Source organism: Prunus avium, chromosome 2, assembly GCF_965620075.1.
Source record: "Prunus avium chromosome 2, drPruAviu1.hap1.1, whole genome shotgun sequence".
Taxonomy (NCBI): Eukaryota; Viridiplantae; Streptophyta; class Magnoliopsida; order Rosales; family Rosaceae; genus Prunus; species Prunus avium.
The window spans coordinates 22,074,215-22,146,303 of record NC_142285.1 but is presented as its reverse complement, the minus strand read 5'-3'; the positions used below and the strand labels follow the sequence as shown (position 1 = coordinate 22,146,303).

At 40.8% G+C, this 72,089-nt stretch overlaps 4 protein-coding genes and 1 non-coding gene across 5 annotated transcripts in view; 4 read left to right on the top strand and 1 right to left on the bottom strand.

Annotated features, from left to right (window-relative positions):
* LOC110768125 (receptor-like protein EIX2) overlaps positions 1-1,302 on the top strand; it is a 3,147-nt gene extending 1,845 nt beyond the window's left edge. The window contains exons 1-2 of the mRNA XM_021971807.2: positions 1-1,067; positions 1,174-1,302. The exon at positions 1-1,067 is cut by the window's left edge and continues 1,845 nt beyond it. Of these exons, the coding sequence (XP_021827499.2) occupies positions 1-1,050 (1,050 nt within the window). The 3' untranslated portion in view covers positions 1,051-1,067; positions 1,174-1,302. The remainder of the gene's footprint in view (positions 1,068-1,173) is intronic.
* Positions 1,303-29,694: 28,392 nt separating this feature from the next.
* On the bottom strand, positions 29,695-31,053 carry LOC110746532 (uncharacterized). The gene has a single exon (XM_088248584.1). The coding sequence runs from the start codon at positions 31,051-31,053 to the stop codon at positions 29,695-29,697; it is 1,359 nt and encodes a 452-aa protein (XP_088104710.1).
* A 9,654-nt stretch (positions 31,054-40,707) lies between these two features.
* NUP1 (nuclear pore complex protein) lies at positions 40,708-50,218 on the top strand. The gene is made up of 9 exons (XM_021977417.2): positions 40,708-41,195; positions 42,296-42,342; positions 43,511-43,626; positions 44,157-44,358; positions 44,515-44,817; positions 45,093-45,182; positions 45,262-46,014; positions 46,688-47,130; positions 48,021-50,218. Exons 1-9 carry the CDS (start codon positions 40,925-40,927, stop codon positions 49,681-49,683), a joined length of 3,888 nt encoding a protein of 1,295 aa, XP_021833109.1. The 5' UTR covers positions 40,708-40,924; the 3' UTR covers positions 49,684-50,218.
* A 9,445-nt stretch (positions 50,219-59,663) lies between these two features.
* On the top strand, positions 59,664-60,473 carry LOC148296615 (uncharacterized). The gene has a single exon (XM_088248583.1). It carries the CDS (start codon positions 59,664-59,666, stop codon positions 60,471-60,473), a length of 810 nt encoding a protein of 269 aa, XP_088104709.1.
* Positions 60,474-70,653: 10,180 nt separating this feature from the next.
* LOC148296614 (small nucleolar RNA R71) lies at positions 70,654-70,760 on the top strand. The gene has a single exon (XR_015834173.1). It is a non-coding gene; the product is annotated as a small nucleolar RNA R71 (small nucleolar RNA).
* Positions 70,761-72,089: the final 1,329 nt, after the last annotated feature.

Sequence of the window (72,089 nt, the reverse complement as noted above, 5' to 3'; positions counted from 1 at the left end):
ACAATAGGCTCTTTACTTCGAATGGAAACTTTGAAATTAAGAAGCAACAAATTTGTTGGGGAGTTTCCTTCATCCTTGAAGAACTGCACAAGTTTAGAAGTTATTGATCTGGGAGATAATAAATTATCAGGACCAATACCTACATGGTTAGGTGTGAGCTTCAAGAATTTGGTTATCCTGATGCTTTCCACTAATCACTTCAATGGAAGCATGCCCTCACAATTATGCCATCTAACACACATTAAAATTATGGATTTCTCTATGAACAACATCTCTGGAAGCATACCTAAATGCCTCAACAATTTGACTACTCTTGCTCAAAAAGGAAATCCAAATCTATCCAGCACACATACTTATGATGGAAGTTGCGGTGATGAGCAAATTGCTCCTATTAATTATGAGGATGATGCAAGCTTCATATGGAAAGGAAGAATGCATACATACAAAAGCACTTTGGGCCTTGTGAAGAGAATTGATCTCTCAAGCAATAGATTAACAGGGGAGATTCCGAGTGAAATCACTCATCTTGTTGGGTTGATTTCTTTAAACCTTTCGAGAAACCAGCTAACAGGTCAAATAACTCCAGAGATCGGAAACTTGCAGTCATTGGATTCGCTTGATTTATCAAGAAACCACATAGATGGAAGAATTCCGACAAGCCTTGCTCGGATAGATCGTCTTAGTTTCTTGGACTTGTCATATAACAATTTGTCTGGCAAAATACCAACAGGCACTCAGCTCCAAAGCTTTGATCCCCTTGATTATGCTGAAAATCCTCAACTCTGTGGACCTCCACTTAAAAAGATGTGTGCTGATCAAAATGAGCCAACTGACTTGAGCAATGAAGAGGATAAGGATGAGTTTATAACACTGGGATTTTACATCAGTATGGGGATTGGGTTTGTTGCTGGATTTTGGGGAGTTTGCGGCACTTTGATATTCAACAGGCCATGGAGATACGCATACTTCAAGTTCTTGAATGATTTAAATGATTGGCTTTATGTGAGGATAGCTTTGATCAAGCGGCAACTAAAGCTAGCACATGCTTAATGGATAAGCTCGCGGAGGTACTCTTTCTTTCTCATCATTAATTTCGTTTTATAATTATTTTCTTATTGTATTTTTTCTTTTCTCCAAACTGAAGGGTATTAATTTGTTTACTTTGATATTTAGCTGCAGCATCTAAATTAGGAGAAAAGTAGATGTAGCTGAATGCCTCCTTTCAGTTCAAGTGTGGAAGATTGCCAGTAAGCGCACGCACAGGTATCTGGAGAAGAGTTTACGAGTTAATTTGGAGTGCGTAGTAGGAATAAATATGATTTATAATGGTGTTAATTACTTGTCAGAACAATTAATTCGGAGTTCTCCGATTTTTTTTTGTTTTGTTTATTGAGAGAAATAAACAGATCCATTCAAATCCAATCATAACAGAGGCAAGTATAATTATACATGAAGAACACTGCCCCAGAGGACGGTTCTTGTAAACAATAAACCATACAAATAAGCAAGACAGTACAATTTAAGCAAGAACAGTGAGCAAAACTCCACTGACATTTTAATCCAAGTTCACTCTAATTAATGTATTAATTCCAGCTATAGTGTTATTTTAATTAACTAAGCCAAAGCCAAAGCGGACTTGATTTCAAATTACAATGTGTGGCTCTGTTTTGGTCATCTATTTGCAACGTACAGCTTCTCCTTGTAAATGTGTGGCTCTGTTTTGATCATTCTTTCCTTTCATAATTCAACATGTTGTTCTGGGCACATGGTAGAAGATGCCTTTTTGTAAACAGACTTTTTGTATTTGGTCAGGCTTGCAATGCTCTATTTTGTGGATTTTAAGATTGTATTAGGCTTACTTGTGAGCTGCAAAATGCCTTGTACCAAAGTTTATGTATAAAATGTGTGCTAAATCTTGTGTGTGGAGTACAAGATTGAATTCCTAGAAAAGCAATCAATCACAAGCATTTTCTCTCTTTTCAATTTGTAGAAATGTTCAAATTCTTGCCCATTACTTGCAGATATATATATGTTGTGTAGCGTAAAGGCTCCAACATATGCAATTCCATCAAGGCCTGCAGGCCAATCACTGCTTGATAGGCTAGCAAGGGGCTTGTAACTCAAGTGGTTAAGAGTATCTATCCCTCCACTTGAGGTCCTAGATGTGATTCCCTCCTCCCAATATCGCTTGTAACCAAAAACAAACAAAAAACTTGATAGGCCAGACCCAAGAAATGCCTTAAAATGATTATCTGAGTTCATCGCAGTTGGACAGTCTTTGTAACTTGCTTTTGGCTGTTTTAATCCAATTGTGGTCTTTGTACTCATTGTCTTTGACACATTAATGAATAAATTGTCTATTGTTCATCTGAAAGTGTGGCATTTTTGATAATTATTAGCAATTCATTCCCGTTCTCTACATGCCCTTCCTCCTAAATGTCAATGTGCAATACTGAATTTTTGTTGCAAACCAGATGAGCAAAAGAGTCACTGGAAGAAAAGCCATAGACAGAGAGTTCGACTGGAGAGGGGAAAAAAGAGTCTATCTTTGATTTGTGTTGTGTCGTCGTGAGCTAGTCCTTTTTTTTTTTTCTTTTTCTTTTTTTATGAAGGCCTATTTTGCTTTGAAAACAACATAAAAATATAATATTAGAATTTTTCCAAGTAGCAAAAGTTTAAGTGGGGAGTGGAATACAGTCACGCCAACAACAACAAACATGTTATATTATATGTAGTATTTTTTTTATATAAAAGTTGAGAAGATATCGGGAGAGAGGATTGGGGTGGATGTTACAGAGAGTGAAATTGTGAAAAAGAAAATGGGAGGTATTGTTTTTTGTTTTTGTTTTTAATTTTAATTTTCAAAGTGGGGCGTTGGGCTTGTTTCATTTTAAATTTTTTTTTAAAGATAATTGTAGTCTCTATACATTATAATTTTATTCTTTATAAAAATTTATATTCTCTTTTAGATGAGACATTAACAAAAGTTCTTAAAATTATTAAAAAATAAATTATTTATGAAGCTATAATGCAATGTTTTTAAAAAGAAAACTCGTCCTGTACAATTGAAGTTTGGATGGAAAGTACTATTTTTCTGTTTTTCTAGTGTTATTTTCTTCTAAAAAAATTTCGAAGCTTTTACACTATGACCCCTTAGCCTGAGAATCCTGGATTCGCCACTGGCTGGCTATGCGAATCGTGAATGATGTGCCATTGAAATTTCTTTTCGCGTGCATGTGCTGCTATGCGGAACTACATGTAGGCTCTACTGGGCTCCAGCCTAGTGCTGTTTTTCTGTTTTCCGCATATAAGCTTTGTCTTACAAGCAAAATTAGGGTAAATCAAATATTAGCCCACCGCTTTAGGTAGAAATAAGCCCACCAATGCAGCCAATCTCTACACCACAGACACCTCTTCAAACAAACTCTACACGTGTTGGTTCATGATTTAATGGGAAAGCATTTTGTGATTTGTGCCGACGTTTCCAACACAAAAGAAACCAAATTATAATTAAAAAAACTCTAACATCTATCAAGCTTATATAAAAATATTTATAATTAAAAAAAACTCTAACACTTTCCTCTTTTCTTTCACCCTTTTTTTGTTTTATTTATTTATTTAATGTTTCTCCTTTTCTCTATTAATTTTTCTTCATCTCCTCTTCCCTTTCTCTGATTATTTCCTTCTCTTTCAGTTTCTCCCTCTGTTTAAGCTGTAATGAATTTGTAGGTGTTGACAAAAAAAATCATGGGAAATACGTTCTTTTGGGGTCAATTTCATCTTGGTATGGATTGTGGGTATTGAGGTTTTACGATCAAGCCAAGATAAGTGATGGCGAGGCAGATCTGCCGCCATGACCAAAAAAAAATTTAGCCCACCCCTACAAAAATTCCTGGTTCCGCCATTGACTGCTATATGTATTGTATTGTAGTTGATGTTGCTGATTCCAGATCTAGAAATGATGTTGAGGCAATGTTTATCTCTCATCAAAATAGATACTAACAAATGTTGTCTTAAGTAACTACCTGTGTAATTATTATTTGAGATACTAAGGGGCCATTCGGTAACGTTTTTAAAGTCCCGTTTTCATTTTCTACCAAAAACGCGTTCGGTATGTCGTTTTCATTTTCACTAGAATTTGTTTTTTGAAAATAAATTCAAACTCATGTACAAAAACTGAAAACACCAAAATATTGTTTTCATTTTCTACCCAATGTATTGGTCTGTTATGGGTATTGGGAAATATCGGGGATATCGCACTTATGGGGGATATATCGTCGATACAGGGGAAGATATGGCCTTACCCCCCAATATCAGTGTCGACAATTGAAAATATCAATATGTCAGCCAATATATAGGTGTATCGGCCGATATTTCAATCCTTGATCTCACCAACCTGGAACAATAACTCCCCATCCCTAGCTCAGCCATTCCAATAATCTCTCTCTCTCTCTCTCTCTCTCTCTCTCTCTCTCTCTCTCTCTCTCTCTCTCTCTCTCTCTCTCTCTCTCTCTCTGCAAACATGTTCAATTTTTTTGTTGGACCTTCTATCTCTACCCAAATCCTCTGCTGCTTCAACAACAACCAATAAAACAAAGCATCACCCAAATCCTGGATTTAACAATTAGTCCGAGTCCTTAATTTTCTAAAAAAAAGGCCAAGGGGTAAATTGATAATTATGTACAAATTTAGTGGGCAATTCGGTGAAATACCCTATAAAAGCTATAGTTTTGTTGATAGAGCATTGCTTTGCAAGTTACAATGGGCCCATGCTTGTAATGGGTCTTGTTCTTTTCAATTCAAGCTGATTTGCAGGCTGTTTATTGCAATTGTTTGTGCCTAACCAAAAAAGGATCGAATTAGGCTTGGAAGGGTACACATAGACCTATGACATCGATTATGAAGAAACATTTGCCCCGTAGCAAAGCTTAAAACAGTCATAGTGCTACTATCAAACACAATGTTGATGATTCCGTTGAACGATACAAGGCCAGACTTGTGGCAAAAGGGTACACACAGACCTACGACATCGATTATGAAGAAACATTTGCCCCGTAGCAAAGGTTAACACAATTAGAGTGCTACTATCTCTTACTGCTAACCTGGATTGGCCACTTCATCAGTTTGATGTAAAAAATGCTTTCTTGCATGGTGAACTCACAGAAGAAGTGTACATGGACGTTCCACCAGGATTTACAACATCTACTCAGACAAGTATGGTGTGCAAGTTGCGAAAAGCACTATATGGTTTGAAACAGCCACCATGTGCATGGTTTGGACGATTCACTTTGTCAATGAGGAAAATTATGGGTTCAAGCAAAGCAATTCAGATCATACTCTGCTCTTGAAACATCATAAAGGAAATTTGTTTCCCTCTTTTCAGCCGGGTAGGCTGACAGAAGAAACTTTTGGTCCTTCTTCTTTTTTAAGTGTGGGGCGTGCCACCACCAAGCCACGAATTTGGCTTGAATGGAATGTTAGTGTATGTTGTGTCCAAGATCTGACTTTAATCAAATGATTGTTCGGCCAAGCAAGGAACCTCCTCACGGCCTAGGTTCTTTCACTACCTCGAGGTCAAGGCTTTATGTGAGCAACCAAATGATGTGGAGTGGATGGAGATTAAGATTGAAGGTGAAACGTAACAAAACGAAGAACAAGTGCGTAAAGTAAAGGTGCTTAAACTTAAATGTAATTTAAAGATAAATACATAAAGTAAAGTGCGTAAAATAAATAACGTAAAGGCGAGAATTAAAGTACGATAAAATAGATAAAAGTGATAAATAAACAAGAATGAAATAAGAACGGTAAACTAAATTAAACTTGAATTTAAACTTAACGAAAATTCAATAACAATGAAAAAGAAAGTGATTGAAATAAACTTGAATTTAAATGACAAGGTAATGTAAATTGCAAGAATTTAAACTTACACTAAGGAAAGGAAGAACTTGCTACACTAGGTGCTTGAAAAGTAAAATCCTAAGTCTAGGAAAAGAAAAGTGCGAGACGAAAAGTAGGTTTGTTTGTCTGATGTTGTGTGTCTCTTTCCTTCGTTTGGTTAGGTTTATATAGGGCATTCGTCAACCCATGGGCTGGCCAATGAATGGCCAAAGGTCAACTCCTTTAAAATTTCTTTCCTTCCAAGGCCCCCCTAAATTCGTGGGATTGCATTGATTGAAAATATTCTGACATGCTTGATTCTTCCTTGCTTTGGAACTTTCGGAATTATTATCAAACTCCTTGATTTCTTTTCTTGTGAGGCCTACGTCACGTGCACGTATTCCTCCGGAAATCTGGGCTCAAATCGGTGGCTTAAACTTGGGCCTCCGATTTCTCTTATATTGCCACCCATATAATTAAATTTCATATTATTCTATATATATATAAGCATACAATAGGATGAGGAAGGCTTAAACTTATATATATATATATATAAGGCAATTGGATTTTTGCCCTGCAAACCCTTCAGCCAATTTGCAGACCCCCCCCCCCCCCCAAAAACAGTCACCAAAAGGCCCAAGGCACCAGCCGCAGAAATCTTGTAGCCCCTCACACCTTTGGTTGCGAAAAAACTGGGCATCAACCTCAAAAATTTCGGCCGCACTTTTCAGCACAGCCCGCCCGCGATGCTTGGGCTCTATCCGTCGAATCCCGGCTGCATTCTCCAGCTATCAAACCCGGCTGCATCTTGATTCCCTACCCCGGCCGTACCTTCAAGTCAAGCAGTTCGCCCGCACCTTCCAGCCAAACCCCTTCAAACCCGGCTCCCAATCTCAGCCACCAAACTCTGTCAATCCAAACCCCGCCACATATTCAGCCGTATTCAAGTTGCATATCCTTTTTTAGCTTCCAGCCACTGCTCGGCCACAAGTACTCTAGCCTCGCTCGAATTTTAATCGGACCGCTTGCATTTTCGGAAGTTGCTCGTCTTGGGTGAAAGTTGCCCGACTTAGGTGAATTCTCACCACCCCAAAACATTGCCCTACTAGGCTTCTGTAGCTCATAACTTCTTTGTTTCAACTCTAATTTGAGCTCTACGGACTCATCTCAATGCAATCTAAGTAATGGTACCACTCAAATCCCCAAATTATTTCCCGAACAAAAAGTCAACTTTAAACTCATTAAAATATTCCCATGGTAAAATTATCTTTTACTTGAATATTTTAATAATTAAATATTAATTTAGGATTGGGTTATCACAATCTACCCCCCTTATAAAAATTTCGTCCTCAAAATTTCATACCTATCACTCGAAGAGGTAAGGATACTTGACATGACGGAGACTTAACTTCCCATGTTTCCCGAACCTCACCACACCCTCCAAGGGAATAATTCCAAGAATACCCACTCACCAACTGCAACTCAATATCCTTGGACTAATTGTTCGCATAACACTTCTATCAGTATTGTGTCATTTGAAACTTCACCATCGCCATCCTCTATGGCCGGCCTTGAATACATGAATATCACCAAAATGCAAACTTCATTTCTTCCCAGAATCTCTGTTGGATCAGTTGTCCCCATCAACATATAACGCTGAGGAATACAAATTTTTGCCTTTTCCAAGACTGTGATTTTCCTCTTCCTTTAGAATTGACAGATGATATTGTAAATATGATTCTTCCAGAGGAATACCAGGAAGAATCATTTTTACTGAATTGTAATCATCATCCATCTCACCATAGTTGTAGGCAACTTTGAATGCGTAGCAAACGACACAATCCATCTTCCCGTAATGGATCTGCAAACTTCCTGAATCTTAAGCCTCAAGCTTCTCAAGTGAATCACGACACCAATCATCCCTACTACCACAGCTTGTCCCCAACTTATTGTGATAACCCGATCCTAAATTAATATTTAAATATTTAAATATTTAAATAAAAGAAAATTTTACCCTGGGAATATTTTAATGGGTTTAAAGTTCACTTTTTGTTTGGGAAAGAATTTGGGGATTTGAGTGGTACTGTTGCGTAGATTGTGTTGAGATGAGTATGTAGACACGTAATGAGCTCAAATTGGAGTTGTAACGAAGAAGTTACGAGCTACGAAACCCTAGTGGCATAATCGTAAATATTTCGCTGTTCAGTTTTTAAAAACATAGATTTTTCTTCTCGCTCTCTCTCACGAATCTGCCTCTCTCTCCTCCTTCATGAGCAGCCAATTTCAAACGGAGATATCTCCGCCGTCTGGCAACCAGAACTGGTGCCACAACTTGCAAACTCTTCATCTCTCTCTCCTCTTTCCATACATACCCATATCTAGCCTTGATTCCAAGCGATTAAACCAGAAATTCGAGCCAAAGTGAAGCCCAAAATGGGCTGTTTCGAAACCGGAACTTTCTAGGGTTTTTCTGGCCAACTCTGGCCACCACCGGTCGTGCTATCACACCCAAACCAATGACCTATCTCCCCTCTGTAATTTCCCTCGAAGACCTGACGTGATTCCATCTCGAAATCATTGAATCCAAACTTAGAAATTTCTAGGTTTTTCAAAGAGGAAACCGTTCGTTCGAGGGCTTTAACGGCCAAATTAGTCTTCAACTTAGGTATGAAACTTACCTCTTGATGTGCTTGATCTTTGGCATAGGTCTTGGCTAGTGGTTTTGAGATTTTTCGATCCCCGGAATTTACTCTATGCACCCACGCGTTGCCAGCACATGGGCCACTTTGTGAGAGGCCATTGGGTCCTAAAATGATCCCCATGTCGTCCTGAGCACAACGGTATGCTCGGATTTAAATTTGGTTATCTTTTGATTGTCAATAAGATATCGCATATTGGGCGTTATCCGGGTTTGATATGTTCAGACCGTTGGATCGACTCCATTTTCATATATGTTGATCTAGGCATCTATAGGATCATGTAGGAATTCACGGATTGTGAATCGGAGCATCTGGGACTCCGATGCTCCATTTTCAATGACTTAAAGTTTACGTTAAATGATAACCGTCCGATCGTGCGATCACGAGCAATCCGACTGTTTGTTTCCGACCAAACTTGAAGGACATGTATAGTAAACCTTGTTGTTGAACCCGTAGGAACTCCCGGATAGGAAATCAGAGGTCATGGGCCCCGCAAGCTCGGTTGACCAAGTTTGGGCAGTTTGACCCCTCGGTTGACCGTGAGTCTTTCAAGGTAGTTCCACCCTTTGAGAAGTACTAGAACAACCTCATAAACAAGTCTTGACTGTTATTTGAGTTATTTTGATTATGTTGGAATTATGATATTGTTTTATAGTATCTTATGGAATTCTTGGATATTATTTTGATAATTGAAGTTATGGAATAGATGAGCATGCAATACTTGATTGGTGGGTTGTGAAGGTGAGCCGTGAGTCTCAGCTATATTTATTAGGGAATGAGTGGACGTTTATTTTTAAGTGTACTTCGTTCTTTCAAAATGGAATTTCTTGCATAAGTGAGTTTTGATTAAAAATTGATTTAATTTGGGTAAATAAGGATGTGGGATCTCTAAGGGTTAATATTTTACATTTTTATTATTATTATTATTATTAAAGTATATGACTGGGTGATATTGGGTTGTTTATGAAAGTTTATTGTTTTAATTGTGAAATATAATATTTTATGGAATTATATGTAAACAAGTTTTGATTATTATTTGAATTATTTTGGGGTCTTGACGGGATTACGAGATTATGTTATGGGATTAACGGACTTTAATTTGACATTGAGGTTTGTGAACATTTTTGGGTCTTTATGAACTTTATGCTTGAGAAGAGATTTTGGCTACCATTTAAGAACTGATTTTTGGAAAGTTGAGAAAAGATTTGGAAAATGGATTTGTGGAATAACATAAATTTTATGGTAAATTTCGGAATATGGTTTTCAAACCCACCACAAGAGTACCCCCCCAGTTGCCTTCGGAACAGTTTAGTCATTTATGATAATGCCCCACGAGTCTCGGGGACGCCTGAACTGTGTGGTGCGAGGATATGCGTTCTTGGGTTGACTACACGTCCCCCGAGTTCTGCGAGGATGTGCATTCTCGGGCTGACTACCCGTCTCTCGAGTTCTGTGAGGATGTGCGTTCTCGGGCTAACCATATGTCCCCCGAGTTCTGCGAGGTTGTAACATACATGGTACCTAAAATTGACGGAATATTATTGGAATTGACGGAATAGTAATGGAATTAACTGAATATTAAAGGAATTGACGGGTTATGCGCGGAGGTACGCCTAGGTGGAGTGTAATTGAGTTTAGGGAGTTCTGCGAGGTTGTAACATACATGGTACCTAAAATTGACGGAATATTATTGGAATTAACGGAATATTAATGGAATTGACTGAATATTAAAGGAATTGACGGGTTATGCGCGGAGGTACGCCTAGGTGGAGTGTAATTGAGTTTTAAGATGTTTTAAACTAAAATTGATGATTTTATCTTGGTACTTATTGGTAAAAGTTTTAGTACATGTCTTCCGATTTATGAGACAAGGATTGAAGGTTTTCTTAGTTTTAAGGATTTTATACAATTCACAACTATTTTCTTAAGTAATGAGCTATTATATATATATATATATATATAATTGTATATGCACATATGTGATGGGTGGGAGATCGTTCTGAAATCAATATCTTTTGCTTGAGTTTCAGCGGATTGATTAGAGTTTGAAGCCTTTAGTTTTGGGAATGTGTAAAGGAATACTTCATTCATTTGGTTATATATGGATTGAACTTTGTTTTCTTGTGGAAAGAATTATGTGTGGCTTGATCCCTCGGTAAGGATACGTAGGCAACCTAGGTGCAGCCGCAAAATAAACTGTTGAATTATACTTTGAATTGGTTTAGTTGAAATCCGTTGTAATTGGGCAAATTTTGGATTACCGTTAATTCTCGTTTATAACAAGGTGAATGTCAGTGTTTTGAATATGTTGTACGGGCCTGAGTTCCATTCACTGTTGAATTGCATATGGACGAAATTCTTTCATTCTGAATGATTGGGATTATAGAATTGTGTTTTCTACATGTGCAAATAATTTGGTAAATGTCCGTTTTTCAGGGGAGACTCTGTTGGTTTTTCGGTAAAAGTCAAACCCTAAAGCAGTTTTTGAATTAGGGCAAAAAGGGAAGTTTAGTCATTCATCTCGACACCTGCTAGGTGAGCTTCACTATTATGCGGGGTTAAAATTTTAACAAAACCCCATATGAAATGGACTTTACAAACACACCCAAAGCCCATTTACAAAATAACAATTGGCTTTGAACTTTCTATAAATTACAAACCAGCCACTTGTTTTCTTAAAACAAGACCAACCTCAAAAACCTAAAAAAACCCAATCCACAATTAAAAACAAAAAAACAAAACGAAAACAAAATAAATTAATAATGGAAAAAACTGACCAATCACGCTTAATTTTTAATTCCTACCTTTACTTTTCTATTTTTGGGTACAGTTGCCTTTGCTATGTTTCCTGCAAGTTACCCCAAACCAGCAACCTTGGGCAGATTTGATTGAGCCTCTTAAATATCAAAACAAACCTGGGGAACTTACATTAATAAACGAAATTAAATTTTAAAATATTCAATTACATAACCCCTTAATCTCAACTAATCGCTCCCTTCGATTGATTTGAGCTCGTCCACTAACTCTTGCACAATCGATTCGAGCTATGCATTCGAGGGCTACTCTTGTGATATCTCGTTCTTAAATTAATATTTAATTCTTAAATTATTCAAGTAAAAGACAATTTCACCCATAGGGTATTTTAATGAGTTTAAAATTGACTTTTTGTTCGGGAAAGAATTTGGAGAATTGAGCTGCATGATGCGTAGAGCGCATCGAGACGAGTTCGTAGGCACATAGTGGGCTCAAACTGAAGTTTTAACGAAGAAGTTACGATCAACGGAAGTGCAGTGGCACAACTGTAAATATTTCAAAAGTTAGATTTTAAAAACCAACTAGATTCCTTCTCTCTCTCTCTCTCTAGCGAAAACACCCAGTTGGCCACTGTTTTGGTCGGCAGCTCCCTCCTCCGACCACCGTTTGCCACAAGACCAGTCCCAAACGAACCGGCCCGACTCCCAAATTTGTCGATACAAGTATGTTTTTTCATCTATTCAACGTGATCTAGTTGATGGTTGGGTTGTTAGGATAGATTTTGAAGTTTTGAAGCTCGATTTACAATCTAAGTTTTGGCCAATTTTTGGCTTCATTTTCCGGCAAGTTCCGGCCACTTTTTGGCCGTGGCCCAAGAACAAAAGTTGCTCCCCTAGTTGCCCTGAAGTTGGGTGGCCCATTTGGTCATAAAATGTTCCCCATGTCGTCCCGAGCACGACAGTATGCTCATATTCAAATTTGGTTATCGTTTGACGGTCGAACGGATTTACTGTTATTAGGCGATATCCGGATTCGATATATTCAGACCGTCGAATCTTGACGAAACTCATAGGATATGTTAATTGGATTTTTATGAACCCATAGGAACTTTTGGATTATTAATCGGAGGTCATGGACCTCAAGGGGGACCAGCTTGACCAATATAAGAATTTAATCGTATATTTAATCTCGGGTCTTTTCCGACCATTCCAACTGTTAGAACTGTTGAAAATGGGCATAGGAACTTTCTTATTTACGGTTTTTGCTTTCCAAACATATAGTTTGAATTCAAATGCTTTTGTAAAATTTTGTTTGTGGTTAAATGTGAATGGCTTGGAAAGTGGAAAAGGAAATGGTAACAAGATTTAAGGATTGAGTGAGAAACAGTATTATAATTTTCCAGGAAAGGTTTTTAAACCGCCATAGGCAGCATGCACAATAATAGAATTCAAGCAACCGAACATCAAATCTTTATGGCCTCAAGCCTCTCAAAATCAAATAAAATGTTCTGCCCACATCTACTGATCCAAAATTTAGAAACCACATGAATACATTAATAGATTTCAAAATAATTTAACTGAACAACTTTTCAATCACCTGGTCTTGCGGCTGCACCTAGTAACTCTAGGTTGCCTACGTACCCTTAACAAGAGATCAAGCCACACGTAGTTCTTGCACTTTAATAATGCACTTGTATAACTTTATCATTTGTTATGTTTCAATGTGATTTGCAAATCAAACCAAGTTCTCATGATAATGATATGCTCAATAATATTCACAAATCCTTAAGCAATACTTTCCAACTTCCCCACTTCTCAAAACCGTTCATACTTGCACATATGGAGGCTACTCACTGAATTTCCTCGAATTCATAAATCAATATATATATATATATATATATATATATATATTTATAAATGAGCCTTATGTGAGTTTCAAAGGAAAGGTTAAAAGTGTCTTCGGAGCTTGTTGTTTTACTTTTATTTCTATTTTTATTTCCATTTGTTTCCCACATTAAACCGTCAATTCCTTATGTCTCATAATGTGATATATCCTCGCAGGCCTCGGCGACACAAAGTCTACCCGAGCCGCAATCCTCGCAGGCCTCAATGACATAAAGTCAATTCGAGCCGCAATCCTCGTAGGCCTCAGCGACATAGAGTCAACCCGAGCCGCAATCCTCGCACCACACGGTTCATGTGTCCTTGAAACTCGTGGGGCATTGTTGTAAATAACAAAATTGATTTCAAAGGCAAGTAGGAGAAAACCATTTTTCGAGATTATCAAAACTATCCCTTAGAGATTTCATCACCTCCACTAATGCATAGTCTTCAAATATCGGGAATAACATTTAGAAATACCATAAAATACTTTAACCAAGAATTCCATACAATAACATAATAACAATTCCCAAAATCCCCCCAAAAACAGCACAGTTTCACTAACAGTTAAAACTCGTTAATATAGTCGTTCTAGTACTTCTTAAAGGGCGAAGCTACCTCAGAAGACTCACGGTCAACCGAATGGTCAAACTATCCAACTTGGTCAATTGGGCCCGTGGGGCCCACGACCTCCGATCACCAATCCGGGAGTTCCCATAGGTTCAACTTACTTTTCTAAACCCACCCTGCAAGTTTGATCCAATTCGAACAGTCGGATTGCTCACGATCGGACGGTTATCGTAAAATGCAGACTTTAAACTATTGAATCCGAACATCCGGGGCTCCGATTCATGATCTGAGAAATCCTACACGATCCTAGAACTGCCTAGATCAACATATATTAAATTGAGGACGATCCAATGGTTCAAACCTATCAAACCCGGATAACGCATAATAGGCGAAATCCGTTCGAGATTCAAACAATATCCGAATTAACATCCGAGCACACCTAGGCACTCGTGACAACTAGGAGATCACATTGAGATACAATGCACCTCTGCTACAGTGCCCACGCGCCGCCACACGTGCTGGCAGCGTGTGGGTGTCCTAAGCGACACCGGCGGCCGGAAACTTTCAAAATCAAGGGCCACCCTTTCGGCTATAGCTACTACTCGATGAGTGGAACACTTCATTCAACTACGGCAACGTCCAATTCGGACGGCAAGTGGTCGTAATTTCAAATTGAAAACCGGCCAAAAATCGATCCAATCCTACCCAACCATCAGCTAGGGCATGAAAAATAGGTGAGAAACCATACCTCAGTCGTCAGAATTGGTAGCCGGAGGAGAGAGATCAAGCAAATTCTGTCAATACCGGCTTGATTTTGGGCAAATTCTAGCGGCTGGAAGGACGGCTGACGGCGAGGGTGGCCTGGGGTGTGACGGCGGGGTTGGGCCGGTCCGTTTGGCGCTGATCTCGTGGCTGATGGCTGCCGTATGTGGCGGCTGCAAAATGTGGTTGGGGGAGGAGGTGCTGCGCGCGACGGGGGAGAGAGAGAGAGAGAGAGAGAGAGAGAGAGAGAGAGAGAGAGAGAGAAATGGTTTTTAAACAAATTAGTTTTCAAAAATTACAATTTTGCCCCTATATGAATTTTTGTCGTAACTTTCTCGTTACAACTCGAATTCGAGCCCACTACGTGTCTACGGACTCACCTTGACGTGCTCAACGCAACGGTCCAATTGAAAATTCGAAATTCCTTCCCGATCAAAAAGTCAACTTTTAAACCTATTAAAATATTCCCGGGGTAAAATCATCTTTTACTTGAATATTTTATTAATTAAATTTTAATTTAGGATCGGGTTGTTACAATAAAAGTCTAAAGTATTTGTTCACCTATAAGGAATTGAATTTGAGACAGAGGAGATGGTTAGAATTGATAAAGGACTATGACTGCACCAATGAACATCATCCTAGAAGAGCTTATGTTGTGGCTGATGCTCTTAGCAGAAAGTCGTCTGGATCTTTGGCTCATCTCCGAGGGGAGTATCTTCCATTGTTAGTTGAATTGAGGAAGTCAAGAGTTGGGTTAAGTATGGATGATTAGGTAGCTTTACTTGCAACTCTCCATGTAAGACTTGTTGACTCCAAAAAGTGGTTCTTTGACTTAGAGGGTCAACTTAGTAAATTTGTGTCTTCGGTAGACTTGATGCTTCGGTAGACTGTGCGATCTGCAATAAAAGCAAGCGCACGGTAAGACCTAGGGCACCGGTGTGGTACCGGCCGAAGGCTCTCCGATGCTTAAGTAAGTTCGGGAATAGAAAGTTCAACTGACAGATCAATAGGCTTGTGTGCCGTAAGTTCTGATTACCTTTATTTTGGGATAGTTGGCCTCCTTAAATAGCTCTTGGGAGGTGTGCATTTTGTTGATTATTTCGATGTGGGACTGTGGGCGTCGCTTGGGAGCGCGCCACGTGTCCCAGGAGAGGGCGTTGCCCTAATGGAGAGATCGGTAGGTAGGGTGCCGAGAGCGCCTCTGACCAAGCCCAATTTCCTCCACGTGTCTTGCCCTTATTGGCTGTTTATTTTGGGTGTAAACAGGAGTCCCCCAAGTTCTCGAGCGAGATTTCTCGGTCGGGGACTTGTATGTCCTTCGGTAATCACTCGATTAATCTACCGTTCGGTAGTCTGTCAGGGAGGCGCGCTGGGGCCTTGTCCTGGTGCCGATCGACTTCAAAGACTTGCCCGGAAACTCAAGAGTCGCCACTTCGAGGGTTTCCGTTCGGCAGGTCTTAGTATGTTTAAAGGGTTCCGAGAGATGCTTGCCGATGCCCTGTTAACTTGGGCGAGTTTGATATCTTCTCATGCGACCTCGCGCACAGTGAGGGGTAATGATGGGACAGAACGACGCTTCGTCTTCTGCACCAGGCGTTCTGTCAGAGATTCCATTCAGCGCTCGACACGTGGCGTGTCTCATCACGCTGAGCGGCCCCATTAATGCGTCGTTTGGTATTTCGAGGCGTACCATTGCAACTTTCGCCCTATAAATAGAGGAAGTCTCTGAGGCAAAACTCACTTTGCATTTGTGAGTAAGGCGAGAGCTCTGTCCAGGCGATTTCTGACGAGGGCGAACGGTAACATAGGCGATTTCCGGTGACAGCAAACGGCAACACAGGCGATTTCCGGTAACAGTAAACGGTACTAGAAGCGACTTGAGCCCTTTCACTTCCAATACACAAGGTACTGTTCGGTAACTTTGCAATTTTCCATTTTTCCTTTTCATTGTGCATACGTCCTTCCATGGTTTGAACTAGACTAGAACTTTATGCAAGTAGGATGTGGTTCGGTAGTCTAGTTGCCATAGGTAGAGACGTAGGCATCGGTAGGATAGATCCATGCATGGCCCTTAGTTTCCTTCCGTTGCTTTTGTAGATGTCTGATAGCGAGTCGGGATTCGAGAGTGAGCCCAACGCCTTTGAGGAGGAGTCTCCAGATAGGGGGAAGACTACCGATAGTGAAGAGTCAGCCCAAGATACCGATAGCGATAGTGGTTCTGAGGTGGAAGTGGTGGGCGAGAGGTTCAGACCTGCGCCTACCCATGGGATCGGTAAGGGGCTCATGACTAGTCAGCCCCTACCGTTGGCGATCGTGTATAGCGGCGGTCGTCAGGCTGAGCTGGGCTCGTATCCCGAACCTGAAGAGAACGTTCGGACACCAGAGGCATCTTCCAGTCACCGTCCGGAGGCTTCCACCTCAGGCCGTGGAGAGCCTTCTGAGTCACCTTCCATGCCGAGGGTGACGATAGTAAACAGCGGTAACCCAAGGGTGCCGATGGGTGTACCGAGAGAGCAGCTCTTTGACGTAGACTACCTGCCGCCCAACAAGTTGACCTACCGAGAGCTGGCGAGGATCAGGGAGGAGTTCAAGATTCCCCAATCGGTAGGGATGAGGATCCCAAGCCCTACCGAATCTCTGAGCAACCCCCAGGACGGTGAGGTTGCGTTCTTCACTGACGTCCTTCAGCAGGGCGTTAGGCTACCGTTGCAGCCCCCAGTTCAACGAATCTTGGCCCAAATTGGATATGCCCCTGGGCAGTTCAATCCGAACTTCTGGGCTGTTCTGATGGGGGTAGTTACGGCATTCGGGCTTGCCGATGAGGAGGGGCCTTCCTACGAACAGTTCTCCCACCTGTACAGCATCACCAAATTGAAGAGTACCGATCATGGTGGCTGGGTCCAGGCGAACTGTCTCAGGGCTTCCGAAAGGGGCCATTTTCTTACGGCAGTGCCAACCTCCCAGAAGTCCTGGAGGAATCGGCGGGTTCTCCTCTCTGGCGATTGGGAATCGCCCTCAGGGGTTCCCGTTCGCTTCCATATCCCAACTACCTTTCAGATTGCCGGTAGGTTGCCACCATGCCGATCGGTAGATCAGTTTTTTCGGTTCAATGGATTAACCTCTTTCGTTATTTTTGTAGGCAAACTGAAGCAACCACCGGCAACACAGTCAGAGCTTCGGCAGATTGACAGAGTTCGGCTGAGAGTTCCTGCCGGTGACAGGGAATACCCACAATTCCTATTTACCGAGAACCTCGTCAGAGCCCGTCTTGAGAACCCTGCCGAGAGTAAGTTCACTTGAGTTTTTTTTTATTATTATTATTATTTTTTTTTTTTTATTTGGCTAACTCCACTGTTCCTGCAGTGTCAGAGGCCAGGAAGACTGCCGAGGCCAAGAAGATGTCGGAGACCTCGAAGAGGCGCCTCCAAGTGCTTTCGAAAGGGAAGAAGCAGAAACGGCATCCAGAGGCTTCGGCGGAGAGGGTCTTGGAGGCAGTCTCTGAGGAGCAGCCCCTTTCCGAACGGCACAGGCTACGCCATGCCGAGCCCATGAGTAGAAGGGCGCCTGTCAACGAGCCGGCACCCATTCCGAGCCAGGGTGCCGATGCCGCCTCGTCCAAGGCGTCCGGGAAACGGCCCGTGACGGTGGACCTGGATGCCGCTTCGACTCCCAAGCGGGTCTGACTTGCCGATTCCCAGAGGGCCATCTTCGCGGTTGAGGACGAGGAGGGCCCTGCCGAAGCGGTGACACTTGCCTGTCCATCCAAGACAGTTCAGTTTGCGAACCACATGATCTTGGGTTCGCAGATGGACCTGTCTGAAATCGACGAGCTGCCGAAGAGGGCTCTTCGGGAAGAGGCGGGGCGTGCCTTCCGTCTCCAGGCCACGATAACCTTCTGATTCCCCTTGTGTTTTCGCTGTTGTTGTGTTTCGTTCGGTACTAACTTGTGGCTTAACCTTTCAGGCGTCGATGGACATGTGGCTGTGCATGAGGAGGGCGATCAACGCTGCCGAGCGCGCCAAACGGCTGTACGAGGATGGCCGTTCCAAGGTTGCCGACGCAGCCAAGGCACTCCAGGACCATGCCAACCTCGTGCAGGACATGCACGCTGCCGAACGGCAGATCCAAGCGCACGAGGCGAAGCTCGCCGAGATGCACGAGGCTCTGGATGGCGCAGAGCGGGCGGTCAAGGATGCTGAAGAGGTGAAACTGGTGGTGCAGACGGCGTTGGAGGCTTCCGAGCGGACTAAGGCGGCGGAGGTTGAGGCTGCCGTTAGAGGGGCGATCAGGGACTACCGTTCATCCGCCGAGTTCACTTCTCTGGTGGACAATGAGGTGGCTGACCTCATCTACCGTTTCAAACGGTTCAACCCGGGCCAGAAGCTGAACCTGAACTTTGCTGCCGATCCTCCTCCCCTACCGGAAGGCATCACAGAAGAGATGATCGAGGAATATGAAGGGGAAGACGCCCCTGAGGATGCCGAGGGTCCGGATGCTGAGGATGCCCCTGATGCGACCGTCGATGCCGCGGTTGAGGCTACCGAAGAGCAGGGAGGTCGTGCTGCCGAGGCATGAGCTGTATTTTTATAATAGTAATTTTTTGTATTTTAATTGCCGTTGGCAAAATTTCCGAACACACTAATGCCGAGGGCATTTTTAATTTCAAAGTAATTTGTCTTTTCAAACTTGTGTTTTTGTTAATTCACGTTTGAATTCTTATCCATGCTTGTTACTGCCGTAGGCTAATAACTGTAGGATAATTACCGATTGGGCCGTTGGCCACTTAGGAGTTGGTTTGCCTTGGATTTAACCAAAGTGCCCTTACCTTCGGTATACAAACCAAAGTATCGGTAGGAACAAGGTCCCACAAAGCCTTTCGCCTATGGAGATGCCGTGGGCACGTCTAGGATACCGTATAGCTTTGTAGTCTTTGCGCGATGAGAATACCGTAGGTAATTCTAGGGCATTGTACTGCCGTAGGCTCGTACATACTGTATTAACTTGGAATAAAAATTGACAAGCTAAGTTGGAATCGGCAGTAAGCATGTAGTGGTCTACTTTTAGTTGCCGTAGGCAATGTTACTGTGGCTCATTTTGGTGAGCCCTACCGAAATATTTTTGTTTTTTGAACGGATACTGTTGCGTAGATACAGCTGCACCAAAATGGATTCAGCTGCATCCTCAACTTGTGATACTCGCAAGTGCACGAGCCGTTCGGTAGTATAGCGTATGTAAGTGCGAGGTCGATCCCACGAGGATTGGTGATTGAATGATTCAATTCATTTTCCCTACACAAAACAGAAATGAAAAAGAAGGGAAATAAATAAAACAAGGAAGAAAGAAAATAACTAACTCAAGCAGATAAGTTCCCAAGTTCAATTAGATTAACGGATTGATTCTAGCTAATGTATGATTAAGCCATGGTGTGTGGTCATAACCTTGTGTTCCTAATTCCCTAATTTGATCATTTGTTGTCTAACCTAAAATTAAGCATTAGGAACCCATTAAGCATAGAAGAACAATTTAAACAACCAAGCATGTATCTAATCCCTGTTGTCGAATGTCCATACATACTCTTCCTATTCATAGTTCAATTCGAATTAAAGCATGGTGTATACTCTTAATTCAAACCAAGATAGCTAACATGCAAGCCTTAATGGTGATCAATCATTCAAACTAGCATATTAACTTATAAGCATAATGAATAAGAACATGAACCATAATTGAAACTTGGAAACTAATCAAACTTGAGACTAAAGAAAAGAATTTACATAATGAAAAGTAAAGTGGAACTAAGAAAAACTTAAGGAAAATTTCAACACAAAAGATTTCATTACAACAATTGAAAACTAGAAAGAGAAACTAAGAGAATTTGAGGGAGAGAAGGGAAGGGAGCTCTAGAGAAGTGTTTGAGAGCTCCCCCCCTTGGGGTGTGTTTACAAGCTTGGGAAACCTCACTATATATAGGCCTAAGGAAGCTGAAAATCTGAATTAAGTATGGCTAATGCATACAACACTTGTTTTATAAAATCTGAAATGGTTGATGCACTTCACTAATGCATACAACACTTCCATTATAAAATCTGAAATGGTTGATGCACTTCACTAATAAATCCCACCAGCAGCCCTAGCTCATCTTCATGTCACCATGACCAAGCTTCCAACCAGAAATAATAGCTCATCCTGAGGTCAGCATGACCAGCAACTTCAAGGGCTTACGAATTGGGCTTCCCTTAAGCAAATTAAGACTTTAAGCACTCAAACTTGAAGTTCAGAATGTCTTCTTTCCAGCCATATATCATTTGGGCCAATCCAAGGTCGGAGGAGGAAGTTAAGGCCAAAACAAATTGCTAACTCATTTTGCGCGCTGATAAAATCCATCCTGAGCATGGCTCTGTGTTTGCTAGGTAACAAACTCCATATTTATCCAATGGGGCTGAATTTTGGATATGTTATATTACACACCCATTGGAACAACTTTCATGAAGAATGTGGCCTCATCCGAGCTATGTAGGTTGCTGAAACAAAGCTTGCAATATGACCTACGAAACTGGGCTGGCAGGGGACTGTAGCCAAAATTGAGTTTGTCTTTAAGCTCTTCATCCATTCATCCAAATTATGCCCTAACATGCATGGATTGCATCATTTACTATCCAAAGCCCTCATTATTACCTAAAGCTCAATGAACTGAAAGATAAACACAAAAAGGATTAAAAGCACAAGTTTAACTCAAAAACATAACCAAATCATAAGCTAGAAGGGTACAAAATGATATGTAAATATGCACCGATCAAATACCCCCAAACCTAGATTTTGCTAGTCCTCGAGCAAAACAAAAGGAAAACAAAGATAAAAACAAACAAGAAGTTAACTAGACCACTTTCGTAGGTAACTCGATTGCATTGAGCATATGCAACAAGCCTTTAAACCTCTAGGCATCCCTAGTAGGAGGAGTTGTGTCTCCTGAGGGTTTAACAGATACGATACCCACAAACGTTTTACTGACTCTGTAAAACAAGGTAATTAGAAAACTTAAAAGATTGTTAGTCCTTAAGCAAAATAAAAAACAAAAACAAAAAAAAATAATTACATTAACAAAAACAAAACAAAAAAAACAAAACAAAACAAAACAAAACAAAAAAAATTACAAAAATAAAAAGAACTCAAAACAATCTTTCCGAACATTTTCTGAAGAGAAATGACTCATGCACATGACTCAAAAGTTTTAACAATAAAAGCTCAATTTTAAACATTATTCACAAAGCGGCAAAGTTCAAAACATAATATGCTCAAAGTGTGGTAGTGTGATAGCCAAATGCAACAAATTCCCCAATCTTAGTTTTCACACAATTTCAAAAATCATACAAAGCACAAGTTCAACTTCAAATCTCACCAAAGTTGTCCTCTCACAAAGGAATCACTCGGAAGAGGGCTATAATGCAACACTCAGTTATAAACATGAGATTAGAGTTAAACCATAAAGACTTAACTCGAAATAGAAAGATGAAGAACTTGCATTAATATGATCTCAAGAAGGATGCCAAACACTTAAAAGTAGAAAAATGAATGCAATTCAACCACATGACATTTAAGATCAATTTAGGTCTTTAACATAGGTTGTAATGGGGCCAAGGGTGTAAGGTGAGTAAGAAATGAAAGGTATGGATAAAACAAAGTCCAAGGAACTCAAAATATAAGAGCATAAAACAATTGTTTACAAGACTTCGAATCATCACAATGAGAATTTATTTTTCTTTTACATGATCAAAACTCCTTATACCTTCATTTACATTGATTCACTCCTTTCCTTAAACACCAATTTATTTTGAAGGCCCAAAAATGAAACCCAAAAATGAAATTTCATTCAACCACCACTTAATCACAACTTTTCTCTTTTCTTTCACCAATTGTGTGATTTTTTTTTTCCCTTCAAAATGTAACACCAATTCCTAAACTTAGTATGAAAAACACATCCCAATTAAAGCTCATGAGTTCCTTAGAAAGGTAAATATTTGTTTTTCAGGCTAAGGCGAGGAAATATAATTGGTAAATGAAAGAAAAGGTTTACATGTAGGCTCAAAATGGTTAACAATGGAAAATCATGCTTAAGCATGCATAAGGTTAGCTTGAAAGGTACAAACGATCCAAAGAGGGCCTAATATCATTTCTTAAATGTCATGAAATCGAATTGCAAAAGAATGAATGACTTTTAAGTATTCAACCAAATCAATGAATAATGAGATCAAACAACAACTTTGATGACAAGAAAATAAGAGTATGTGTATAACACTCATGAAATGAAGCACAAGGCTCAAAAGCTCACATTTATGGTTATATAAGTCTAATTTATGCTTGATACAATTCTTTGGGTCATGCAAATCCTTTAATTGGAGAATTATGAAACAAATGGCAAGTGCAAAGAAGGTTTCGAACATATCATGCTAGAATGATGCCAAATTAATCAATTAATTAAATTTTTTTTTTTACAATAAAAATTTACAAGGAAAAAAAAATAAATAATAAATAAAATTCAATTTTCATTTAAGTCATGCAAACATTTATCACAATCTCATCAAATGTGTTCGGAAAGTGAATAAAATCAAAATCAAAATAAAAGCAAGACTTAACAAAATAAAATAAAAATAAAAACAAGCAAATAAAAAAAAAATTAAATAAAATTAAGGAAAAACCAATTTTACATGCTAAACTCCAATACCCCCAAACCTAGAAATGAACATTGTCCTCAATGTTTAAAAATTAGGAACAAGCAATGTCATAATAAGAAATGAAAGGTACTAAAGTAAATATAAACCACACAAAAAAAAAATAAAAAACACAAATAAAATAATTACAAAAATAAAAATTACAAAACAAACAAACAAATAAACAAAAAAGAAAAAAAATGAAACAGTAAAACACTCGAAACAGAAAGCCCTAAACAGACAAAACAGTAAGCCCTAAACAGACAGTCTTACGCAAACCAAAACCCAAACAATTGAAAGCCCAACCCAAAAGAAAGTTAACCCACCTTGAAACCTAAACAACGGTGAAAACCCGACCCACAATGAAATCCGAAGCCCACACGTTTTTTTATTATTATTTTTTATTTTTAAGAGAACATGGGTCATGATGTCTCGGTTCAGTGTAAGGGACCAACTGACAGGGCGAGACACGTGTTGACGCGTAGAGGCGCCGCAGACTCCACAAGCAAAAATTACGGGCTCATGGAAAGGCGCGAAGACTTTACTGAACGCGTTCGTTCAGAAAAGACACGTCGTGATAAATGAGTTGGGTATGGTTGGAAGGCGAGAAGGTTGTGGGACTCAAGGAATGCTGGAGATTCAGAAAATGCTCAGATGCTGTAATGGCTAGGGTTTGTCAAAGACTAAGTCTATAAGAAAGGGTGAAAAAAAAACGCAAACTCAGAAACACACAAAAGAGAAAAGAAAGAAAGAAGAAAAGAGAGTGAGAAATCAAATGGCCTCTAACTACCCATTTTCGTTGGATCTCAACCTAGCTCCACCGACTCAGACACGAGGCCAAGCAGCGGCACCAGTATGGATGCCCTACTTTGCTTCCGCACGGGGGCCTGTGACAGTAACTGACTCAATACTCCTGGACAACGATGTTGCCATTGGAGTGGCTAGAAATTTAGTGACTCCTAAAGATATACGTGTTCTGGGGACAAGGGATGACAACCGGGTCGTGAGCGATGCCCTGGCACTGAGCGTGCAGAGTACAGCAACAGTCGCAAGTTTGGGTCATCGCCTACTTGCGAAGTCCCATGAGGTAGAGGTGCTCAAAGCTCAGTTGGCGGCGGAGCGAAGTATGGTTGAAGATTGTCAGAGTGCTATAAAAAGCTTGAAAAGGGAAAGGTCAAGGATAGTGGAGGTGAATCGACACCAGCTAGAAGTATTGCGGGACGAGAATAAAAACCTATCAAAGATGGTAGAGTTGTATTCTCGCGACATGCGAAAGCAGCTGGAGGACCTAGACCGACCGGGTAAACGCAAACAAGCAGATCGCGAGAGTAGTTACGCTCAAGCTAAGATTGCGATCTTTGGGAGCTCAAGTGATGAGCCCCAAGAAGCTGTGCGTGAAGCCCCGGAAGAGGACAGCCAGAGGGCCAAACTCAAAGCTCCAATGGTCGAGACACCAAGCATCGAGAAGAAATGATTTCCTACTGCATTATTGTTGTTTTTATTTTATTTTGTTGTTTTTGTATTTTCGTTATTTTGTTTCGGAAATAAAAGAGTAAGGTTGCAGAAAGAAAAAGAAAAAGAAAAAGAAAAAAGAAAAAAAAACGACAAACGGAAAAGAAAACACATTTCCCTAACTAAAATAAGATAAAGATGATAGCCGAAAGGGAAAAGCAAAAACACAAAGCTCTAGAAAATGAAAGTAACGGGCAAAAACATTAAACACCAGAAAACACGGAAAAAAGAAAAGTAAAGTAAAAGTAAAGGTGCTCCCCCTTGAAGCGATTAGGTCGAGCATGCCCGGGAAATCCGAAATGGTGTTGGCTCTCTCTCATCAGCATATGTCTATTTAAACCACACCTCTGCAAGCGGATGATACCCAGCATTTCTTCCTGCAAACTCAAGGAAAAACATCAAAAAATTTAGAAGCAAAACAAATGGCATCCTCATGCACTCACCTTGATGATCTCAACCTTGAGCTCTCACTTGCACCACCAAATGCCCAGACAAGGGCTCCTCCAACTCCTGTCTTCCCAAACTCCACATATCATCACGGTACGGCCTCAAACTTTGCTGAGATAATACCGAACTTTTCTGAGGCAATGCCGAACAGAGCAGCGCTGCTGGGAGGCATGATTGGTAACAAGCTCACACCGACAGATCATCTGCATGTGGCACAGAGGTCTGACAAGGCAGCGGTGGAGGAGTCCCACAATTTAACTGTACTCCACGCGGTCTCGGCTACCAATTTGGGCATGCGATTGCTGGCGAGAACACGGGAGTGTGCCGCGATGAGCGAGGAAATAACTTCCTTGAAGGCTATGGTGGCGGACTTGCAGAAGCGGCTCTATTGTGCCAATCAGCACGTGGAAGCACTGCAGAGAAAAAATGAGGACCATGTGGAGCTGCTGCAGATTCTGCAAGTAAGAGAAAACAGAGGCATGCCATGAAGATGAAGATGAAGATGAAGAAGTTGTTTTTATTTTTAATTTACTTGAAGGTTTTTTTTTTTTTTGTTTTTTTTGTTTTTTTGTTTTTTTTGTTTTTTTTAAACTTTTTATCTTTTTGAATGCAATGTTTGAATAAAAATGTGTTTTTAACACTCAGAAATAAACTAATTAACCACACCACGTAAATAAATAAACTAACCTAATAAAACAACAAAAAAAACATAAAAGAAAACAAAGAAGTTCCAAATTGCAATTTACAAGGAAAAATAAAAACCCAATTTTCAATTTTCAATTTTTTATTTTTTTTATATTTATTATTATTGTTTTTAAAACACACAAATATACAAGCAACTCACGGATGACCAGTTAAGGGCCTCAGAAAACACAGCCAGGGGATCCGGGAAGGTTGGAGGGGTCACAATGGTCCCGCTTAAAACCCAAACTTCTTAGACACCGAAGGTGTCGCCTATAGAACTCCTAGACACTGTATTGACGGAAGTGCTCACTGGAGTTACCATAAGTCAGCTCATATGAAAAATCTTTTTAAAATTTTTAAGATAAGAAACAAAAACAAATTAAGATAAAATGGAACAACAAACCATAAACGAAAATGAACTAAGTACTCTAAACAAATTCAAACAAACAACATAAATTGTTGTACTAAAAGAAACAAACCAAGAAACCAAAGAAAAAAAAAACAAACAGCACTTTCTATCACCCGTTTATCACCATTTGGACAGATTCGTTTCTATGTTTTTCAGCTTCGACCTCTGTTCAGTTTTTAGGCTATAACTTTCCAACCGTAAGTCCAAATTTTACGTTCTTTATATGGTTGGATTCAGCATAGAAAAACAAAGAACTCAGCGCGGACCAAAAGGCAAAAACAACTACGGAAATAAACAGAATTCAAAGAAGAGAAAGGATTGAAATGCTCCCCCTTGAAGCGATTAGGTCGAATGTGATGCACTTGGAGGTCGCGACTTCTCCCATTGCTCCACACTTCCCATTCTTATGATTGAGGTTGCCATCTCTCTCCATTTTTATTAAGCTGTCATAAATTGCTTAAAACAAATATAGAAAACTTGAAACAGAGTTAAAAGATTAGGAAATAAAAACTAAAATGAAAAGGAAAATCAACACACATCCAATTTCATGCTTCAAAGTAACAAGCACCAATGGGTTGTGTAAGCTGGGACTTAAACCCAGTTCTCTTGCTTGTTGGGCAATTGTCCTTTTCTGTTGGACTACAAACACAACTTGTCCATTAACGTCATTAACTTAAAAACTTGAAATTGTCTAGAAAAACATGAAAATGAAAAATAAAAATAAAACAAGTAGGGAAAAGAAATAGAACCAAACTATGTTGCCAATCCCCGGCAACGGCGCCAAAAACTTGTTGCGTAGATACAGCTGCACCAAAATGGATTCAGCTGCATCCTCAACTTGTGATACTCGCAAGTGCACGAGCCGTTCGGTAGTATAGCGTATGTAAGTGCGAGGTCGATCCCACGAGGATTGGTGATTGAATGATTCAATTCATTTTCCCTACACAAAACAGAAATGAAAAAGAAGGGAAATAAATAAAACAAGGAAGAAAGAAAATAACTAACTCAAGCAGATAAGTTCCCAAGTTCAATTAGATTAACGGATTGATTCTAGCTAATGTATGATTAAGCCATGGTGTGTGGTCATAACCTTGTGTTCCTAATTCCCTAATTTGATCATTTGTTGTCTAACCTAAAATTAAGCATTAGGAACCCATTAAGCATAGAAGAACAATTTAAACAACCAAGCATGTATCTAATCCCTGTTGTCGAATGTCCATACATACTCTTCCTATTCATAGTTCAATTCGAATTAAAGCATGGTGTATACTCTTAATTCAAACCAAGATAGCTAACATGCAAGCCTTAATGGTGATCAATCATTCAAACTAGCATATTAACTTATAAGCATAATGAATAAGAACATGAACCATAATTGAAACTTGGAAACTAATCAAACTTGAGACTAAAGAAAAGAATTTACATAATGAAAAGTAAAGTGGAACTAAGAAAAACTTAAGGAAAATTTCAACACAAAAGATTTCATTACAACAATTGAAAACTAGAAAGAGAAACTAAGAGAATTTGAGGGAGAGAAGGGAAGGGAGCTCTAGAGAAGTGTTTGAGAGCTCCCCCCCTTGGGGTGTGTTTACAAGCTTGGGAAACCTCACTATATATAGGCCTAAGGTAGCTGAAAATCTGAATTAAGTATGGCTAATGCATACAACACTTGTTTTATAAAATCTGAAATGGTTGATGCACTTCACTAATGCATACAACACTTCCATTATAAAATCTGAAATGGTTGATGCACTTCACTAATAAATCCCACCAGCAGCCCTAGCTCATCTTCATGTCACCATGACCAAGCTTCCAACCAGAAATAATAGCTCATCCTGAGGTCAGCATGACCAGCAACTTCAAGGGCTTACGAATTGGGCTTCCCTTAAGCAAATTAAGACTTTAAGCACTCAAACTTGAAGTTCAGAATGTCTTCTTTCCAGCCATATATCATTTGGGCCAATCCAAGGTCGGAGGAGGAAGTTAAGGCCAAAACAAATTGCTAACTCATTTTGCGCGCTGATAAAATCTATCCTGAGCATGGCTCTGTGTTTGCTAGGTAACAGACTCCATATTTATCCAATGGGGCTGAATTTTGGATATGTTATATTACACACCCATTGGAACAACTTTCATGAAGAATGTGGCCTCATCCGAGCTATGTAGGTTGCTGAAACAAAGCTTGCAATATGACCTACGAAACTGGGCTGGCAGGGGACTGTAGCCAAAATTGAGTTTGTCTTTAAGCTCTTCATCCATTCATCCAAATTAGGCCCTAACATGCATGGATTGCATCATTTACTATCCAAAGCCCTCATTATTACCTAAAGCTCAATGAACTGAAAGATAAACACAAAAAGGATTAAAAACACAAGTTTAACTAAAAAACATAACCAAATCATAAGCTAGAAGGGTACAAAATGATATGTAAATATGCACCGATCAGATACCACTAGGATGTTACGTTCCGAATGCATGGGACTGGATAATCTCGTTTTATTTATATATGCCGTAGGCAAAAATACAAATTCCTCCCTGCCGTTGGCTAGGGAGCTTTATTTAAAATAACTCTTGAGATGGTCCACATTCCATGGGTGACCGAGGGTCTTCCCATCTGTGCCTCGGAGCCTGTAAGTACCGGAACGTAGGATGCCGATGACTTCGTAAAGTCCTTCCCAAGAAGGTCCGAGGGTTCCTTCCGTTGGGTTTTTGGTTGCAAGCGAAACCTTGCGCATGACCCAGTCCCCGATTCTAAAGGAACGCGGTTTGACTCTTGAGTCGTAGTACCGAGAGACGCGCTGTTTGTAAGCTTCATTCCGAAGGTTGGCCACCGTTCGCCGTTCTTCGATTAAATCCAGGCTTAACGCGAGTGCTGCCTCGTTAGCCTTCGGCTCGAAGCTTTCCGTTCGGTAAGAAGACTCACCGATCTCAACTGGGACAACGGCTTCTGAGCCGAATGCAAGGTTGAAGGGAGTTTCCCCTGTGGAGGTTCGGTAGGATGTCCATATGGCCCACAGAGCTTCGGGAATCTTCTCCGGCCAAGCGCCCTTGGAACTGTTGAGTTGCCGTTTCAAGAGTTTCTTGATGATCTTATTTACGGCCTCAACCTGGCCGTTCGATTGAGGGTGAGCTGGCGAGGCGAAGAACAGGTTGATTTTGAGGCGAGTGCAGAACTGCCTGAAGAGCGCCGAATCGAACTGTCTGCCGTTATCAGTGATCATGGCGTAGGGAATGTCGAAGCGGCAACAGATGTTGGTCCAGACAAACTCTTCAACTATAGCTGCCGTTATGGTGGCTAAGGCTTCGGCCTCAACCCATTTCGTGAAGTAGTCCACGGCAACGATCGCGTATTTGACCTGTCCTTTGCCTTGCGGCATTGGCCCAATTAGGTCGAGTCCCTATTGGGCGAATGGCCATGGGCTTACGATAGGCGTGAGGGGTTCGGCAGGTAGGTGCGGGATGTTACCGAACCTCTGGCATTTGTCGCACTTCTTTACCATCGCGATTGCATCCCTGTGCATGGATGGCCAATAGTAGCCCTGCCGAAAGGCTTTGTGGGCCAGGGATTTAGAACCGGAGTGATCGCCGCAGACACCACTGTGGATCTCCCGAAGGACATACTCGCCCTGCTCTTCGGTGATACATTTCATGTAGGGGTCCGAGTAGCCACGTTTGTACAGAATGTCGTTGATGACAATGTACCTCGTCGATCGGTAACGCAGCTGTCTGGCCTTGGTCTTATCCGTAGGGAGGGTACCGTTCGTTAGGTAAGCGTGAATAGGCGACATCCACGTATCGTTGTACTCTACAGCGCAGACCTCGGCAGTGGCGGTGCTCGGAAGGGCCAGTATCTCGACGGGGATCTTTCGACCCACTTTGTCGTTGATTGCCGAAGCCAGTCTAGCGAGGGCATCGGCATGACTGTTCTCGTTCCTTGGTATCTGCCGAATCTCGTACGCCTGGAACTTGTTTAGCAGTTGGTGTGCTGCCGTAAGGTATGCCGTCATGGATGCGTCTTTGGCTGCGAAGTCGGCAGTCACCTGGTTCACTATTAGCTGCGAGTCGCTGTAGATGCTGATCTGAATTGCCCCCATGCTTCTGGCGAGCCGTAGGCCAGCCAAAAGTGCCTCGTATTCGGCTTCGTTGTTGGACGTTCGGAAGCCAAACCTGATGGCATATTCAATTTTGGCTCCATCGGGAGCGGTGAGTACCAGACCTGCTCCGCATCCTTGTTGGTTTGCCGAACCGTCAACATGCAGGATCCAGAAAGGAGTTGACTGGTCGAGACGACTGCCGTTCGGTAGGCCTTCCTGTGGAGGGGTTTTCTCAGTTTCTGAAGTCTCCGAAGGTGTCAGCTCAGCGATGAAGTCTGCTACGGCTTGTCCCTTTTCGGCAGGCCTAGGTTTGAACTGTACGTCGAATTCTCCTAGCTCGATCGCCCATTTCACCAGTCTTCCGGATGTTTCTGGTTTTTGAAAAACTTGCCGAAGGGGCTGGTTGGTCAGAACGATGATGGTGTGGGCCTGAAAATAGGGCCTTAACCGCCGGGCAGAAACGACCAGAGCTAAAGCCAGCTGCTCGAGTGGGGGGTACCGAGACTCTGCCCCCTGAAGGGCCTTACTGACGTAGAAGATCGGCAGCTCTGCCTTCTCTGGGATCCGTATCAGTACTGAGCTGACGGCAGTGCTGGATACCGACAGATATAGAGAGAGCGTTTCTCCAGGGAGGGGTTTCGACAGTAGCGGTGCTCGGCCCATGTAGTCCTTCAAGTCTTGAAACGCCTTATCGCATTCGGCAGTCCACTCTATATGGTGTTTGCCCCCTGTTGCGTAGATACAGCTGCACCAAAATGGATTCAGTTGCATCCTCAACTTGTGATACTCGCAAGTGCACGAGCCGTTAGGTAGTATAGCATATGTAAGTGCGAGGTCGATCCCACGAGGATTGGTGATTGAATGATCCAATTCATTTCCCTACACAAAACAGAAATGAAAAAGAAAGGAAATAAATAAAACAAGAAAGAAAGAAAATAACTAACTCAAGTAGATAAGTTCCCAAGTTCAATTAGATTAACGGATTGATTCTAGCTAATGTATGATTAAACCATGGTGTTTGGTCATAACCTTGTGTTCCTAATTCCCTAATTTGATCATTTGTTGTCTAACCTAAAATTAAGCATTAGGAACCCATTAAGCATAGAAGAACAATTTAAACAACCAAGCATGTATCTAATCCCTGTTGTCGAATGTCCATACATACTCTTCCTATTCATAGTTCAATTCGAATTAAAGCATGGTGTATACTCTTAATTCAAACCAAGATAGCTAACATGCAAGCCTTAATGGTGATCAATCATTCAAACTAGCATATTAACTTATAAGCATAATGAATAAGAACATGAACCATAATTGAAACTTGGAAACTAATCAAACTTGAGACTAAAGAAAAGAATTTACATAATGAAAAGTAAAGTGGAACTAAGAAAAACTTAAGGAAAATTTCAACACAAAAGATTTCATTACAACAATTGAAAACTAGAAAGAGAAACTAAGAGAATTTGAGGGAGAGAAGGGAAGGGAGCTCTAGAGAAGTGTTTGAGAGCTCCCCCCCTTGGGGTGTGTTTACAAGCTTAGAGAACTTCCCTATTTATAGGCCTAGGGGAAGTGAAAATCTGAATTAAGTATGGCTAATGCATACAACACTTGTTTTATAAAATCTGAAATGGTTGATGCACTTGTATTAGAAAATCTAAATTGGGTGATGCACTTGTATTAGAAAATCTTGAATTGGTTGATGCACTTCACCAATAGATCCCACCAGCAGCCCTAGCTCATCTTCATGTCACCATGACCAAGCTTCCAACCAGAAATGATAGTTCATACCTAGCTCACCATGACCAAGCATCCAACCAGCACATGCTGAGGTCAGCATGACCAGCAACTTCAAGGGCTTACAACTTGGGCTTTTCTTAATCAAATTAGGACTTTAAGCACTCGAAATTGAAGTTCAGAATGTCTTCTTTCCAGCCATATGTTATTTGGGCCAATCCAAGGTCGGAGGAGGAAGTTAAGGCCGAAACAAATTGCTAACTCATTTTCCGCGCTGATAAGATCCATCCTGAGCATGGTTCTGTGTTTGCTAGGTAACGGACTCCAGATTTATCCAATGGGGCTGAAATTTGGATATGTTATAGTAAACACCAAGTGGAACAACTTTCATGAAGAATGTGGCCTCATTCGAGCTATGTAGGTTGTTGAAACAAAGCTTGCAATATGACCTACGGAACTGGACTGGCAGGGGGCTGTAGCCAAAATGAGTTTGTCTTTTAAGCTCTTCATCCATTCATCCAAATTAGGCCTTAACATGCTTGAATTGCATGAATTATGCCCTCTTGCTCTATTTTCCTACAAAACACACAAAGGGAGGCAAATAACTTAGAAATCTAAGAAACTAAGCAAAAGAAGTAAGTAAATAGGGCATGTATATGTATGAAATTATGAGCTTAACACCCCCTTTCAAGGCTTTGAAGAACGGTGCACATTTGTCTATAGCTTTGGAGATGAAGCGAGTGAGGGCTGCCACTCGTCCGGTAAGGCTCTGGATGTCCTTTTGTGTCTTCGGCACCTCCATGTTGATTATGGCTTTGATTTTATCGGGGTTTGCCTCAATACCCCTCTGGCTGATCATGAAACCAAGGAATCTTCAGGAAGATACGCCGAAGGCGCACTTCGTCGGGTTGAGTCTCATTCGGTAATCCTTCAAGATGCCGAACATGAGCGATAGGTTTTTTAAATGCTCCCCTGCCGTTCGGCTCTTTACTAGCATGTCATCTACGTAGACCTCCATGGTGCTACCGATCTGCTCAGCGAAGATTCGGTTGATCAGTCTCTGATAGGTTGCCCCCGCATTCTTCAAGCCGAACGGCATGACGTTATAGCAATACAGGCCTTTGTCAGTTATGAACGCCGTGTGTTCGCTATCGGCAAGGTGCATGAAGATCTGGTTGTACCCAGAGTATGCGTCCATGAAGCTGAGCAGTTCATGACCGGCAGTGGCGTCAACCAGCTGATCGATGCGTGGCAACGGGAAGCTATCCTTTGGACAGTCCTGGCACATTCGCCATCCGCCCTTCGCCTTCCGAACCATGACTGAGTTCGCCAGCCATTCCGGGTATATGGCTTCCCGTATGAAGCCAATGGTCATGAGTTTGTCCACTTCGTTCTTCATGGCCTCATACCGTTCGGCATCATAGGATCGGCGCTTTTGCCTGATAGGTTTGAATGCCGGCGAGATGCTCAGTTTGTGGCTGATGATGTCAGGGGATATGCCTGGCATGTCGTTGTAGGACCAAGCAAAGACTTCTGAGTTCTGCCGAAGGAACTGGATGAATTCGGCACGGAGGGTGGCGTTCAGCATGGTACCGATTCTCACGCACCGGTCCGGTTGATTCTCGTCCAGTGCCACCGTTTCCAGATCTTCGGCAGGTTGTGCCACTGGAGTGGGCGTTTCCTCCCTTGGATCGTCCACTGGTTCATTGCCGTTCGGCAAGTCTGCGACCGTGAGGGTTTCCTTCTGCTTGTGGGGAGCTGCCGATTTCAACGTTGTGGCGTAGCAGTTCCGAGTGCTCAATTGATCGCCCCTGATTGCCCCCGTGCCGTAGCAGGTTGGGAACTTCATGAGTAGCATGTGGGGGGACAAATGGGCCTTTATTGCCATTAGCGCCGTTCGGCCGATAATTATGTTGTACGCCGTAGCACAGTCTACCACAAGGAACTGGTCGTAGACCATGGTTCTTCGTGGTGCTGTGCCGAAGGCGATTGGCAAGCTGACACTGCCGATCGGCTGGACCAGGTCTACTGAAAAGCTAAGGAGAGGCGAGAGTTGCCGATTGACTTGGCTGTCATCAATTCCGAGTTCTTTGAATGCATCGGCGAAGATGACGTTTACCGAACTGCCATTGTCGATCAGGAATCGTCCGACATCGAACTCGGCAATGTCGGCCCGGATGATCATAGGGTCGTTGTGTGGGTAGATGATCCCTTCCTCTTCTTCTTCGGAGAAGGTGATGGGTTCCCACCTGACCTTCGGCATCTTTGTATGCCGGCTGCTTTCAATGCCGAGGACTTGGGGATATTGTGCCGCCCTGACATACTGCTTTATCGAACGGTTAGATGCTCCGGCAAGGGTTAGGCCTCCACTGATCGTGCTGATCATGTTGATCTGCCGATTAGCGTTCGGGACTGGCGCCTGCTGAGGCCTGGCTATGTATTGGTCCAGTTTGCCTTCCCGAATTAACCGCTCAATGATTTTTCGCAGGCTTATGCAGTCCTCGGTGTTGTGGCTATTCTGCTGATGGTATCGGCAGAATTTCCCTGTATCCCTGTCGTCCTGTCAATTAGGCTTTCTGAACGATGGCTTCGGGATTATCTCGTTTTCGTTCAGCAGCACTGCCTCGTAGGAGGTGTTGAGCAGGGTGAACACCTCTGTTCCTTGGTTATGTGCCGTTAGTGGGGCTCGGTAGTTGTCCCTGCCGTACCTGCTCTTGTTTTTCTTGGAATGCCCCTTTTGGGAGCTTCCGGCATCTTTGCGTTTGTGACTTTCATAGTACGCCGCAGTCTGGGTTGGTGGTGCGTACGGCGATGCCTGTGCCGTGGAGGGGCGCTGTACTGGTTCGCTCTGCCGAGCCGTGGGCTCGGCCCTCGAGTTGAAGTATTCAGCCTTGGCGTGGATTGCCGCTTGCTTCATGAGTTCATCATACGTACGCCAATTGCTGCTGTGCACCAGATGCCGATTGAAAAGAATGAAGGTGCGTCAGTGGATCCTCCACCCCTGTGTAGGGGGTTATGCGGAGGGGCTGCACATCCCTATCCTGCCGTGAGTGCCTTATGCGCTCGGTGAAGGGTCCTGGCTGAAGCCTTCCCCAGTCTGGCTCCTGTGAACGAGTCCGATCGTCCTCCATCTTCTGTACCCTTTGAAGGAGGAGGCGGATGACTGGGTCTCTGTCCGGTATCTCCTCCGCCGTTTGATGCACCGATCGCGGCTGGGACCTGGCAGGGTTAACCTCCGAGAACTTCGTCGGGGTTGCCGAACCGTAGGGAGATGACCGGTTGGTGGAAGGAGTGTACTCATGGTCAGACTCTGCCGTGGATTCCATGACTGGTATCCTCCGTATCGGAGACTTCCTCCCCATGTTCTTCAGTCGGGGATCGTCCAAGCGGGCGTTGATCCTGATCGGCGATTGCTGCCGTTCGGACTGCCGTTCGACTTCTCGCTCCAGCAGCCGGTGTCGGCAATCGGAATAGACCTTCTTCGGTACATGGGGCTTATTTTTGGGTGCCGGGACCACCAATTGTTTAGACGGCGCAGACGTTGCCTTTGCCACCTTCTTGCCCTTCTTCTGCCGACGAGGAGTCTGTAGGCTTTCGGACGATCGGTCTGTCGGCATGTTCTGCGTTTGCTGCTGGTTTAACAGCAGTTGCTTTTCTTCCACTCTGGTCGAGAGAAGATTATTGTGTTCTTGCATCCTAGCCATGTCCTGCCGAAGGGACACGACTTGGGCTAAAAGCTCCGCGTTTTCGGCGGATTGGATCACAGGGGGATTAGTTGCCGGTGTGTATGGGGCTGGCGCAGGGCTCACCCCGCTTGGCATGCCGAACGGCATCGCCTCTCTTGGTATGAACGTAGTTTTTTCAGTGGTCCCCATATGTTCGGGATAAAGGGTCGATTTTATCGAATTCCCACAGACGGCGCCAAACTATTGACGCCAAAAAGTGGTTCTTTGACTTAGAGGGTCAACTTAGTAAATTTGTGTCTTCGGTAGACTTGATGCTTCGGTAGACTGTGCGATCTGCAATAAAAGCAAGCGCACGGTAAGACCTAGGGCACCGGTGTGGTACCGGCCGAAGGCTCTCCGATGCTTAAGTAAGTTCGGGAATAGAAAGCTCAACTGACAGATCAATAGGCTTGTGTGCCGTAAGTTCTGATTACCTTTATTTTGGGATAGTTGGCCTCCTTAAATAGCTCTTGGGAGGTGTGCATTTTGTTGATTATTTCGATGTGGGACTGTGGGCGTCGCTTGGGAGCGCGCCACATGTCCCAGGAGAGGGCGTTGCCCTAATGGAGAGATCGATAGGTAGGGTGCCGAGAGCGCCTCTGACCAAGCCCAATTTCCTCCACGTGTCTTGCCCTTATTGGCTGTTTATTTTGGGTGTAAACAAGACTAGTATTGGTTGAACTAATTATCGAAGCCCAAATGTAGGATCCGTTAATTTGCATGTTAAGGTTGGAGGTTGAGAATGGTACAAGAATAGATTATTCTGTGAGAAAGGATGAAGCTTTGATGGTGGGAACAAGATTGTATGTCCGTAGGGATGAAGCACTAAAGAAGGAAGTTCTTGAGGAGGCCCACTGTTCGGCCTTCACCATGCATCTTGGTAGCACAAAAATGTACTGCACCCTGAGAGAGCATTATTGGTGGCCTTTCATGAAGAAGGAAATAGGAAAATATGTTAGTAAGTGTTTGATTTGCCAGCAAGTCAAGGTAGAATGGCAGAAACCATCTGGGTTGCTGCAACCACTTCCAATTCCTGAGTGGAAGTGGGAGCACATTACTATGGACTTTGTGTTCAAGCTTCCTCAGACGCGAGACAATCATGTTGGAGTTTGGGTGATAGTAGATCGACTCATCAAGTCTGCTCATTTCAGACCATTCCAACTGTCAGAACTATTTGAAAATGGGCCTATGAACTTTCTTAAGTTACGCACACATGCTTTAAGGCCGGAGGTTAGGGTTTTGATTAAATATTTGTGGTTGAGCTATTTTATTAATTAAACATTTTAATCGCTTACATAGGTACTCAGGCTCCACCAAACCCTCGAAGGCTTTCATGGTTGAATTGATCTTCAAGCAAAGGTATAAAGTTACTCCCCTTGATGTGCTTAATCTGTTGGTATGAATATTGACCAGCGATTTGGAGTTTTCCAATCACTGAAAAATTACTCTAGACACACGCCGGAGGTGGTGGCACGTTGGCGGGATGTCAAGGTTGGATTTTGTTCCTAAAATGATCTCCATGTCATCCCGAGCACGACGGTATGCTCGAATTTCAATTTGGTCACCGTTTGACTGTCGAACGGATATTGCATAATAGGCGTTATCTGGGTTCGATATGTTCGAACCGTTGGATCGACCTCATTTTCAAATACGTTGATCTAGGCACCTCTAGGATCATGTAAGAATTCGCAGATCGAGAATCGAAGTCCTGGATACTCCGATTCAATAATTCAAAGTTTAGGTAAACTGTAACCGTCCGATTGTGCGATTGCAAGCAATCTGACCGTTCGATTCGGACCAAACATGCCGGGCATGTATAGTAAATTGTGTTGAACCTATAGGAACTCTCGGATTATTAATCGAAGGTCGTGGACCCCACGGGGGACTGAAATGACCAATATGGAAATTTAATTGCTTATTTAACCTCGGGTCTTTTCAGACCATTCCACCTGTCAGAACTGTTGAAAATGGGTCTAGGAATCTTTTTAAGTTACATACATGAACTTTTGAGGCCGGGGGTCAGGGTTTTGATTAAATATTTGGGGTTGAGCTATTTTATTAATTAAATGTTTTAATCGCTTAAATAGGTACTCGAGCTTCATTAAACTCGCAGGAAGGACCCTTGAAGGGTCAAGCTAGCTCGGACGCTCAGTGAGTGGATTTTTGTTTTATAAATAAATTATATGCAGTAAAAGTTTTATTATTTTTCTTGAATAAATTATTTATGGTGTTTGATTTCCAAGCAATTAGTTTGAATTCAAATACTTTTATTAAGTTTTGTTTACGTTTAAATGTGAATGGCTTGGAAGGTAGAAAAAGGAAATGATAATAGGATTTAAGGATTTAATGAGAAATAGTATTATAATTTTTCAAGAAAGACTTGTGTTTTTTTAAACCACCATAGGTACCTAATTTGTTGCCCTCGGATAAACTGTTGCCTTCGGATTTAATGATGTCCACAGACATCCTAGTTGCCTTCAGTTGAGTCAGCGCGCGTTTGACAGTTGCCCTACAAGTCTTAGGGATATCTGGACCGTGAGGAGCGAGGAATGTGGCTCAAGTTGACTAAGTGTCCCTTGAGTCTTGCGAGAAATGCGTCTCGAGTTGACTTTGTGTTTCCGAGGCCTGCGAGGATGTGTCGCTTATGTGACATTTGGAATTGACGGTATAATGTGAGAAATAAATATAAATCATGGAATTGATGGATTTATGATGGGTACACCTAGGTGGAAAGGAATTATTTCTTTACAATGCTTTCAAATGGTTTTGATGATTTGTTTGAATGCATGATCAATTATATGTATATAGATATGCATGCCTGAATTTTTGTAAGAATATAGAACATTGATATAATTGAATTTTCTAAATGTTTTAACAATGGGGTTAGTATGTTGATATTATTTTCCAAAACTTTCTTTTGTCCGCTCACATTTTTAATGTTTTGCGCCCTTAGGCAGTAGTCGTGTACCGGAGCACCACCATCGGGCGATCATCACCACCATTCATCATTTCCCTCTTTGTAGGATTCTACTGTAATCGAACTATTCCTATAAATTAAATTGATTAGTATTGCTCTGAAATTGCCCTAGGATTTCTGTAAGACTTGAGGCCATAAAGATTTGTTGTTGGTTGTGTGTGATCTAACATTGTGCATGATGAACGTTTGTAGATATTTGAATTGCGTTTTGTATAGGTGAAATTTTTTGGGAAACGAGCAATTTACAAAGAAGACTCTGCAGAATTTTCAGCAGAAGTCAAACCTTAAAAAAAAAAAATTTGAGTTTTTAGTTAGAAGGGCAATTTAGTCAAGTGTGCCCGGCACCTGCCAGGTGTCGGACACGCACAGGACAATTATAATAAGTTTGTGACATAACTATAAAAGTCAATTTTCATTTGCCTCTTGAATTTTGGATCTTGTGGGTCTTTGGCCCTTGAACACCTAAGTGTTCCAGTTTGGTCCTTATGGGACAATTATAATAAGTCTGTCAATTAAGAGACAATTAAAAAGTTAATAGAAGTGGTACTTGTTTAATAATAGATCTTGAATTTTCTAACATTGCGAGGCCCCAACATTAGCATTGGGTGAAAACCATGTCGTTTAGAAGAAAATCACACCATTGTGTTGTGATTTAACGACATTCTTTAAGTTTTCTAAATTTGTGTTTTAGTAATTTTGTGATTTCCTTTCTCGTTTAGTTTGGTTTGCTATTCCTTTGTCAACTAGGATGTTTTTCCTCCCATACTTTTGCTTATTTTCAATTAAATTTGAGAGTTTTGTCAATTTTTGGTTCTGGATATTCGACGCTAGTACAATCTTTGTTTGTTTTCCCTCGTATGAACATAGGTAAAAGTTTCAAAGCCAAAATTGAAATTTACTTTACCTATAATTTGAAAAGGGGATCGTCAATAGGGATGGCAATGGGTCGAATCAGGGGTGGGTATGCCATTCACATCCCCATCCCCATTAAGCTTTTTTCCCCCATCCCCGCCTTCATACCCGCAATATTCATATCGGAGATTCCCCATCCTCACCTTCGTTGGGGAATGGGTTTCCCGACCCGCCCCATTATGAAAGAAAAAACCAATTATAACTACTTTGTTGAAAAAATAATAATACTAAGGCAAGATATAATATATACTTATAAGACAATATAAGAATGTTTATATATGTACTGGAAGTTAACTAAATAAATAAGTAGTGTGGCTTAAGATTTGTATAAATTATATAAGTACATAATATAATAATATAAAATTTAGTCGGTACAATTACTTTAATAGCATATTTATATATACTATAATATACCTCATCACAAAATTAATATATATATTCTAAACGGGGAGGGTTCGGGTTGGGGATTAAAATACCATCCCCGCCCCTCCCCAAACACCATACCCAAAAAATTCCCCATACCCATCTCCTTACCCGTTTTTTGTCATTCATACCCAACTCATTAGGGTCGAATCCCCACGAAGATCCTTACTCGCGGGGAAAATTGCCATCCCTTTGTCAAGCGCTACAAAATAGTTAATCTGCTTTCTTTCTTCCCCTTAATTTTTTTGTCATTATCAAAGAGTGCATAATGACTATTTTCAATTATTTTTCACAATCATATGATGCGATAGAACTTAACTCTTTTCTGAAATTTTAGAAAGAAAAACTCTTTTTTTGAACTTTTCTCTCTCACATAAGGAGTCCTACATTTTAATGGTTTCCCTTTCGGAATTAAAAATTGAGAAAAAATAATTACAAAAATTCAACATTTTTGTGGTTTTGGGAATTTCCTTTCCCTTTTTAGTTTTAGCCTTTGCCGGTATAAAATAAAAAAGAAAGGAGCCAAAAATACATAGACGTCGGAAACCTCTCAGATAATTTTCTCTCGTTCCAATTTCCGTCACTCTCTCTCTCTCTCTCTCTCGCCAAATAATTTTATTTTGGTAAAATATCATATTGACCCCTTTCAATTTCACGCTCTCGGTGCAATTAAAAACCCTAATTTGCTGTCGCATCCCTTTTTCGCTCTACCCCAAAATATTTGAAACCCTAGCGCTCTCTCTCTCCCTCTCTCCTCTCTCTCATGGCGGCGGCCGCGCGGGAAGAGAAGCAGAAGCAGGCGTTTGAAGGAATGGGAGCGGGAGGCAAGTTTCGGAAGACGCCGTTTCGAAGGACCTCCCATTCGACGCCATACGATCGGCCGCCCACTTCTCTGCGAAACCCTAGCACCGCCAACGATGGCTGGCTCTCGAAGCTAGTCGATCCGGCCCAGCGGCTCATCTCCTACAGCGCCCACCGCCTCTTTTCCTCCGTCTTTCGCAAACGCCTTCCACCGCCTCAGTCGCCTTCGACAGGTTCGGCTTTTTCTGCTCTCGAGACTACCTTTGTTTACTATGCTAAGGGCTTTTGTGGTTTCTTAGTTGTGACCTAAGTTGCGGCCTAAGTTTTGGGTACTTTGTTCAATCAAATGTGGGAGTTGGGGTTTCTTTATTTGGGACGCCTTTTGTTATGTTTTTGCTGATTTCAAAGCTAATTTTGTTTCAATTTGTCTTTAACAATTTATTTCCTGGGGCCAGTGTGTGAGGGTTGAATTTGGGTAGTTGGTTGCTTCATATTGGGTTATGCTTGTTTTTGTGTTGTGGAATATCAGATCTCGGATTCATTAGGTTCGTTATAATAATTGTGGGGTATTCAGGAAAAACCTGTAAGGACATGAATTTTCAACGATAAACGATTGAAATTGTAATTGACCGAATCCTAAATTCGAGTGGGTCTGAATTTCAAATAATGCATGCACAGTTACACTATTTGGAAGGCATATGAATCCTTTATTTTTGATAGGAGGAAGGCATAAAATCCTTGCACCCCTTGTATTCTACTGCTGATTTAGTTTTTTAACATGTAAATTGGTATGAGTCAGGTGTGCTTCTTGTAAGTGTGATGCTTGATAGTACATCGTGTTTTGCATTCCTACAGTCTCTGGTGTTGGTGTCTTATCTGAAAGAGCCTGTTGAACTTTCTCCCTTGATTAGTTTTTTTGTTTTATTTGTGACCGCCATATCATCCGTATTTTTTCCTTTGTAGATTTGGATTTTGGGAAAAATTTGAAGTTCCTGAGAATACATAAGATTGCTTGCTTTAGAAGCTTTCTTTATAGGATGATATTTCTTTAGCTGTCATTGTGACATTAAATTTTAGCTGGTTGGCTCCTTTGGTTTCTTAACATGAGATATGAAAGTGAATTATCTAATTATTTTGCTTGCAGTTGTTGCGTGTATGTTAATGTTATCTTGAATGCCTTGTACTTTCTATTATAAGATGTCAGTTCATTTATAACAGAATAATGATTAGCTATCATGAACTCTTTTCTGCCTTGTTCTCTGAAAAGGACTGTGATTGCCTTGTTGGTTTCTTTACCAATATTCAGGAATTTAATCTTCTGTTACTTTACCAGGGGTAAATCATGAAGTAAGGATCAAGGGCAAAGAAGATGTTACCATGGTAAGTGTAAGGTGTTGTATATTTCTATTCTTTGCACTCATTGTGCTTTGTTCAAGTAACTGGGATCCCATACCTTTTATTTTATTATTAAGCTTTGTACTCATGTTGTGTTCAACATTCTGTTTGTAGATAGCATTACAGTATTCTTTTCTGAAATTATGACTTGTAGGCAGTACATGACACTTGGACCTACGTTTTGCCCTATGTTTGAGTATTATAAGCATGCAACCTTTTTTTTCACTTCCCATCATTTACAAATTTTGATGATTGATGTATGATCATAGTTTTAAATTAGAAAGTTAGGTGAACAGGAATTTTAGCGCTCTAATTTTCCTCTATGTCGAGTGTTAGAATAATTTAGGGGGTTAAGGGAATATAAGTGCAGTTGGGTTTATTTGGCTAAAGTTCTGTTGGAAGACATGATCTTGGTATCTAGTTGATCCATTAATAAAGTCTAGAATTGATAAGAAAAAACTGCTTGTAATCGCAAGAAATGAAGACAGAAAGACATAATAGAGTAAAAAAAACTGACAGAAAAAAAAACATCCTGGTTTTGTTGCTGAATAGGGATGGACATTTTAACCGGTCAAACTGCTCAGTTTGTGGAATTCATGTTGGTTGAAGTGAGCTAATACTTGTTGAACCTGTTCATGTTGGTTTATCTAATCAATTGTTTTTTGTTTGTTTTTGGTTTAATTATTCATCCACGTTTATTTTTTGGTATAAGAGTAGTCCATGTTACAGATCCACATTTTGTGTTGCTAATAATTATTCCATTGTCTAGAAATGCACTGATGTAAAGCATCTGGGTTACTGTTCAATGAGAATTTAAAAAGGAAACTTAGTGCGTGAGTCTTGTACCGTGTTTCCTGAGAGTTTCTTTGTGTTAACCCAAAGCCACGAGTGGTTGCATGAGGCAAACTATATTTTTGGGCCAATGTGCACCCATTGAATGAGAATTAATTATTGTTTCTTCAGTCCTGTGTCAATTAAAAGTTATTTTAATTGAGTTATGGTGGTGTGCTATTATATATTTTTTTAAGCTGAACAAGTTTCAATGAAATTCAATTTTTAGGTTGTTTATCATTTTATTTTTATGGTTTTGATAATGTTATTCTGCATGTGAATCATCTTGATATGTCTTCTGTATGTAATGTCTGCTGTACAGTATCCTACTGGAGTGCAAAAAGGCACAGTTGATCAAAGTGCTGGTCCAAGTACTACTGCTGATGGAGGCGAGTTCACTGAGCTTAAACAAATTTTAGAGCAAAAAACTTTTACCAGGCAAGTTTTTATATTTTTGCTTTTTTGTTTGGCCCGGACAAGCTGTTATGTACTACAGTACTAGTTAGTATCTTTTTGTTAATCTTTCGTAGAAAGTACTTATAATAAACTAAATGTAGCTGTACATCAAGGAAACTGTGTTGTTTATCAGTCGCTGTTATGCAAAGGGAATGATTTATGGTGATGTGTGTGTTTTTTGTATATTTTAATTACTATAAATATTGGTGGGTGCTGTAATTCTGTGCTCTATTTAATTGGAAGGGCTAATTCCTCTACACCAGTATTTCCTGTATGGGTAAGTTAGATGGAGAGGGTGAGGGAGTGGGGAGGGAGAGGGAGATAGAGGGAGAGAGAGTGGCAGAAGAGGCGATGAGACTTTTAAATGAAATTTCTGAATGGAAAGGGTTATGATGTATGCATTTATGATTTCAGAGATCAGTTAAAATTTCGTCCATGCCTCTTGTGGGGATTAGAACTTGTTTTCTTGCAACATTTGCTTACTGTGAGTTGAATGTTAATCACATCTGCAGATCTGAAATTGATCGATTGACAGCGTTATTGCATTCAAGAACTGTTGATATACCAATTGAGAATCAAGAGAAAAGGTCGGAAGTGGTGCCTTCAATGCCAGTGGTTTCTCATGACAGGAAGGAGGAATTTCTTAAAACTCCAGTGCAAGACAAAAATGGGATTGAGAGCCGTCTTGTTTCAGACCCTGTTGTCAATACGAGTGTATGATAACCTCCTTTCCATTCGTATTCTTTGGTTGATGACTTTGTGAAAGCTATGGTCTCATGCTTGCTACTCTCTAATTAAAAATAATTGTGGAATAGTAACATATTGAACTTTGGCACGTTTTTGACATTTAGTGGTTCAAAATGTCTTCAGGTCCTTCATGAAGATGTTGCTTCACCTGCAGAGCTCGCAAAAGCATACATGGGCAGTAGGCCTTCAAAAGTATCCCCATCAATGTTAGGTTTACGAGGTCAAGCACACCATGAAGATTCACCTATTTTGAGCAGTCTACCATTTCAGTCGAAATCGCCAATGATGTCACTTGTGCCATGGACTTCTAGCAATGGGGGGGATCAAGAAAATGGTTTTGTGACCCCTAGATCGCGAGGCAGATCTGCTATATACAGTATGGCTCGAACACCATACTCTCGAGTTCGCACAACTACTACATTCAAGGTTTGTTTGCTATGAGAATATAACTCCTTTCAACCAACAACGGTTTAGTTGAGTGGTTAGGCCTGTTTGCTCCCATGTGGGTTGGATTCCTCAACCTATTTATGGAGTTGCTAGAGTTTCCTGCATTGTAGGGTTCGGCGGGGTGCCCCACTGTCTAATCTGCAAAGTGGGTTTGGGGGATTTCTGGGTATAAGAAAAGGACAATACAGTTCCTTTCAGGTTTTTAATGTTTATTGGGATTGAGGCTCTTACATTTTCTTTTGCTCGTACTTCAGGGTGCTGGGTCCACAGTTGATGCTTATGGTGGGGCGTCGTCATCTCAGTCTGTATCAGAGCAAAGCCAACCTTCTGGATCTAAACAAGGGGTATGAAGTCTGAAGATTATCAGATGCTACTTTATTTTGTACTTGTTGCATCCAGATTCATTGTTTTTTTCTTTTGTAGGTCTTAAAACGCAGATTTTCAGTCTTAGACAATGACATAGGATCTATTGGTCCTATTCGTAGAATTCGTCAAAAACCTAATCTTCTATCTTCAAGAGGCTTGAGCTCACCAGTATACAGCACTACTTCTTCTATTCGTGGGACTAGAATAAGTTCTGAGGCTGCACAAAATCCATCATCTTCAATATGGAAGCCACTATCATTGGGTGAACCTAAGCATAAAGCATTGTCAGAAAATGGGGACAATGCTGTTCCTAGTACAAGTTTCTCTACTGTTCCCTCAAAATCCAGCAAGATGGCTTCCAAAATTCTGGAGCAGCTTGATAAGTTGGTCTCTCCAAAAGAGAAATCATCTGAGACCAATCTACGTACTGTGAGAGATAAATCGCCAACTAAGCTTTCACCATCCATGTTACATGGTCAGGCTCTGAAAAGCCTGGAGGATGTGGATTCGTCAAAATTTATGGATAATGTCCATAATAATAAGAGTAATTCTAAGTTGAATGTATCATTTGATCGATTGATACCAGATGCTCGGGACTTCACCTCTGAAAATGAGGACAAGGTTAAAGAAAATGGCCCATCGAGCATTAGAGCTCCTTGTGACAGTTCAGCTATACTAATGAATGGTGAAGATTCTACAACAGAAAAGAAGGATATTGTGCCTAATGTTAAAACTGCAGTTTCTAATGCATCAAACACTGCTGTTCATCCTCCACAAAAGAAACGGGCATTCAGGATGAGTGCACATGAGGTATAGTTGTGCTTTCTTATCATCTATGGTTCCCCAATAATCTTGGGGTCTTTTACTAAACTAAGTTCCTAATTATTCTACTTTCGTCTTTATACTGCTCTGAAAATGTGAGTGACATGATATAACCAATTTTGGTTTCAATTTGATCATAGCACATACACCAACGTGGGTTAGTTGGAATTGTCAGGCCCATGTGGTCTGAGGCTGTAAACCCCGAAAGGTACCTACCTAGCTATTTGCTAGTGTTTCCTGCCTTGCAAAGACTGTAGGGCTGCGCCCAATTTCATAACTGTGTCCTGAAAGCAGATTGATGGATTTCTGGGTATCCCCAAAAAAAAAAAATCATAGTAGCTACTGATGGGAGGCTTTACCTTTGAGATTATAAGATTCTCTAGCTGTTGGATTTTGTTACAAGTTCAAGATGATTTGTATAGTAAGCGTTTGCTGATGATCAAATAGATCAAGTTTATGAGGGGGTTGTTCTCGTGCAGGAATTGGAGAAGAAAAGTACAAATTAAAATAACAATTCAATTTAGATTCCATCAGTTCCAATTTGAAAATCTTACTAGATTGAATATTTCTTTCAATATTTAGAAAATGAATATTATTAATTTCTTTGTTATTGAATTCCTTATCCTGTGATATATTTGAACCTTATGGGTATGGTTTGTAGGATTATCTTGAGCTGGATGATGATGACAATTCTAAGGTGGAGACTTTCTCGACTGAGAAGAGCAGTATTGCTACTGCAACTGTTACCCTGGAGAAACCTCCAGCTTTCTCTGATGGGTCTGTGCTTGCTGAGAATGGCACCAACACTATCGGCTCTAGTGCGTTGTCATACAGCAAGATGGTATCTACCCAGCCATCCTTTACATATGATAAAGTTGCTCCACCAGAAGAATCAAATGCTGGTCCTTCAATGTTTAACTTTGGGGGTAAAGTTACTTCAATGAAGGATTCAGATGCAGCTTCTCCTGTGTTTAACTATGTCTCTAAGAGTGTTGACGAAGTTGCACGGCCACAGTTTGCTTTCACTTCATCACCTGCTGTTGGTGAATCTGTTGACATAAAATCTGGTGCCTTTTCAGTCCCCAAACCTGAAAGCTCAAGCAGGTCTGTATGATAATTTGCCTATTTTCTTTTTAATATTCTCCTATTGTTGAAAAGCATTGTTGAAGGCCCTTGGTTGCTGCATTTATCTTTTGCTTATGTTTTCTTTATAAAAAGAGATTTTAAGTGTATAAACAAACCTAGGCTTCTGAAGGATTTTCCTTCAAAGGAATGGGCAAATGGATTGGAACTGTATGAATATCTTTCAGTTGGTAGGGGATATGCATGTCCAAAGACCATGAAGGGAGTTATGACCTAATACCACGAAGGCAGGTTGCCTGTAAATGTCAGTTTAAAGTGCTCACTTGAGTGTGGCAATGAAAAATTAAGCTATCGTCTGTTGGAACCTTTGTATAGTTCAGCGTGGGTTCTTGTGTGAGCAGTTTTTGGATTTATATTTTCAATCTTCTTTGCTAGTGGTGAATGCAGTTAGCAAAAACAATGCAATATTAATAGATAAAGCGTATATTTATTAGCAAAGAATGAAAGACAATTGAAGACCTTCGTACCGTGGTAAGTTAAAACAGATGGGACAAATTGCGTAGAATACCTTTAAAATTATGGTTTCCTTCTGCCTTAATGCTTGTGTACTTTTGTTCCCCACCAGAATTTCATTTGGTCAGGGTACATCTAGTACTGGAGGTTATGTGGTGATTTAGGGTTTGAAAAATGGGGTTGAGGGGCTGCTCCTGTGATGGGTGGTGATTAATACAAGCTCTTAACTGGACAACGAAAGAGAAAGTCCTTTTCTCTTTCGTTTCAAAATGTAATCAGTGGTATCATGTGGAAATCTCAATCATTTGTTCTGCATTGCTGTCACTAATTTTTATGTTCACCAAAAAAGTACTGTTTTATTTATTTATTTATTTATATATCAATGTTTTCATCTGCAGTGTATCTGCCGTTGTAGCTGCTGCAACAAATTCTGTACTCAAACCACTTGAATCGGATAAAGCTGATAATAAGAATAATGCTGGAGTCTCTTTTAGGATACCTGAAACTGCTCTGTTCTCTGTATCATCAGCACCATCAACCACAGGCATATTCTCCAATGGCATCCCTTCCAATATTTCAAGCCTAAATAATGGGTCAAGCCCTCCATTTTCTCCCTCCGTTCCTTCAGCATTTTTTACAAGTCCAAATTCATCGGGTAGCATGACCCTCACTGCCAACACAAACATTGGTAACAACATCGCTAGTGCAACTGCGGTCACCACCGACAGTTGCAATGTTTCTAGCTCAGCTCTAGCACCTTCATTTTCACCTGTGCCTAATTTCGAAGTTGAATCCTCCACTGCCTCAACTGCAGTAACCACCAACAGTAGCAACGTTTCTAGCTCAAATCCAGCACCTTCATTGCCAGCTGCGCCTATTTTATTTGAATCCTCCACTGCTTCAGTTGCAGTTACACCAGTTCCAGTAAATTCTTCCTTAGACTCTTTTGAAGGAAAGAACAAGGAAGACAAGGGCTTTGGTAATCTAAGCAGCACCTCTTTTGCTGCCACATCTGCTGCCATTCCAAGCACAGGGAGTGGTATGTTTGGATTTGCTAGTGGTGGTGCTGCTACCACGTCTGCTGCTAACCAGTCCCAGGGTACTCGTTTTGGTGCTGGCAGTGGATCTGTTCCTATTTCCCAGCAGACTGGAATTGCATCATCAGCAGCCTCACCATCATTCGGGTTGTGTGGAAGTACTGGACAGTTTGGCTCAACCTCTGCTCATAATCTGTTTAGTTCAGGAGCAAGTACTGGACTTGGTTCTTCTGCTCCCTCATTGGAGGCCAACTCCAGTAGCAGTACTGCTCCTGGCATATTTGGTTCCAGTTGGCAATCCCCTAAGTCTACTGCATTTGCTTCCACAACATCTTTGTCAGCTGGGTTGTCGTATGGAGCATCCTTGGCTACTTCTGCACCTACTGCATTTGGAGGGTCCTCGACTGCTGCTACTACTAGTAACACGCCTTTTGTCTTTGGAGGATCCTCAACTGCTGCTGCTACTACAAACAGCGCACCTATGGCGTTTGGAGCATCTGCAGTTTCTTCTACAAATACCAATGGGGCATCTATGATGTTTGGATCATCCAATGGCGCATCCTCAACTTTGATGTTCCCATTCACTTCATCTGCAGCTAGTACTGCCCCATCACAGCCTGCATTTGGGAACCCAAATCCTGCTTTTCCATTTGGTTCCTCGGGTAATAATGATCAAATGAACTTTGTAGACAGCATGGCTGAAGACACTAATCAGGCATCTATGCCTACAGTCCCAGTATTTGGTCAGCAGCCTGTGTTTGGTCAACAGCCTGTGTTTGGTCAACAGCCTGTTTCAAACCCACAGTCTGGCTATGTATTTGGATCTACACCTGCAGTCCCAGCGGCAAATCCCTTCCAATTTTCAAGCCAACAGAATCTAGCCAACCCACAGAACCCTTCACCATTTCAGGCTTCGGGCAGTTTGGGTGCAAGTCAAGGGGGCAGCTTCTCATTGGGCACTGGTGGTGACAAGTCTAACCGAAGAATAGTGAAGGTTAAACACAACAGGCCGCGGAAGAAGTAAAAGCATCAATGGTAAAATGTGGGTGGTGTGGTTGTTGTTCTCTGTTCTCTGTATGAGGGTGAATAACTTTAATATGCAAGACTAGATACAAGAGATTGCTGGTTCGATACTGATGAAGGTATAATTTTCCTTCTGTGGTTAGGAAGATCAGACTATTCCGTTTGCTCTACATATATATTGTTTCCCCTTTTCTTTCTACAATCGAGCCAAATTTTCGTGGTTGCAATGAGAGGTTTTTCACAATTTTATACCAGTTTGTAGTCGGAACATTTATGCTTTTGTATTAGTACATGTAGTAGGTGAATGTTTTTGTATTAGTAAGTGTAGGTGGTATTAGGCTTTCTGGCTGGGCAAATTGTGTTAGCAACTGTTTTCTGTGTACTCTGCTATTTGTAACATAAAAGGAAACAGCTGTGAATGTGTCCAAGCTTATCTGCTGGCCGCCTACTGATTTTTCCCAGGAGGCAGGGGATACATGATGCAGCAGTGAGCACATTACTTGGGTCTTAATCAAATTAGCTTCTTTCCAAATAAATATTTTATGCATTTATTTTAGGTATCGTGTGTTTTGCTCGCATTGAATGATTCTGTTGTAAGAATGTGTCTTTTGCTTTGTGTTTTCATGTGCTGGGATGCTAGCATGTGCGAAAGGGCTACGCCTGACGCTAGCATATTCGATTTCATGTTTATATTGGTGTTGACTGATATTGAAGAGTTAATGCTAGAGGGGAAGCAGATTTCAACATTGTTCTTCCCAAATGTGCTGTATTTGTATGTGTCTGGCATAATTTGTTCCATCACTTGCCTTCATTCATTTAGTGATTCCATTTTGAGAAAAGTTTTGGTAACTGATATTTTTCTCAGTGCTCTCTTCCCTGGTTAGACGGTTTTGTCCTAGGCATTGTATAAACCTGACTGAGCATATTTAGATAGAGCTGAAAGTAATTAGTCTTTAAGAATTTCACTTGAAATAAGTAGATTGAGTTTGTGTTATTGTCCGCAATAATCAATATAAGTTTGGCCTGGAATCCAGAATTTCATCAAACTAAATGTTTAGCAAAAATTAAGAAGCAATGCTGTAATTAGAGGGTGGATAATACGAGGTGACTATAGAGTTAAAACGTACATGGATGAACGACGGAACAGAAAGTCTTATTTAAGGGGACTATAATGAGCCACATATTTTCATTTTCTAAATCATGCTTTAAATATGAGTTATTTTCTTATGAATTCTGCACTTCCAGTTCCAGGGCAATTATTTACTCCAGCATTGTGTTGCATTCTCTCCACCTCACTGAAACAACATGTTCAGCTTCAACCTAATGCATTTGGAAATTGCATAGAATTCTTAAATGATGGAATTTAGATATCCATCGTTTAAATGTCTGGCAATTAATAATTTTAGTGTTTGGATTTATGTATGTCAGATTTTGCGAATGATAAAAATTACGAGGAAAAATGAATTGTTGCTAAATAGAAATTGCAAAATGACAACTCTTTTGGTAGAAATTAAACTTGGTAATCTAGATCCCCAATTTTCACAAATATTTCGGCACGTCATTTAATAAGTTCCCTGCTTAAGTTGCCAAGCAATTAAAATATTAATTGATGACTTTTAGCTAAATCATGAGTTATTTTTCTAAATCCAAAAGGGAGGCCAAGAATTTATAAATGATGGAATTCACAATGATACAAATCAATGTTCCATAATTTGTTTACCTTTGCGTCTTCATCTTTTCGAAAACTCATAACCATTCTTCTGGATCTTCAGTTGTCCCAAGGTCATCCAATATAGGTATTATATTCATGATAGGACACGAAGCCAAATGGTCTTGACCATAGCCGCCGTGGGCGTGGGTCCCGAGGGCAACGACCAAGGGCCCTGAATGTTTTACATAATTGTTAGGACCATATTAAGGGCCAGTTTGGCATTGCTGTGCTGTGAAAATAATCGCTGTCAGATTTGCTGTGAGAGAAATCAGCTGTGAGAGAAAACAGTTTGGCGTTTGGTAAACTTTTTGTTATAAGTGCTGTTTGTACAATAATCAGTTTCTGAGTGTTTGGTAAATTTGTTTGTAAAAGTGCTGTAAGCTGTGTATAATGACTAAAAAGGGCATTATGCTGAAATGACTTTTTTGTTCAAGTGTTTGGTAAAAGGAAAAGCACTTTCACTTTAGCTTATATAATATTTTTTTATTAAATATGTTTCCATCACACCCTAAAAATTATTTTAATTATAAAATAAATAAAGTATTCCATTAAAAATAAATATATTGTCAATAATATAGTTATAACAAAAATTAAACTAGTCCTAAACAAGCAATCATATACATTTCTAAGCAGATGAACTCACTAAACTTGTGGCTATATTATTTCTCAATGCCTCCATTTCTTGTGTTACAGAACCATCTTCTTGTTGTGCATCAACCTCTCTCTCAATCTCTTCATCTTGAGTACCATTTAGGTCATCTTCACTTTCATCAAAATGACAATCACGTTTGGCATGTCTTCTTATATAGTTATGAAGTGCCATGGTTGCAATAACTATTTTGACTTGTTTTGCAAAAGGATAACTAGGCATGTCTCGTAAAATACTCAATCTCTTTTTCATATCGTGAAATATGTAGGAATTTTAGGAATCACAATCTTGAATTACTCATGAGATAGACCCTATCATATAATTAAAGTAAAAATTGGGTAAACCACATTGTCAAAAGAAATCTTACAATAAACTGACAAGTAAATGTATTCCAGCAATAAAAGTTCCCAAAACAGTGACCACATTTTGGAAAGCATGCTCTGTGTGAAACGGCGCACTGATATAAATTATAATCCAAAAGTCTCATACTCTCCTTCAATCATTTTGTTTTTTAGGATACGAAATACAGAGTATTTCATAAATATCCAAGTTCTTATTTACACTGCTAGTGGAAACTAGGCCCCTAAAACAAGAAACAACACCGAATAAAGTCACTACCATTTTACGGTTTAGGGTTGAAAGTCACTATGATTTGAAATGCCACCAAAACTGTCCAAAGTTGAACTATACGCCTCAAATAATCCCAGCCCCAAACTACCACTTACTGTTCAAAGGCTTTGTCATTCAACTCTACAAAATAAACCAAAAGGTTGCCATCACAATAAAATTTCATAACACAGCTTTCTTCCCTCCTCAGACACACATGAAAATAAAACAAGCTTTCCTCAACAGTTTCAACGATATGATCAAAGCACATTAACTATTAATGACCCAAATATCTTTCAATCAAATATTATATATAACGTATAGGGAAATGTTTGGGATAGAAATATTTCAATTGTTCAGGCTTGCAAAGCTGATATTCACTAGGAAGGTTTGTATGGACCCCTCTATTAACTAAGGTACATGAATTAGTTTAGAAATACCAAAACTCTTATATAATTAACAGTATTAACCAGAAATAGAAAGCCTCTTGAACTGTGGCAACACTTGACTTTCTTTATCTCTATCCCTAAACTAATAAAAAGAATTCACCTAACCAACTTGCAACTCAATAAGATACCAAATAACAGTGGCTCACTACTGATATAAAAATTCATCTAGAACCCAAAATTCCAAAATGAAAACATAACCAATGAATCAATGATAGTTTTTCAGCATACATATATTAGGAAGACAAACAAAACAAGACCATAACAAAATCTGTCATATTAACACGAATGCAAGCATTTCAGGACCATTATAGTGAAATATAAAAAGATTTAAAACCACTAAGAGGGGTTTAGAGCTTTATTCTTTGGAGGTTATGACCAAGATAATATAGAAAATTCCAAGAAAAAAATACTGATGGCCAAGATAATATAGAAAATTCCAAGTAAAAATTAGAGCTTTATGCTTTGGAGGTTTGACCCCCTCGAAATCTATTTGCCCATAACCAAATAAAGAGAAACAGCAAGAGAGAGAGTGAGTAAGTGAGGAAGGCTGGGATATTTTTTGCAAGCGAGACAAATAGTAATAGAGCAACAGACAAAGACAATAGGGATATTTTTTGCAAATCGGGCAGGACTGACTTTCTAATCTAAGCCCATTTTCTTGGGTCAGTGGTGATGTGCGTTTTTGCTGTTGGTTTTCTATATCACGTATTGGCATGAGAATGACATTTTTTCATTTGGGAAGATAGTTAAAACCCTAGAAATTAAAGAGAAAGAGGGAAGATTGAAATTGAAAAAAAAATAAACATAATATGCGTCTCTTACCTGAGTCTTGTGGCTCAGCAATGAGCTTCAATGGATCCAACAACAAAAAACCGTAGGCAGAATGGAAGAGAAGGAGAAGAGTGGGCTCTGTGAAGAGATTGTGTGAAGAAGCAACGTGATGTGAGGGAAGGAGGAAGAGAGAGCGTGAAAATAGATTGGGGTATTTTCGGAAGTTGTAAAATTCATTAAAACTCAGCGCTCCCTCAAATCTGATTACCGTATAATCAGAAAATGAAAGCAGGTCATCAGCTGCTTTCATTTATTGCTTTCTCTCACAGCAATTTTTAACAATAAGTGATTTTCTCATAGGTTACCAAACGGGCTGGGCTTCCCGAAATTTTTTTAAAATCACTTATTACCCCAAATAAGCAATGCCAAACAGGTACTAAAAGTAATTTTTGGAAGGTTCAAAATTTTAAGGTCTAAAATAAGAACCACTTCAAATCTTTAACAAAACAAAGGCCCATATTAAGAAATTATTAATTGGCTTTAGGACAAGAAATATGCAATTCATCAAACATTTTCTTAAAGAAAATATTTAATTCTTCTAGTTTGATGATTTTTGTTGTTGTCAACCATATGATGGTTTGCATTTGTTATTATAGTTCAATTAAACTACTATATTTAAGCCAAAATAAAAATACATGTGTATTATACTTTTTTTCTTGTAAAACTATGATTAAATGTAAAAAGAAATTAAGGGCCTCATTTTAATTTTTGGAACCCCACTCAAAACTCAATGCTGGTCTAGTCTTGACTTGCAGACCAATGGTTTTAAGTTCGAATTCCATGACACCTTGGTAGTGTGTATGTGAGAAACCCCTCATTAACCTTATAGTTTAGACTATCACTTGTATTAAAAAAAGGTCAAAAAATATTATTTATAATTATTCGAATCAATGTTGTGGCAGAACTGGTGCTGCAGTGAAGGTTATGCGGGTGGTGGGATACGATGCTATTCATCAATTTTGGGACTTTTGGTTCACTAAGTCAATATTATTATTATTTTGTTAAATTTGTTTTACCAAATTAATTACTCATAATTAATTCATTTTTTTAACATAATTAATAATTAATGGAAATATTTTTTGTTGTTGAAACATTGGAAACTTGATCATTGAAAATTGATGATGGTTTTTGCCACATCATTTGGGACTGAATTTTGGTGTCCCAAACATTATTATTTTTTTAATTGCATCCATTTAGTGTACATAAGTCAAATAATAAGTGGAAAAAAAAAAAAGGTCAAATCATAAGTGCAAAGAGAAACAACTTTAAGGCCCCATGTGTTTTCCTAAGGCTTGGGAAATGGAAGATTCCTTTCTCATGTTTGGTAAAGTTGGGAAAGCAACCGGGAAATACCACTTTATTTCATTTCCCATGTTTGGTTTGTGTAGGAATGTAAAACAAAGTTTGTTTAATTTTTCAATTATACCCATATTAGACAAAAATATATAATAAAAAAATTGCATTTAATGCTCTATTGTAATTCTAAATTGTTAATGGAGACAAAATAGTCATTGAAAAGGTACATTTAATGCTGCCCTTAGTTTCCAAGGGAAAGGAAAAATGAAACCCAAGGGGGGAGGAGGGCTTCATTTTCCCCCCCTATTTTTTCATGTGTCAGGCAACCATTTCCCATGTCTAGACTTACCAAACATAGGAAAACATTTGATTTCCCATTCCCAAGCCCCATATCCCATGAACCAAACGTCACCTAAGAAATAAGTCTATTCTGAATAATGCAAACCTTGAAATTGCTAGATTAGGTATAACTTATGACTACAGTTATCAGTGGACCGGATTTTGATCCGAATCCAATGAATTTAATAAGAGATGGATCTGGAAGTATAATCCGATAATCCAATTATGTTCTGAATCCGTTTACCCATTAAGTTAACAGAATATATATAGATTTAGCCTACTCTATTTCGATAATAATCCATTCCGATTTGGTATTTTATATATATATATATATTGAAGGAAACTTTGCATTTAATGTCTTGGAAATGAATTTAACCACAACATATAATACAAAACATTCATAATGGCGGATTAATTTTGCTTATTCTAATTGAGTTAAGCATTTTTCATTTTAACCCAAATATCTTATAATCTAGTCTTTTTGGCCACAAATAGAAAAGGGAGAAACTTATGAGAGTTTACCCTTGACGACTATTTCTTGGACAAGCCAAGAATGAACACTTTTATAGGAGAATGTCTTCCTTTCTTCCTCTTCTGCAAGCTCCTCAACCCAAGACTCCAAGAGTGAAGTCCTCTACCTCACTACACCAAAATGGACTAGAGATGAAGAGAAATCAACCTAGAGAACTTAGGTGCTAGTCCTTCTCTAGGTTGGACCAATTTGTGGCTAAGAAAGATGAGAGGGAGGATGTCTCTCCTATACATAAAAAACCCAAGAGTGGAATGCCAAAAACCCTAACTAGGTTTTGAGTCACCTTTTGGCTTTTATAGGAAAAGCACATAAAGGAAGGGAGAGAAATTCTCTCCCTATAGCCGGCCATGATGGAGGGAGTGGGCTTCACTTGGGTCCTTGGATTTGTGTTGTCATACAACACTTATCCTTGGGCCCAATAGGCTTTTGGGTATTTTTTTCATTCTATTTAAATCATATTTAAAGCCCAAATCCAATTCCTTATGTCAAAGTTAATTCCATAATCAACTCTTAATTATGAATTATGGTTTAACTCTTAAACCACTATTATGGTCTTACTAGTTTGACTTGGTCAAATGCTCTGGTAAAATATGTTGACTTTGACTTGATCGTTGACTTTGACCTTTGACTTCTGACTCATAGTTTCTTTTCTCTTCATTTGTACCTCTTATCTCATTTCTCGGTGTGCAATTCGTAGGTTTCTTTTAGCAAGGTAGTGAGTTTACTCAACTTCTCTGAGTTGACTTGTTAATTAAATCTCACTATTTAATTCTTCATATTAGTAAATGTCATCATTTTAGGACTTCCACAAACCATAATTGACTAGCAACATGTCATGGTTATTCAAGGTAAATAAGGTGTAGGGAAGAACTTATTCAAATTGGAATGATAGTTCAATTGAATCTTTCGCTTATACAATACTCCTTATTCACATTATTAGATTTTGGAATCTAATGTTGTTTGTACCATATCTGACCCTCCACTCGTACAACGACACGTGGATCTTAGAAACTCGCCCAAGTACCCAAGGCCTTGGACAATCGGCATCGACCACCAATGGCATTGTCTCAAAGCTGCGAACAGCCATTACAGGCCCAGCTCGTCTACAATCGGCATCCCTTACCGATTGTACAGAATCAACCTCGAAGTATCCGCCCAAAATATCTAAAGACTCGTGTCGACCTCAGAGGGCCCTCCCACGAGTCCCACATCGAAAATGAGTACTAAGAGCATACAAAATGCCCTCTATAAATAAGCCCCTCCACTACAATACAGGGGTAAGACTTTTCAGCTTGACTTCTATACTTTTATATGGTCAACAACAAGAGCTCTTATAAACAATCTTACTTGAGCATCGGAGGGTCTTAGGCTGGTTCCACACCGGTTCCATAGACCTCACGAACCTCAAACTCTCTTCTATTCAGGATCTGCATCCAAGGACAAGAAGGATCTGCATCTATCACTCAATCGATCTGCTAGATCGTCCTCATCACTTGTAAGTTGCACTCATCTCTATCTGTTCAGATTTTGCGCCAACAGATTGGCGCCGTCTGTGGGAATCACTTATCGATTAACCCATATCTCAAAAGCTCCGAGACCAAAAAATGAATCCATCTTCGGTCCTCCCTTCCGATGGCCCTATCCTCGGCCTCGGCGGCGAGCCAAGTCTAGCTCCCTTGCTTCAGACACCACGAACAGAAACACCTGCTCGACCGGCCACCCTGGAGGCTCGAATGGAGACCCTACAGCAGGATATGGCAAGAATGCAGGAGCACAACAATATTCTCGCCTCGAAACTGGATGACACCCAGAGGCAGCTGCATCATCAACAAACACTCTCCGCCCAGTTGCAGAACGATCGGGAACCAACCACACAGCTTCGGCAGAAGAAATCGTTTAAAAGCGTACGGAAGCCCACTGTCCAGGATAGAGGGAAGCAGCAGGCCGCACACGAACCGACTGTCTCCCGAAGGCTGTTCGTGCCCACTCCAAAGGAGCGCCATCCCGAATATCGAGTTTATTCCGATTGCCGCGATAGGATCAACGATTGGCGGAGGGAACGGCAGTCCTCACCCATCCAGGTCCGGGCGAAGCTCGACGATCCACGCCTGGAAGCACTTGGACCAAAATCCCCCATACGGCCAAAGGTACAGTACGATCGGTCTGGAAGAAACGGACGAATCGGATTACGTTCCAACATCTCCAGGAACCACCATCTCATCAGCGGGGCCCTCTACACAACGCTACAGCCACCGATCGAACCAGGACAACGATCGGCGAAAAGGAAACTACGAGAGAAGCCCCAGCCGAACGGCAGACCAAGAAAACTGAGGTCACAATGCTGACCAACGCACGGGGAACCGAGCGATCGAGCCCTTTGGTGACGATCTTCCCTCTACCGATCCGACTATTCGTCTCCTCCTACAGAAGATGAATCGCATTGAGAAGGAACAAAACCAGGCTCGGACACCAACGTGGCGAACGGTACAGCCAGGGCCATTCACCAATCGAATCCGGACATTCAGACACGAGAAAGAGGTCCAAGCACTCCGCATATCGTTCTACTCAGGGGTGGAAGATCCCGTTACCCACATTCATACCTTCCAATCAGCTTTGGGTTGCAAAGGACTGACGGATGAAGGCCAATGTTTGCTATTCCCCTCCACCCTGACCGGAGCCGCTCTGAATTGGTTCTACCGAATGGAACCAGATACGGTTGACACTTTTAATCAGTTGAAGCAAACCTTCCTTAACCATTTTATGATTCAGACCGATCGCCTGTATTCCGCCGATGACCTCTATACCGTTCGGCAGCAAGACGATGAGCCATTGAGAGAATACGCGGCTAGGTTCAGCCATGAGTACTCCAGATGTCCAGAAACTGACGATAGGGCAGCCTTCGGTGCCTTCAAAAGCGGCCTTCGGTGCCTTTAAAAGCGGCCTTCGGTTGTCTCAGTTTCGTTATTTGGTCCACAGCAGCAACTGGACCACCTACTCCGAATTAATGAAACATGCAGCTATCCACGCCAAGGCCGAGCACTTCAACTCCAAAGGATCGGCTTCGGCCCTACCAAACAAAACGGTACCGACCGGTCCGCCTTCGACACAGCACTATGACCGATTCCCGGCGGATCCGGCGACAAATCAGGCCCCCTACCGAACGGCACCCCCTGCCCCTGCTTTTTCCGCGCCATGAAACAAACGGAAAGACCACTTCCGAGATCGGCAGGACACCAACAAAAAGGGCAAGGACTCCGGTAGGCGAGGCGACTTCGGCGACCCGAAGAGGAATCGGCCAGAGGAAATCTTCACTTTGTTCAACACTACTTATGAGCATGTTCTCCTGACCGAAGGGGACATAATACCAAAACCGAACAACCGGAAGCTTCCTCGGTAGAGCGAGAAGGACACCGGTGTGTTCTGCCGATACCATCAATACAATGGCCACGACACAGAATCGTGTATCGCCCTTCGGAAAATTGTAGAGCGCCTCATCAACGAAGGAAAGCTGGATCAGTATTTGAGCACTAAACCAGCTTCGGATAAACCACCGAATCGGCAGATCAATATGATTAGTGGAGGGACACCCATCGCCGAAACTAGCAACCGATCTGTCAAAGATTATGTGTGTGCCGTTCGGTACCCCCAGATCCTCAGCGTAGATGAAGGCCGCAACAACAAAGTCCAGCGAATCGGTTGTGAGCCTATTACCTTTTCCGAAGAAGAAGAGCGAGGCATCATCTTCCCCCACTCTGATCCCATGATCATCCGAGCCGACATTTTAGATTTCGACGTAGGCCGAATCCTCATCGACACCGGCAGTTCGGTCAATGTACTATTCACTGACGCTTCCAATGCCCTCGGCATAGATCCGCAACATCTGAACAAGGACATCACCCCTCTCCTAAGCTTCTCTGGTGACGTGATCGAACCAATCGGCAGTGTCCTACTTCCGTTTGCGGTTGGCACCATTCCCAGACGAACGATCATCTATACTCACTTTTTGGTGGTCGATTGCCCAACAGCATATAATGCCATCATCGGCAGGACGGCGCTCACCAGAATGAAAGCCATACTGTCACCACACATGCTCCTCCTCAAGTTCCCCACCCACACTGGCGTAGGCCAAGTGCGAGGGGATCAGTTGAGTGCACGGACATGTTACGTTTCAGCAACCAAAGGTTCGGCACGAGCAACGCCTCGCGAAGCATACTCGGTAGCTGCTAACGCTACTGTGCCGAATGGCAGAGGGGCGGAAAAACCGGATGATCCCAGGGATGAAGCTGTCACCCCACAAGCACAACCGTTGAGGATTTGGAATCGGTCGTCCTCTCCGAAACAGAGCCCGACTGACAGATTCGAATCGGTACCACCTTGAGTCCGGCACTACGTACCGACTTCATTGCCTTCTTGCGCGCCAATACAGAAGTCTTCGCTTGGTCGTACGATGACATGCCTGGCATCGCCCCGAGCGTCATCAGCCACAAGCTCAGCATCTGCCCCACTTTCAAACCCATCCGGCAGAAACGGCAGGCTTATGATACCGAACGGTATGAAGCAATGAGAATCGAGGTGGAGAAACTGCGAACAATCGGCTTCATCCAGGAAGTCGCTTACCCAATTTGGCTGGCCAATTCGGTGCTGGTCAAGAAGTCGAGCGGTGCCTGGCAAATGTGTCAGGACTACACCGATTTAAACAAGGCTTGCCCCAAAGATAGCTTTCCTCTGCCAAGGATCGATCAGATGGTAGACGCAACGGCGGGCCACGAACTTCTTAGTTTTATGGACGCATACTCTGGCTACAACCAGATATTCATGAACTCTGCCTATCGCGTGCATACGGCATTCATCACCGACAAAGGACTTTACTGCTACAAAGTCATGCCATTCGGCTTGAAGAACGCTGGGGCAACCTACCAGCGCTTGGTCAACAAAATATTCTCTGAACTCATCGGCACCTCGATGGAGGTTTATGTGGATGACATGTTGGTCAAAAGAAAAACCGCCGATTCTCACCTCCACAACCTCTCTCCCTCATGTTCAGCGTCCTAAAAAAGTACAACATGCGGCTCAACCCAAGTAAATGTGCCTTCGGCGTCTCCTCGGGCAAATTCCTTGGCTTCATGATCAGCCAACGAGGCATCGAAGCCAATCCAGAAAGAATCAAGGCCCTGCTCGACATGCAGTTTCCGAAGACTCAGAAGGATATCCAGAGCCTCATGGGGCGTGTCGCCGCTCTTGCTCGATTTATATCCAGGGCTACCGATCGGTGTGCCCCTTTCTTTAAAGCCCTCAAAGGAAGCAAACGGCAGGTTGTCTGGACCGCCGAATGCGATCGCGCTTTCCAAGACCTCAAGGCCTATATGAGCAGGGCGCCCCTGTTGTCCACCCTCTCCCTGGCAAAGAGTTAATTCTCTACCTATCAGTATCGGCAACGGCATTAAGCTCCGTGCTCATTCGCAAGCCGAATGGCATCGAGCTTCCAATTTTCTATACCAGCCACGCCTTGCAGGATGCCGAGATTCGGTACCCTGAGCTGGAAAAGCTTGCCTATGCTCTTGTTCTCTCAGCACGCAAGCTTCGGCCGTACTTCCAGGCTCATAGAATTACCGTTCTCACCAATCAGCCACCACGCCAGATATTACAAAGACCGGAGACATCAGGTCGGCTAGTGAAGTGGGTGTTGTTAATATTATGTTAACTCGCAATTGTACGGGGCAATTAGTAGTATAGCAAGACAAGTACGAGGTCGTACCCACGAAGACTGAGAAGTTAAAACTAGTTATGTACTTAGATTACCAAATTCAAGAAAGTAGGAGGTTATGTCTAAAACAGAATTTAGAACAAGAGTGGTTGTGATTGTTGAACAAAAGAAGCAAAATGAAATTGCAAACAAAAACAAGTAAACAAATGTAACAAAGAGTGGTTTTAAGAGTTGGAAAACAGATTTTGAGACTAGGGCATTCGAATCACCATAACAATTCAATTCTGGGTTATAAAGATTCAAGTAACAAGTCTAATTCAGATTCAAAGATTGATTCTAGCTAAAGTATGATTAGGCCATGGTGTTTGGTCCTAACCTTGTGTTCCTAATTCCCTAATTTGATCATTTGTTGTCTAACCTAAAATTAAGCATTAGGAACCCATTAAGCATAGAAGAACATTTTAAACAACCAAGTATGTATCTAATCCCTGTTGTCGAATGTCCATACATACTCTTCCTATTCATAGTTCAATTCGAATTAAAGCATGGTGTATACTCTTAATTCAAACCAAGATAGTTAACAAACAAGTTCTAATGGTGATCAATCATTCAAACAAGCATGTTAACTTATAAGCATAATGAATAAGAACATGAATCATGAATCAAACTTGAAACTCCAAACTTATAAACCCAGAATATTCATGTTAGGTTACATCGAAGCCCTAGTTATGGATTTAGCTACTCATAATGGAAAAGAGACTTGAACAGAAATGAGAAAACATAATGAATGCAATAAGAGTAGAAAAACCCTTTTTCTGAAGTTCTTGTGGTGTCCAAGGCTTCTCCAAGTGCTTCTCCACTTCTAATGCTTCTCCAAGAGCTTCCCCACTTCTAGAAAGATGTATGAAGGATATGGAGGTGATTTGGGATGAGTTTGAGTGAGTGGTGATGGCTAAGGAAGATGAAATTCGTAGGGAAATGGAAGAGAAGTTTGCTGGAGTTGTTTTGGTGATTGTTGGAGTGTTTGGGATTGTGAGAGTGTTTGAGGATGGTTGGAGTGAATTGTGGGGTTGTGAATCCCAAGATTTGTTGTGTCTTGAATGTGGAATGGATGTGGTATTTATAGGGAGAGGGGAGTGATAAATCTGAATTCAATATGGCTAATGCATTCAACACTTGCATTATACAATCTAAATTGGTTGATGCACTTCACTAATGCATACAACACTTGCAATATAAAATCTGAATTGGTTGATGCACTTCACCAATAAATCACACCAGCAGCCCTAGCTCATCTTCATGTCACCATGACCAAGCTTCCAACAAGCTCAATAGCTCATGCCTAGCTCACCATGACCAAGCTTCCAACCAGAAACAATAGCTCATCCTGAGGTCAGCATGACCAGCAACTTCAAGGGCTTACTAATTGGGCTTCCCTTAAGCAAATTAAGACTTTAAGCACTCAAACTTGAAGTTCAGAATGTCTTCTTTCCAGCCATATATCATTTGGGCCAATCCAAGGTCGGAGGAGGAAGTTAAGGCCAAAACAAATTGCTAACTCATTTTGCGCGCTGATAAAATCCATCCTGAGCATGGCTCTGTGTTTGCTAGGTAACAGACTCCATATTTATCCAATGGGGCTGAATTTTGGATATGTTATAGTACACACCCATTGGAACAACTCTCATGAAGAATGATGCCTCATCCGAGCTGTGTAGATTGCTGAAACAAAGCTTGCAATATGACCCACGAAACTGGACTGGCAAGAGGCTGTAGGAAAAATGAGTTTGTCTTTAAGCTCTTCTTCCATTCATCCAAATTAGGCCTTAACATGCTTGAATTGCATGAATTATGCTCTCTTGCTCTATTGGCCTACAAAACACACAAAGGGAGGGAAATAACTTAGAATTATAGGAACTAAGCAAAAGAAGTAAGTAAATTGGGCATGTATATGTATGAAATTATGAGCTTAACACACCCCCAAACTTAGATTTTGCTAGTCCTCGAGCAAAACAAAAGAGAAACAAAGATAAAAACAAAACAAGAAGTTAACTAGACCACTTTCGTAGGTAACTCGATTGCATTGAGCGTATGCAACAAGCCTTTAAACCTCTAGGCATCCCTAGTAGGAGGAGTTGTGTCTCCTGAGGGTTTAACAGATACGATACCCACAAACGTTTTTCTAACTCTACAAAACAAAATGGTTAGAAAAACAACTTTGAAATCAACTAATGAAAATGAAAGAAAGTTTTAGTCATACCTCCAACACCATAGAGTTGCCAAGATAGGTCATCAATCAGTGTGTACAAGTGGAAGCTATAGCTCAAAGGCACACAGTTTCAAAGCAAGCACACTCAAACCTTGAATAGAGAACATGCTTCGACTCTAATTCTCACAGATAACACTCAATCACTCAGAACCTATGTTTTAATTCTCTCAAGAAAGCATAAGTGAGTGTATGAAATAGAAGCACAAATTTGGTTAGATCTCATGAAAGGAATTAAATACTAAGAATAGAGATACACACATACTTACCAGCACCCATGAATACATCCTCAAAGATCAGCTAGGTCTTTCACAATGTTGTAATGAAAGGCTAAGGTTTAGGGGAAATGGAAGAATTGGAAGGAAAAACAAATAACTTAAGAACATACCAAGGTTGCATGCTTCATTAATCTGCAAGGCATCATTGATTTAGATTGGCATGGCAGCAAAATTCATGGTATCACCTGGCATAGACTTTATTTTTTACACTTAGATCAAATCGAAACACTTTCATCTTCGTTGATTTGATCTGCATCTTCATTAACTTCATTGCACAGATTCACATCATCTTTATTTAGGTACATGGCTGCAACTTCCTTGCTTCAAACTTTATCTTGGCACACCTTGGTATATTTCTAAGCTATAGGGTATGGCTACAATAGGTCAAGTATCTCAGATTGAGATACAAAGGTAGGGAAATGATGAGGGTGATAGAAGAAAAGGCTTTAAGTGTTTGGCTTCAAGAGGGTTGATGGAACACACATATAGGTAGGGTGAAAAGAAAGCACATAGAATGGTTATGCACACATAGCCTAGCATCACTTCAATGAGTTCATTCATGAATGAGAGAAAGCACATGATATCTGCAAAAGAGAATCATCCTTAGTATTCAATCAAAATGGAATAATGAGATCAATTAGAGTGAATTGAAGAAAATAAGTATGGATGAGAAATAGAACACTTTAAACCCTCTCAAGAAAGCAATTAGGCTCGATATAGCTCACTAGGGTAGTCTCCACTATTTTCCTTCAAGAATTTGAGCGTGGTACTTTAGCCACCAGAATTCTAAGAGCAAAAGCTTTGTGAAGTGCAAAATTCTGATATGAAAACCTCAAATAGCAGCTCCATAGCATTGATTGTATGACATTCTTTAAAAAAAAATAAAATAATAATAATTAAAAAAAAAAAAAAAAAAAAAAAAATACTGACAAGAGAACGAAAATTGAAAACACAAATGGATAAGAAAATTGAAATTGAAAACCTTCCCCCCAGACCTGAATTGAACATTGTCCTCAATGTGAAAGCATACAAAAGATGATTGAGAACAAACAAATGATAAAGGGAAAAGTTTAGAAGAAGGTTTAGGAAAAATAAAAAAATAAAAATGAATATATAAGCAACTCATGGATGACCAGTTAAGGGCCTCAGAAAACACAGCCAGGGGATCCGGGAAGGTTGGAGGGGTCACAATGGTCCCGCTTAAAACCCAAACTTCTTAGACACCGAAGGTGTCGCCTAAAGAACTCCTAGACACTGTATTGACGGAGGTGCTCACTGGGGTTACCAAAAGTTAGCTTATATGAATTTTTATTTTTTTTATTTTATATATTTATTTATTTATAAAAAGGAACATAAACTTAAAATGACTAAAATAAAAACAAAACAAGTAAAGAGAAAGGATTGAAATGCTTCCCCTTGATGCGATTAGGTCGATTGCTACCGAGCACCTTCTTCTTGAACACATGGGTTGCCTCCCAAGAAGCGCCTTAGTTACTGTCTTGGCAAGACATTGTGCAATCAGCTAAGTTGATGGTACGAAGGGAAGTTGATCTACCACATGGCCAGTTTGGATGCCAGCTGAAACTCCCTCATAGAATGGCTTTAAACGTTGTCCATTTACTTTGAAAGTCGAGCCATCTTTAGGGTTTTGAATCTCCACAGCTCCATAGGGAGAAACATTGACCACGGTGAATGGGCCTTGCCATCTAGACTTCAATTTTCCTGGAAAGAGACGCAAACGTGAGTTAAACAAAAGAACTGACATACCTTTGGAGAACTCTTTCCGTTGAATGTTTCTGTCATGGTAACTCTTGGTTCGTTCTTTGTAAAGCTTTGCATTCTCATAAGACTCATGTCTAATTTCTTCCAATTCATTGAGCTGAAACTTTCTTGCATGGCCTGCCTTGTCTAGATCAAAATTTAACTTCTTGATGGCCCAAAAAGCATTGTGTTCAAGCTCCATTGGCAGGTGACAAGCTTTCCCAAACACAAGACGATAAGGGCTCATTCCAATGGGAGTCTTATATGCAGTCCTATAAGCCCATAATGAATCATTGAGCTTAGCTGCCCAATCTTTCCTTGTATTGTTCACCACCTTCTCCAGGATGTGCTTAATTTCTCTATTGCTTATTTCCACTTGACCAGAAGTTTGCGGATGATATGGTGTAGAGACTCGATGGGTGATGTTGTACTTCTTCATGAGTGCTTCGAATGGCTTGTTACAGAAGTGGCTGCCTCCATCACTAATGACAGCCCTTGGAGTACCAAACCTTGTGAAAATATTATCCTTCAAGAACTTCAGCACCACCTTATAATCATTGGTTTTGGTGGCTATGGCTTCCACCCATTTAGACACATAATCAACAGCAACAAGTATGTAAGTATAACCAAAGGAAGATGGGAATGGTCCCATGAAATCAATACCCCACACATCGAAGAGCTCCACAACAAGTATGTTATTCAATGGCATTTCATTCCTGCGACTTATGTTCCCCATCCTTTGGCACCTATCACACTTAACACAAAAATTAAACGCATCTTTGAATAGAGTGGGCCAAAAGAAACCAGATTGCAGAATTTTAAGTGCTGTTTTCTTAGCTCCAAAGTGACCTCCACAAGCCAATTCGTGGCTATGCCTAAGTATGCTTTCTTGCTCTTCTTCTGGAACACATCTTCTGATGAGTTGATCCGGGCAATGCTTGAATAAGAAAGGTTCATCCCAGACATAATGTTTCACCATGGAAAAGAACTTCTTCTTGTCCTGAGAAGTTAGATCATTTCTAAGAACACCACAAGCAAGATAATTAACAAAATCAGCATACCATGGCTCTTTGACTTGGGCAGCATATAGTTGTTCATCAGGGAAAGTCTCATTCAAGGGTAGCACTACTCCTCCTTTTTCTTCAACCACAATTCTGCTCAAATGATCAGCTACCACATTCTCACATCCCTTCTTATCTCGAATCTCCAAATCGAATTCTTGCAGCAAGAGAATCCATCTAATCAAGCGTGGTTTGGCATCCTTCTTAGTGAGCAAGTATCTAAGAGCTGCATGGTCAGAATAAACAATTACTTTAGAACCAACAAGGTAAGAACAAAATTTTTCTAAAGCAAAAACCACAGCAAGCAACTCCTTCTCTGTTGTGGAGTAGTTGATTTGAGCATCATTCAAGGTCCGGCTAGCATAATGAATCACATGGGGCAGCTTGTTCTTCTTTTGACCTAAAACTGCACCAATAGCAAAGTCAGAGGCATCACACATTATTTCAAATGGTAAAGACCAATCCGGAGCTATGATAATAGGGGCTGAAGTTAGCTCCCTCTTCAAGGTAGTAAAAGCTTCCATGCAAGCTTCATTAAACTCAAAAACAGCATCCTTAGCAAGGAGATTACACAATGGCCTTGTAATGCTTGAGAAATTTTTGATGAACCTTCTATAGAATCCAGCATGACCTAGAAAGCTTCTAATTCCTTTAACAGAGGTAGGGGTGGAAGATTTGAGATGAGATCGATCTTGGCTTTATCCACTTCGATTCCCTTGCTTGAAATCACATGGCCTAGCACAATGCCTTGTCTCACCATGAAGTGACACTTCTCCCAATTCAAAATCAGATTTGTTTCCTGGCATCTTTTAAGCACTAGAGACAAGTGGTGAAGACAATTATCAAAAGAGGAACCAAAAACTGAAAAATCATCCATAAATACCTCAATGAATCGTTCCACCATATCTGAAAAGATTGACATCATGCATCTTTGGAAAGTTGCTGGGGCATTGCACAAACCGAATGGCATCCTTCTATAAGCAAACGTACCAAATGGGCATGTGAATGTGGTTTTCTCTTGGTCTTCCGGAGCAATGGGAATTTGATTATAACCTGAAAAACCATCAAGAAAACAATAGTAAGCATGGCCAGATAAACGTTCAAGCATTTGATCAATAAAAGGTAAGGGGAAATGATCTTTTCTAGTGGATGTGTTCAACTTCCTGTAATCAATGCAAACTCTCCAACCAGTGACAGTTCGTGTAGGAACTAGCTCATTCTTCTCATTCTTCACAACGGTGATTCCGGACTTCTTTGGAACAACTTGCACAGGGCTCACCCACTTAGAATCTGAAATTGGGTAGATGATTCCTACATCGAGTAGCTTTAAAACTTCAGCTCTAACCACCTCTTTCATGTTGGGATTTAGCCTCCTTTGGGCATCACGAGATGGTTTGCTGTCTTCTTCCATTAAAATCCGGTGCATGCACATGCTTGGACTAATTCCTTTGATGTCTGCTATGGTCCACCCAATGGCTGTTTTATGCTCTTTTAGAACTTTAATTAAGCTCTCTTCTTCATGTGAGGAGAGACCTGCAGCAATTATAACAGGGAGAGTTTCGTTAGCACCCAAATATGTATATTTAAGATTATTGGGAAGAGGTTTAAGTTCTAGCTTTGGTGGGATGACAATGGATGGCTCCAATTTCGTGGATGATGGTCCAAGAGGCTCAATTGGTGGCCTAAAGGATGGTGGGTATGGCGGAAACACTTCTAAGGCAGCCACCACTTCTTGGAACTCCGGTTCACAAAGATCTTCCTCTTCTTGTGTTAAGACAGCTTCTAGAGCATCATTAGACTTTCTCTGCAAAATTTTGGAAGAAACCTCATGATCCACAACATCAATTGAAAAGCAAGAATCAAGAGAGATAGAAGGTTGAGATAGAGCATTAAGCATTTTAAATTCAACAGTTTCACCCAAAACAGTCATGGAGAGGGTGCTATCTTTCACTTTGATGATTGTGTCTGCAGTGGCCATGAATGGTCTGCCTAGGAGAATGGGATCAACACGATCTCCATTTGGATTGTCTTCCATGTCCATCACTACAAAATCAGTAGGGAGAATTAGTGTATTAACTTGAACTAGAATATCTTCTACAATACCTTTTGGATATTTTATAGAATGATCAGCTAGTTCAAGTCGCATTGAAGTCTTCTTCATCCCTTCTAAGCCAAGCTCTTGATAAACTGAATATGGCAAAACATTGATGCTTGCTCCCAAGTCCAACATGGCTCTTCCAACCTTCTTGCCTCCAATGTTAATGGGAATGTCAAAGCTGCCAGGATCATCTAGTTTTGGTGGAAGCTTCCTTTGCAATACAGCACTTACATTCTGGTCGAGCTTTACTCCTTCATTTGGAGCGAAATTGAGCTTGTGAGTTTTCAAGTCCTTGATGAATTTTCCATATGCAGGAATTTGTTCAATAAGATCAAGCAAAGGCAAATTGATATTAACTTTACTCAAAATATCATAAATCTCTTTAAAAGCCTTATCTTGCTTTGCTTTCTTAAGACGGCCTGGAAATGGAATCTGTGGAACATATGGAGCGGGTGGCACGTATCTATCTTCTTGAAGATGTGGTGGCACAAATTTGTCATCCCTTTTATGCAATTGGAATTGATCGGATTTCTGAGAATCTGATTTGGCCTTAGGAGCAGATTGAGAAGTTTTGAGTTGTTCTCCTTCCGTAGCCATGGTCTCCTCGTCTTTATCTTCTACAATCACAACATCATTTGAAAGATTAGAATCATCTTTATTATCAATGATCTTACCTGATCTGAGCACATGAATGGCCTTGGCTTCTGGGTTCTTTGGATTGATCTCAGTTTGGCTTGGCCATTTCCCAGGCACTCTTTGAGTTATTTCAGCAGCTATTTGGCCTAATTGGACTTCCAATTTGGAGATGGCAGCTTGTGTAGTTTGCTGAAAATTGGATTGGTTGATTGCCATCTGCTTCACTATATCTTCCAATGATGATGATGATTGTTGTGGCCTTTGGAATGAAGGGGGATTTGCTTGATTCTGGGTATTTCTCCATGAAAAGTTTGGATGATTCCTCCAACCTGGATTATAACTTTGAGAGTATAGATCATTTCTTGGACCTTGGTTGTAGGAATTTACCAACTTAGCTTGCTCTTGCACAAATTCTGGATATCCAGCCCCAAGTGGACAAGCTGTGGTAGCATGGTCATGAGATTCACAAATGCTACACACTTCCTTCGGAGGGCTTCTTGAGTTTAATGCAAGAAGAGCATCTAGCTTTTGTTCCAGTTTTGAAATCTGCACACTAGAAGCATCATTAGAACCACTAATAACACGTTTACCTCTTGTATCCGTATGTTGGGTCTCCATTGCTATCTCCTCAAAGAGTTCGTACGTTTCTTCTGGAGTTTTGGTTTTAAAAGAACCACCTGCAAAATTGGTGACTATATTATGACTAGAAGGGGTTAGTCCTTTATAAAACATACGCATTTGAAGCTTCAATGGAATCCCATGATGAGGACATTGGTTGAGCAACCCATTGAATTTCTCCCATGCTTCACAAAACGATTCATCATCTTGCTGTGCAAATAACAAGATCTTGTCCCTAAGCATGTCGGTCTTTTGCGTGGAGAAGTATTTCTCCAGGAACTTCTTTTGAATGGCAGACCATGTAGTGAGTGAACCAGGCTTCAAAGAATTCAACCAATACTTCGCCTTATCCTTTAAAGTGTATGGAAACACTCTCATTCGAAGTTGATCTTCTGTCACACCTGTCAAGGGAAAAGAACTCACAACATTAAAAATATCCTTTATATGAGTCAATGGATCTTCATTAGGTAAACCATAAAAGGAAGGCAGCATATTAAGATGAGAAGATTTAAGCTCATAATTTCGAGCTACAGTGGGCAGCAAAATGCTTGAAGGAGATGCTGGAATTGTTGGGATATCAAGTTCTCCCATGAACTCAATGGCAGCCATCATTTCTTCTTCTTCTTGGTCTGAACTTGCTTCCGAATTTGAAAGTGAAGAACCAGGAAGTTCAGTGTGGAGAGCAAGACTTGTAAATGTAGCAAGAGCTTGCTCTTTTGCAGTTGACAACTCCCTTTCTAGACGATTCTGAATTTCAGAGGTCACTCGTCTGGGTTGCAATGATGGTCCTGCGTTCAAAGATCTAGAACGTTGGAACGAAGACCTCACTTGTTCAAGTAATGGATTTTTAGACATAAACTACCTGAAACAGAAAATTAGATTAATTAGAAACACTAAAAAGAATAGGGTAACCTTGGGCACATAACGGCGCCAAAATTTGTTGTTAATATTATGTTAACTCGCAATTGTACGGGGCAATTAGTAGTATAGCAAGACAAGTACGAGGTCGTACCCACGAAGACTGAGAAGTTAAAACTAGTTATGTACTTAGATTACCAAATTCAAGAAAGTAGGAGGTTATGTCTAAAACAGAATTTAGAACAAGAGTGGTTGTGATTGTTGAACAAAAGAAGCAAAATGAAATTGCAAACAAAAACAAGTAAACAAATGTAACAAAGAGTGGTTTTAAGAGTTGGAAAACAGATTTTGAGACTAGGGCATTCGAATCACCATAACAATTCAATTCTGGGTTATAAAGATTCAAGTAACAAGTCTAATTCAGATTCAAAGATTGATTCTAGCTAAAGTATGATTAGGCCATGGTGTTTGGTCCTAACCTTGTGTTCCTAATTCCCTAATTTGATCATTTGTTGTCTAACCTAAAATTAAGCATTAGGAACCCATTAAGCATAGAAGAACATTTTAAACAACCAAGTATGTATCTAATCCCTGTTGTCGAATGTCCATACATACTCTTCCTATTCATAGTTCAATTCGAATTAAAGCATGGTGTATACTCTTAATTCAAACCAAGATAGTTAACAAACAAGTTCTAATGGTGATCAATCATTC

Coding starts and splice junctions, on each gene's coding strand:
- LOC110746532 (XM_088248584.1), bottom strand. CDS start 31,053: ATGGGCCGAGCACCGCTACTGTCGAAACCCCTCCCTGGAGAAACGCTC.
- NUP1 (XM_021977417.2), top strand. CDS start 40,925: ATGGCGGCGGCCGCGCGGGAAGAGAAGCAGAAGCAGGCGTTTGAAGGA. Junction 42,343..43,510: donor GCAAAGAAGATGTTACCATG/GTAAGTGTAAGG, acceptor TCTGCTGTACAG/TATCCTACTGGAGTGCAAAA. Junction 46,015..46,687: donor TCAGGATGAGTGCACATGAG/GTATAGTTGTGC, acceptor TATGGTTTGTAG/GATTATCTTGAGCTGGATGA.
- LOC148296615 (XM_088248583.1), top strand. CDS start 59,664: ATGATTAGTGGAGGGACACCCATCGCCGAAACTAGCAACCGATCTGTC.